Here is a 72,089-nt window from a genome sequence, read left to right on the forward strand (position 1 = left end):
GCAAGTAACAAGGTTGTCCTTTAGTAATGGGGTTCGTTGATTTTGATTATGCAGAGAATATGGATGACAGAAGGTCTACAAAGGATTATGTTTTTACCTTTGTAGGAGGACCTATATGTTGGAAATCCATGGTTTAATCTCTGGTAGCATTGTCCACGATTGAAACCGAGTATATGGTAGTTGCCGAAACTGCAAAGGAAGCCTTATGGCTTACCAGTTTAGTCAAAGAGTTGGGATTACAACAAGATAGGGTTGTGCTGCGTTGTCACAGTTAGAGCGCTATTTATTTAGCAAAGAATCAAGTGTATCATGCTAGAACCAAGCATATTGTTGTGAGATTTCACAGGGTTCGGGAATTGATTACTTCGGGTAAACTCGTATTGGAGAAAATTTACATGTCTAAAAATGCAGCGGATATTTTGACAAAATAGTTGACTAGTTAAAAGTTCAAGCATTACTTGAACTTCATGTCTCCAATTGATAGAAGGGAGAAAAACTCAACCGAGCATTTCAAGTTCAAGGTGGAGCAGTTAGATATGTTTTTTGGGTTCTCCTAAGGGTCGTATAATCGCCAAGGTGGAGATTGTTGTTTATGGTGTGACTTTTATACTTGGGGTTTCATAAACAAAGGAAGGAAGAAAAATCTAAGGGTGACTCGTCGATGAGTGCCCTATGCTCGTCGACAAGTTATCTGATTAGTTGACGGGTGCCCTTCTCTGTCTCGTCGACGAGTACATCTAGGCTACGAGAAAATATTTGAATTTTGAATTGAAACATTGAGGTGATTGAGAATTCGGAGGGAAACTTCCGAGAGAGTCTTATTTATGTTCTTCTAGGCGTGTATTGACAGAAGAGAGAGATTATTGTGAAGTGTATTGTGTACTTCGACATTTCTTAGTGAAATTTTTGTGTCAATTGCTTCTGTGGATATAGGCTTTGTCAAACCACGTAAACCTTGTATTGATTCTTATTTGTTTCTTAATCTTTTGGTTGTGTTTCATTTGCTTCTTGTTGATTTACATATTTCGCTATGCATCCTATATCCGGTCATTATGCAACAAATCCACATATATGTGAGGGTAATTTAAACAAAGCAAAGGAATGGTGAAACATTTTTACCTAAAGAAAATTGTTTTAAGCTTTGACTACTTCCCCAACATACCTAACTTCATAATTAAATTTAGTTACGCTTACAAACCTTGTCCCACATGTCATACCTAGTAACAAGATAAAACCCTTCATACATTTTGGGATAATTGCAACATCTCACCTAGCTAAAGAGGGTAAAATGCCAGCCACCTAGAAATCATGGCATGGCATTCCTTGGGCTTGTACTCTGGTGCTGTGTGACCCCCTCCCTGTACATAATAATTGACTTTTTATTAAAAAAAAAAAAAACCATAGTACTTGAGCTATTCTTTCCATAATCACATTATGGAGAAAAATAAAAGAATTTCTATTTCCCATTTGAAGAAAATTTATGAAAGGTTGCTTTTTCATTGTTTTGTAGCTTTTCTTTATAAATTTTGAAAAGCTAGAAAGTCAAGTGGAAGTTTTCTATAAATAAAAAATGAAAACTTTTTTTTTTCTTCCTTTTTGCAACTAAACAAGTCTTATAAGTGATTTTAAATTCCTTACCTTTATAGTTGCATATGTTAAATGGAAGTTGTTGTGGTTGTACTCTTCTGTAAACCTGCCACAAGAAAAAAGAGATAGGACATTGAAGATAGAAATTTCCACCTAGATTGTAGAATTAGTAGTGATTTAAAAATGAAATTAGACCAACCCGCCAGATTGACCGTCGACAAACCAAGGTCTCCAATTGTCGGTGATAGAAAGATTTAAAAGCCTTATCCAATCCTCCGTCGCAATGTGTGGAACACTCATATCGTGATCACCGCTGATAGAGAAGAAAAAAAAAAAGGAGGTGGAGAAAATATAGTTCTATGAGGCATATTGGCAAAATTTTTAACCTCATAAATCCTAAAACTAGTGATTTGATATTTCATTCAAGAGCTTCATGTTACCGGTTGTTTTAAATTTATAATAAGTATAGTGTTGACTTCTAAACAATTGTAACGAAAAACTCCCAAGGGTTCATTTAGTTTTGAAAAATAGTTTTTATTTTTTATTTTTAGTTTTCTAAAATAGTTAAAATAAATTTAGTTTATTTTTTAATTTTTCAAGGTTCGTACAGAAAGGTAGATAATAATGAGTTTGCTTAAATATACAACAAAAATATCAACAAAATCAAGCTTTAAATCCCACGAGGTGAGGTCGGTTATGTGAATCATTTTCCGTCAATTTATGCGATTATTGATCATTTGTTTTAACAAATTCATGAATATTAAATCTTTACTCACTATCTCTTCCAAAGTTATTTTAGGTCTATCCCTACCACTTCTACTACCCTTAGAGTAACTAACTCACTCTTACTCACTAGTACATTATGTGACATATGTTGTAAGTGTGCATACCATCTGAGTCCTTCCCTTACTATCTTATCTTCTATAGGAACTACCCCTTAATTTATCTTTCAATGTTATACCACTCATCCATTTAAGCATTCTTATTTCGGTAACTTTTACTTTTTGGATTTTAAAACTTATTTTCTAATCTTTCAAATTTTAGATAGTGTATTATTAGGACTTGAATTTGGATTTATGTGATTTTTTTTTAAAAAAATTATAAATAATTCACACAAAATAGAGTTCAAGACCAAATCACATGCTCCCATATACAAACTAAGAGTTGAAAATTCATAAAAAAATAATGATACGATGTTTTCCAATCATTCAATATAAATTTAAGGAATTAGAAAACAAGTTGACATTTTATAAATTATTTTAAAAAATTAGAAATAAAAAGTAAAAATATGTTCGCAAGCATATAGGTCTAACATTGTTTATAGTAATTCATTTATTTTATATATATGTTGTAAAAAAAAATTTAGTCTAAAAAGTAGAATGAAAATTGAAAATTAGTTTCCAAAACTACATGGGCCCTAAATAATTAATCTTAACCCCGTTAAGCTCAAGAAAAGTTTGACATCCATTAAACCCTCTCTCTCTCTCTCTCTCTCTCTATATATATATATATATATATATATATATATTGAATTCTAATTTCAAATCAGAACAAAACACAAATACATATCTATATTTTATCACAATTCAATAACAAGAATGTGAAGGGCAAACCAAAGAAGCCCTTTGTTTGAATAACAAAGAGTTAGCATCTAATTTATATGTTGATTCTCAATTTTGATGGCGCGACTACGAGTAATATATTACCTGTAAACTAGCCCACGATAAGCCTCTCTGCTAATATTTCGATGATAGCCAACAGAGTTTTCGACATCATATGTGTAAGACAAAGTCCAATTGCATCTCACCCATTCCCTTACGGTTCCCTGCTTCCCAATTGCAGGAACATATAAATTTTTGTCAAAATATTTTCTATGCGTGCAATAAAACAAAGAACATTAAGAAAATATTTCTTACAAAGACAAATCATGTACCTCTCGAACGTGAAGAGCATTTTGGACTGTTTTATCATTAGCCCAAGTGTAGCTGAACAAATAATTATATTCCTGATCACAGAGAGAGAGAGAAACCAAATTCATTAAGCTTCTGCACCATTCAGTATTTGTAATAAACAAAAAGTGCAGGCAGGCATGTCGCTGGTTACCCGGCACCGCTGCTTAGGACGTTGTGAAGGCAAGTCCATGAAGTCTCTGATATTTTCCTTCACATTTTTATCCCATTGAAAAAAACTAGGTCTTGGGCTCAGCCAAGAGCTACATGAAGGTTCCAATATTTGACAAAGATATACTGAATCCGTACACTGCGTACGTATTTAAGAATGAAATCAATCTCAATGCATTATAAAAATGAAACATTCCCAAAAAAATATTTCTTGGCTATTGATTTCTTTAATGATATTCTCAATCTCAGCGCAGGCCTTACTATAAACCATAAATACGAATAAAAACCAAATTTCTTAGCAAACGACGACAAGTAATTATGCATGGTGGATGCTGATTTACCCTTGTCACAGCTTCGAGATTGGCTATGCATGGAGCATTGTTTGGGTCTGCATTTGCATAGTGTCCGTTGCAGTCGCTCTTAACTGCCTGAGGAAGTAGGGATAGGGGGAAAAACAATATTTAATTAGAAGGGTATATTTTATTTTGCTGTACGAATCATTTGAAGCTATTGAAAACAAGAGAAAAAATAATAATTAAGACAATTCAAAATTGTCTACGTCTACCTTTCTCGCTCTTTTTATTTTTATTTTTTCTCTTTTTTTCTTGTTGGATTGTTTAGTGTTCAAAACACGCTGCAGAAAAATATAAACAATCCAAAAATAGATCTATTTGCGTCTGAAATTATTCTAAATATTAAAAAAAAAATATACTTGGAAGCGAATTTTGGATATAAAAATTCTTCGATATTATGAAGACTTTATGCGTATCTACTCCGAAACTGACCTTTATAATTAACTCCTTGATCAACGGAAACAGTAGACAAACTCAGTATTATATCTCTTGAGTTTTAGACTTTCATTGCTCGTACCCCATTCTCAAGCGGGAGAAGCTACTTGCCCTTTTTCAGTCTGGAGAATTGTGCTTATCTCTCTATTACTTCGGATCAGCCGAATACAATTTATAAGCCATGTGAGGGGAATTTATATATAATAAATTATTATATCCAGTGTTGTTCATTGTTGGAGAGGAGACAAAGAGGATAGCCACCATGATTGAAAATACATCCATAATGGATGGGGCCATGAATATTCAATAATTTCGTAACAATTATACATTATTATATCATCTCCCATCTTACACGGCACACTCACACTTCACATTATTATATCCTCTCCAATCTTACACTGCACACTCACACTTTACATTATAATGGTGTACACCATTATTGTGTGAATAATTTCATAACAATTATTATTATATCATTTTAGTACTTGCAATCGACTATCCGCTTAAATATAATATTATAACCATGTAAGGAAGACTTTGATTGTACAATAATGTTATACATATTATTCTCATGCCACCAAAACAGTCTCCCTTATATTATAAACTAATAATATAATATTATATATTTTATAACCACTACCGCATAACAATGTGGATTAGGAGGTTTTTGATATTTTCTCACAGTATCTTCCATTATTTTGACTTATTATAATAATGTGATCAATGTGCCATATTCAACCATTAATAGATTATTTTATCCTTCAATCATTGAAATAACACAGAGATATTATCAATTTCCTATTCTAACTAGGAAATCATTAGTTTGTATCAAATATTAATTATATTCTTGGTGTTAGCCAAAAAAATGATAATATTCCATTTAAACTAAAAATTTATTTATTTGACTAGATTAAATTCTCCAATTTAATTAACAAATAATAAAATAAATAATCCACTAGCAAAGATCAGAATACTCGTTAGTGTGCGACCTCATAGGTTCAACACTAAGCCGGTAGTAAGTTGGTCAAACCAATTAACTAATCAAGGTTGGCGTCTAGCAACGCTCTTTAATGGTTAGATAGCATGAAGTACACAATTACATTTAAGAACCCGCAGAAGAATAATTGTAGTATTTTCTTCCTTCATTACAACTCTGGGTATACCCTAAGATATGGTTCGACTGTCAAATCCCAATAGATAACCTACTATGTTCCATGTATATTATAATTGACCAATGAATGACATAAGAAACTCTTTTCTTCTTTCATTCAATTGCCCTAGCCAATGTCTTATTTTAATCGTCATAATTAATGACAACATAGAGTTCAAACTCATTACCAAGAGTTGACGGATTCCATCTTGATCAATCATTAATTCTACAAGTATTAAATCATAACCAATATTTTTTCAATTATCACCGTAGCGCAATAGGTGTCCATAATAAAGTATTATAAACAACATATTAATTACTACGAAGATCTTAGGTCAAAGAAAACTCTTATATTATATTCTTCAAGAAAATATCCTATAGACAGTTTGATGGTAAGTCTAACCATTAGGAATTTTCAAATGAGTCAATTCAATGGTCATATATCCATATGCATCATCTATATATGTAATTTAGTTAATGAGATCAAGGAATCTCTATCTTATAAAGACCATCACATATATATTGATCTAACCAGACCATTAATGTCCTAATATTAATAGTAAAAGGACCTAACTCTCATTATTACGATCTCCATTATGATAACAAGCCTATAAATTTAATCAAAGATTTTTATTTAGTTAAATAAATAACTAAATAATAAAATTGCTAATGTCATATATTAATCAAAATTGTTGATTAAAAATGTGTTCAAACAATTACATGTAATATTGGATCTAGGGCATACTAATTCTAACCCCAACACTTCTTATTTTGCCTTCTAAACTGCGTGGATGCATTTTTTATTTTTATTTTTGACAATGAAGCTATTAAAAATATTGAAAAATTTTAATTATTTTTTAAAAAATATGATAGTGAGCAGAGAGGATAAAATTTAAAATTGTCTCGGTTTACCTTTGTCTCTCTTGTTTCTTTTTCCACTTTTCTTTTTGTCTTCTAGTCATGCGATGCTTTTTTTTTTTTGAAAATGAAGTTCAAAAGTTCATTTCTTCAACTAAACCCATAGGACTAACTAGTATATATGCATAGTACTATGCAATTGAAAGAAGGGACTACCAACCAAAATTTCTCAATGAGTTTAATTACCTTGTAGAGTTCATCAGATATAAGGGCCATTCTATGTGCATATGGAACTCTTGCATTGAGGTGATTATATTCATCAGTCACTGGGTTGCCAAGCACATAACCCTAACTCAGATTCAAAAGAACAAGTTAGTTTATTTAGCAATTAACTAATTGTAGGGATTTTAATAATAACGAATACCTTGAGATTCATATGCGGTAATAATCCAAGCTCGTTACCTGCAACAAGTTGACTTAAAGTTAGTTTGTGAACTCTTTCTACAAAAATGAACTTCAAAAAGTAGAAAATACCAAAAATAAGAAATGAAAGGAGTTTCTCGATAGTATACACCTAAGGGAGCAATTAATTGGCTCGCAACATACTACATGATTTTCAAAAAAGTAATGCTTATGCATCTATTCCCATATTTAGTACAAAACTAACATTTGATGTGATGCTAATCTTTGATCGCTTTGAGATTCTCACAAAATATGAAAGTTGAATTTTATAGTTACCTTAAACAATTTTAGATCCCTATGGGAATTCAAAATTTTAAAATCTCATATAATACACCACATGCTATTATGAGGAATTTAAGATAAAAGACAGAGTCATTTTGAGTCTCACCTTTTTGGGCATTTTCTAAACTTAATTGGCTTAACTTGAAACATTGTGAGAACCAAGAATCCAAAATTGACTCGAGCTCCTCTCTCTAGTTTGAATATCGCAGCTTAAGACATATCTTTATATTTTGCTTTGCTATTCTTTGCAAAGACATATTTTTATATATTGTTTTTCTAATACCATGGGCAAACTATTATAATAGGGAATAGTTTAGAACCACTTATAGAAAAATATTTTTTTATTTAGAAAAAATACTTATCCATAAGAGTACTTATCTAAAATAGTTTAAAATTATTCATTATTGGTACTTTATTTTTTCTTTTAGAAAAATACTTTTTAAAAAATATTTATCTTTTTAAGAAAAATAATTTTAAAAGTACATATTTAAATGCAAATCAAATACTATTGGATGAAATTAGACTATGTATTAAAGTAACCTTGAATAGTACACGGTCTTGAAGGAAAATTTTAAGTGTTAAAACAAGCATACACAGGCATGAAGATTCCAAGTGGGAATGGATGTAACAACTCTTTCTTCTTTGATAGTCGGCTTCATACTTCTCCTCTAAAAGATATTGTTGGCTTTAAATTTCTCCAAGAGTTGGGTTTGCCTTTGAGTGCTAAAGTTTCAAGTGGTAGTAGTGAAACTACTAGGCAGCTCATGTTTTTTTGAAGGGAATTACAAGGATATTTTTGTAATTTTTCCTAATTTTATATTATCACTTTATTAACCATTATAAAAATAAAAAATAAAAAATTTCAGAGGATAGATTGACTAAATTAAAATGAAAAATGAATAATTTATTAAAAAATTATAAAATATATGCACCAAATTAAGTTAACAATAATGTATTACTTTTGGAAATATGTTGGCATGAGTTGTCAATTAAGAAACAAATCAGAGAGATTATGAGAATAAACCAATAAGAGAGATTATAGGAATAGTCATAATTGTAGAATCCTTTCCATCAAGGAATTAACCATGATTATGATTCCTAAAATCTATATCATGATTTTTAGCATGATTATAGCCTTAAAATTTGTATAGCCAAGGATAAGGTCGTTAATCTCTCTATATATAATTGTACAATACCTTTATAAATTAATGAAATAAAAGATAGAGAATTTGACATGGTATCAGAGCTAGACGATATTTGGCTCTCAGTTTACGTCGACCCCTAGCCCATAGCCTCCTTCCGCATGATCCTTTCTTATATGGGAGACGACGACGAAATTCTGACGAAGTCTGGTGACTCTACCACCAATCCTAACACAATTCTATCTAAATATTTACCACTAAGATGGTCGAAGCTATAATGCCCCGAACCCTAAAACCCGGTCCGGTGCGTTATACCTGATTAAATCCTAATAATTCATAATTAAATCATACATACACAGCGGAAAAACATAACTATGATCCTCAATCATAAAAATAATACCAGAGTTTCCTAGTTCTATCCATAATCCATAATAACCATCCATCACTTGCATTTCCATATATACACGTATCTCCAAAACATTTCAGTATTCACAATCATTCCTATCTCAGCAGACTTAAAACATAAAGCATAAACTTAAACTTTATACAACACAACAATCCTATCAAAATATACTCTTTCTCTTTACAATCCTTAAAAAATGCTATAAACCCTCGAGCTGTCAAAGCCCGACCTCGAGAATGTCCTGAAAAAGATATATTTATATTCGGGTGAAACACATCTTAGTAAGGGAAGAAATAATATATTAAAACAGTGTGTGGTTAACACGAGATTTGTAAATATCATTTTAATAATATTTGCAAAACGTTATCATAAATACTGAAATCATTCTATGAGCCTAATCAAACACATGGAAAAGATTTAACCTACAAGATTACCTAAGGATAGGGGTGATTGCTCGCCCATACAAGTAGCACCCATCTGTTTTGATACTTAGGCAACCCGAAGGTCACTAATAAAGCATACTAGAACACTCACCTTACTCAGTAAGCCCTCAAGTATTAGATTGATCTCATAATCACACAGTTCAAACAAAGGTTTACCAGGGAATGCCCCCAAGGATAGGGAAATCTACCCGCCCATACAAGTAGTTTCCCTTTGCCCTAGCACGTTATGCGGCCTAGTGCCATATCTGATACAACCAAGGTACTTGCTTTCTCAGCAAGCCCTCAGGCGAAGAGTTTGCCCCGCCCTAAAGTAACATGTTCTATTAACATAAATACTTGAAAATACCGTAATACATTATTCTGCCTGTTGTTTTTAAATCATCCATATCTGTTCATGTTCATAACTTTAGCATTTCTTGGTATTTCACTTTACGTAACCTTTAACATTTACATATTTCATATTTCATAACCATTTCATTCACATTTCCATTACATTCATTTTCATTTTATTCATTCGTACTACAGCTCCTTTTAGCTGTACATTAGTTAGTCCACATAGATATGCGCTAGAATCTGCTAACACAGCTCCTTTTAACTGTAATCAATTAGTCTACAACTCCTTTTAACTGTCATTGCATTCATGCTTGCATTATCAATCACAAACAACATCATCCTTATACATTTCATTATCATTGCATTCCTTATATAGCCAACATCTCATACATATAACATACGTTCAACAACATTACTTTCCACTCATGCCACACGTTTTAGTAGAAAAATTCATATGTTGCCTGTAAAATAAGCCAACCAACATTTAACGTTTATTTACTGAAAATATACTTTTGTTTCTTACATAATTATCTTGAAATACCTTCCACTTTTATCCGTTCATTTTCACATATACATAACTAAATAAGCAATCATAAGCTCAGAAAACATAATTTACATGGTTGACATTTTATACCCATATGAAAACATATATACATAAATAAAACATAATCCATTTTAATTCATGAAAACCTGATTTAATATATAAATTTCCCCCTTACCTGACTTTTGAACTACGCCGGCAGGATCCTCGAATCGATACCCACGACGTTCACTTGGACCCTAAATCAAAAACCCTAGTTTAATTGAATAAACCCCAACTGATGCCGGATCCCCAAACTGATACCCACGGCGTTCACTTGGACCCTAAATTAAAAACTCTAGTTTAATTGAATAAACCCCAACTAACTCAAATCTTATGAAAAATACTTATTTAATACTTCCTAGGCTCCCTAATAACAATATTCATTAAGAAAATTCCCAAAATTACTCACTTACCCTTATTTTGGAATGTTTCCCAAACCTCTCAAACCAACGAACAGCTCCTACAACCTTGCAAAGAATGATCCTACGAACCTCGTGGTGGTTCCAAATCATCAAACCAAGTCAAATCTAGCCCGAAATCGAAGAGAAAAGGTTGGAGATCCATTTTTTATATAGCGAGAGAGAGAGAGAGAGTGAAATCCTAAAGTTTCTCGCTGAAAATGAAAGAAATTCTATTTATAGGCAGAGCTTCGTCGACGAAACACGTGGATTCGTTGACGAACTACTGAAGAGATTTCGTCGACAAAAAGATACATTCGTTGACGAAATTCAGAGTTTAAAATTACTCTCTTGGGATTCCTTTGTTGACGAGGAATGGGAGTTCGTCCATAACCTCTAAAAGGACACTCGTTGACGAAGATAGAACATTCATAGGCCTGCTATTCCTTCCTCTAAAATCTTTCCTTTTTCCTTATTATTCGTTAATCCATTTCATTTATTATATTTTCTAATTATTTAATTAGTTTTAATTTCTGGGTCATTAGAGAAGCTCTATCCAAAGCTTAGGCTTTGACTATGCCTCATGAACTTGCGGCTATCCCGATTGGCATCAAGTTGGATGGTTCCAACTATGTGTTATGGTCCCAAGTTGTCAAGATGTACATCTCCAAAAAAGACAAGTTGAGCTACATCAATGGCGAGTTACCTCCACCATCTTCAACCGACCCGTCTTTCCGAAAGTGGTGCACTAACAACGCCATTGTCAAAGATTAGCTGATCAACTCCATGGATCCGACGTTAGTTGGCAATTTCATTAGATTTCCCATATCCAAACTGGTTTCGGCTTCTATTGCTACCACCTATTTTGAAGGTGGCGATACCTCTTAAGTCTATACTCCTACAGATCTAGGTAACCTTGGTCATGCCTTACTTAGTCATCGCCGCAATGTGAACAGTGGTGCTTGGCTCCTCGACTTTGGGGCCATGGATTATATGACCTTTGATCCTGTGGATGTCTCCCACCCCTTATCTCCAAGGCACACCAGTATTACAAATGCTAATGGAGTGGTCTCACCTGTCATAAGGGCCACATCTGTGACCCTATCACCCTCTTTTCATTTAACCAACACTTTACTTGTTCCCTCTTTATCCCACAAGTTATTATATGTTAGCCAAGTTACCATAGATCCAAAATATGTGATACTAATTTATCTCGATTTTTGTCTTATTTAGGACATTCTCACCAAGGAGATCATTGAGCGTGGTACTAAGAGGGGGATGGGGATTGTACTACATGGAACATTTTAGTTTAGGTCATGCGCATCATGTGTCTACTTCACCTGGTTCCAAAGCTCGACAGGTTTGACTATGGCATCGTCATTTGGGACATTCATCTTTCGGTTACTTACAACAATTGCTTCCTGATGTATTCTCCAATGTGGATATTTTTGAATTTAAATATGATAGTTGCATTTTAACCAAAATTCATCGTGCTACTTATCCATTAAGCATGAATAAAAGTGATACACCGTTTGCTTTAATTCATTCTGGTTTATGGGGACCCTCCCCTGTATCCACTGTCTTTGGCTTATGTTGGTTTGTGATATTTGTTGATGATTGCACCTGAATGACCTGACTATATATGATGAAACATAAGGATGAAGTATTTCGTGTTTTTCAGTCATTTCATGTTATGGTTCAGACTCAGTTTTCTGCTAAGAGCTAGATTCTTTGCTTCAACAATGGTGGTGAATTTTTTAATAACCACTTTCATTACTATTTTCAACATCATGGCCTTATCCACGAGACCTCATGTCCTCAGGCCCCTTAGAAAAATAGGGTTGCTGAATGGAAGAATCGACATCTTCTTGAAACTACACAAGCTCTCCTCTTAGGCGCTCATGTCCTCACACGATATTGGCCTGGTGTTGTTACCACTACTGTGCATTTAATCAACCAACTTCCATAAAATCTTAACTTTTAAAACCCCACTCCGGTCCTTGTTAGCCGTAGTCTCCCTACCTACAGCTCTCATGCTCCCTCCTCGCATATTTAGGTGTGTGGCATATGTGCATCTCCCTAAGAACTAGGGCATGGTGCCTTTTCTTGAACCATGCTGCGCATCAATAAGGCTACCGCTGCTATGATCTTGCTACCAAGCGTACCTATGTGACTACGAATGTCACGTTTATGGAGTCTGAACTGTTCTATCCTTCTTTGACATCCAATTCTTCCCTTTAGGGGGAGACACTAGATGAAGAATTGAATTGGATGAGTTTTATCTGGCTTGAAGATTGTAATGACACACCAATAATTAACTAGTAATCAACGGATACATCTTCAGGGCCATACATATCCTTTGAATCTAGAGGGCCTTCAGCAATTGAGCCCACACCATCAAGAAATGAACCATAATCCCCATATCTCTCAGTGCCTATAGACCCATCTCCTAAGAATATTCCTGAGGTAAGCAATTCCACTACACCCTTATTTATGAATAACATCCATACTTCTATTGGGTATATCTTACTTTTTAGGCATAATTGTTGCAAGCCACCAAACATATACACTCCAGATATTGAGGAAAGGATGTTGAGGTATCCAATTTCTGACTATATCTCCACTGAAAAGCTACTTGAACCTCTCAAGACATTCGCCAATAAGATTTCCATATGTCATATTCCCACTATAGTTCAGGAAGCATTAACGAATCCCAAGTGGACTCAGGCAATAAAGGAAGAAATGGGGGCACTATTAAAGAATGAAACATGAACCTTGGTTCCATTGCCCAAAGGAAAGAAAACAGTCGGGTGTAAGTGGCTCTTCTCTATTAAAAAAAACACAAGGTAAATGGATCCATAGAACGATACAAGGTGAGTCTGGTAGCAAAAGGATACACTCAGACATATGGTGTAGATTATCAAGAAACATTTTTGCCGATAGCCAAGTTAAATACAGTTAGGATTTTGTTATCTCTTGCAGCTAACTTGGACTGGCCACTGCGTTAGTTTGTTGTAAAGAACACATTTCTCCATGATGAACTTGAAAAGGAAGTCTACATGGATATTCCTCCAGGTTACATAGGATCTTCAAAAGCTGAAATGTGCAAATTGCAGCAAGCACTGTATGGACTAAAACAATCACCTCAAGCATGTTTTGGATAGTTCACTCTAGTAATGAAGAAGTATGGCATCCGCCAAAGTAATACAAATCATATGTTATTTCTGAAGCACCAACAGAGCAAGGTAATAGTTTAATTGTATGTTGATGATATAGTCATCACAAGGGGTGATACGGAGGAAATCGCTAAGCTTCAGAAACTATTGGGGACCAAGTTTGAGATGAAAAATCTAGGAGGACTTAAATATTTCTTAGGAATAGAGGTTGCTAGATCAAGGCAAGGTAAATTTCTTTCCTAACGAAAATACGTATTAGATTTGCTAGCTGAGGTTAGAATATTGGCTTGTAAGCTAGTAGACACTCCAATCATTCAGAACCACAAGCTCGGTGAAGATCCAAGCTAAATGCCAATGGACAAAGGAAGGTATTAGAGATTAGTTAGTAAAATTATTTACCTCTCACATACCCATCCAAATATTGCTTACGTAGTAAGTATAGCAAGGATCATATGAAAGCAGTGATCCGGATTTTACGTTACTTAAAATCCTCTAAAAAAAAAGGGCTTATGTTTTCAAAAAATAACCATCTCATAGTTAATGGTTATACAAGCACAGATTGGGCGAGGAACGCCATAGACAGAAGATCCACCTCAGATTACTTCATGTTTGTTAGGGGAAATCTTATTATATGGAGAAGCAAAAGGAGCAGAATTCTATGGAATGACTAAGGGACTTTGTGAACTCTTGTGGTTTAAAAGACTTCTAATTGAAATTGAGTTTGCTTTTACCTCTGAGATGGACCTCTTTTGCGATAACAAGGTAGCTATTGCCATTGCTCAAAATCCTATCCAATATGATTGTACCGAACACTTGGAGATTGACAGACACTATATCAAAGAAAATCTTGAAGCTAAAATAATTCAGTTTCCATTCGTGAAGTTAGAAGACCAACTGGTAGATATTCTTACAAATGCCGCATTAAGCAAGAATTTCTACAATTCACTAGACAAGTTGCGCATTGAAGAGTTGGATGCTTCCACTTGAGGGTAGACTTGGCAAAATGGATAAAAATTTGCTAATCTGACTCGCATCTGACCCGTTTTAACCGACTCATAATCAATCGCTTGCTAAATGAGATGAAAATGGTTTCAAATTTTCATATCTGCCTCCTTAGCGGGTCGGGTTGATTTTATCTGGCAGATATTCGCCAAACTGCTTAAAACCCATTACTAATTAACCCAGCCCAAGTGAAGTGCCCACACTTTGGGAGATTAAGTGAAGAAGAATCAGACTTGTAATTGAAATAAAATCCTTCCTTTTGCGATGAGCGAAACCCTAGGAGTGAAACCCAAGGACTTGGGTGTCGAAGCCACTGGGGGCCGCGCGGGGCAGAGACATGGAGCTTGGGGAGAAAGAGACTCAGAGAAGGTTTCAGTGATTGGATGGAAGAAGTGCAATTCTAAAATGGGCAAGGAAGAAGAGAGAGAGAGAGACAGAGAGAGAGAGAGAGAGAGAGAGAGAGAGGTTGTAGCAGGAAGAAGAGAGGTGCAGAGTTCTAAAGTCCACCCCCTCACTTAGTGTGCTGTTCAAAGTTCAACTGGAATTTCCTTTTTTAGGGCCATCATCTATTTGTAATTCAAAAGAACATAAGACAAAAGGTGAATAAAAGTTTTGCATCATGGTAAGGGATAATTTTGAACTCTAGTCAATAATTCTTTAACACTTATCAATAAATACTAAACTATCTTGATAATCTCTATTATGAAATCTCTAAAGAATTTTCATTTTATTATGATCTTCAAAGGTATCAAATGCATCTCTCTTATTAAAAAAATTATTGTTGAAAGAAATTCACCTTTGAACAAACCTACTCTCCTAATCATTGAATGCCATTAAATTAGGTCATAGATAATAAATTATTGTCATCTTATTTATTTCTTGAATTGTATTATTTTTGAGAAAAACATGTCGTGTGGTACTTAAAATTTTCTTTTGATTTTTTTGAAAATCAATTCATTTCCTTTTTTTCTTCCGTTGTAAAATTAGATTTTGGAATCAATCTACATACGATAATTTTACATTCTAATTGCGTTAAGATGGGCGTAGGCCTTGATTAACCACACTCCAAATAAACTAATCTCATGAAATTAGTTTTATATCAAAATGCTTAATTTAATGTTTTTTTAATACACAATCATTCAATCATTGGCATTCATTTATAAAACATAAGTGGTCGACAAAATAAATCTAGTTCTTGAATTGTATGATTTTGAGAAGAACGTTATCTTGAACACTTATAAATTTAATAATTTAACATATTTTTTGGGATTGGTTTGTTCCCGTTTTAGGGAAGTTAACCCTTTGATTTTTTTTTTCATAAAGTAATCTAAGATTGTCTATTATTTCGTTGTCTTTTTTTTTTTTTGAAGAAAAAATTTCTCCCTATTCATCAAGAATAAGCTGAAAAGCCCAGAGAGTTGCAACATTTTTAAATGAGAAGCCAAAAGGCTTGATTCGATTTTGAATTCAATCCAGACGTGCATTTTACTTTGTGATTGCATCAAAATGACCATGGGGAGATTGTTATCTTGGTTTTATTCTGTGTGAATAAAATGCACGACAACACAAGCCCCTCTTACTCTGCATTTTTATTCTTTTTTTTCCCTCCTTTTTCAATTCCTCCAGTTCTTGAGAGTAGAGGATTTCATGATGTGTTTTTTTTTTCCTAATATTTTAATCTATTTTTATTGATTAAAATATAGAAAAATAAGTTAAAAAGTTAGTAATTTATGTTTGGAGTCTGCATTAAAGGCACATTGGGAGAATCCAATGCATTTGTATTTCCACTAAATTTACAAAATTTTAGTTCTATTTGTGTTTTTTTTTTTTTTTCATGGTTTGTGTAGAAGGAAATGTTTTTTACTTCTTTATATCTCTTTTAAGGATTTTTTGGGTTTTTGAATTTATATATCTTATTTATTCAAGTTATTTGCTACTAATCTATTTTTACATTCATTCAAAATAGATATTTGTTATGTTTTCTCTTGAGACTGTTCTCATTTTGATTTGTGTTTGTGTTTTTTTTTTTTATTTATCAAAATCGTAGTTGAGTTTTTTTTTTCTTTCCAATTGAAATTGCTTATGTAATTATTTCCATCATTCCCTTTCTGTATTGTTGCAACCTTGAAAAATCTCACATGCCTAGTAAATAAAGATAAATGGGCATTTGGAAAATTTGAAAAAAACAAACAAACAAACAACAATTAGAGCTAGTGTTGGTTCTTACTCTATGCTTTTTTTTCAAAAAAAAATTGAGACTCACATGAGTCACACGGTTTGAATTTCTATTTTGAGTTAGATTGAGACTAATTTATTACGGATTATTGCTTACAGTTTTACTTGCATGAATCAGGAGTTGTTAATTAATACAAATGATTGAATGATTGATATAGTCACTAAAAAAAGTTAATATACAAACTAATCGCAAATTATCGTATACAACTTAAATTATTATGACAAAAAATAAATTATTAATAAAATTATATTTGAGAAAGGCGGATTATCCGCCCATCCGCCATGAATTATCTGACCTGAAACCGCCTAATCCACAACATAAACGAGTCAAGTATGGATTATAATTTTTTCACCCGATAATCCGCCTTATTTGCCACGGATAAACCGACCTGATCCGCTTTGCCAGGTCTACTTGACGGGGAGTGTTGGCGTGAGTTGTCAATTAAGAAACAAATCAGAGAGATTATAGGAATAGTCGTAACTGCAAAATTCCTTCCATCAAGGGATTAACCATGATTATGATTCCTAAAATTTGTACTATGATTTTTAGCATGATTATGGCCATAAAATCTATATATATTTGTACAATACCTTTGTAAATCGATGAAATAAAAGATAGAGAATTTGACAAAATATGTAGACTTCTATTAAAAGGAAATCTTTTTAAAAATAATTAAACTGTCACATTTAATTAGTAAATACCAACTTTGTTATTTTCTTAATGCAAAATTTTCGGTAATAGGCCTAATGATTTGGAGAGCAGAAAAGGCTTGTTGTTATGTTTTTATAGTTATAATTCTCTTATGCTTTAGTAGAAATAAAAAAAAAAAGCAGATTATTAACCAAGCAAAAATAATCTAGTTTTGTATAGCTCACTTACCATTGTGGATTTCTTGAACAATTATGGGAACAAGCAAGCCTGAGTATGAATCACCAGTGATATAGAGTGGGTTCCAAAGAAAATTGGAATGATTGATGAGCCACTGCATCAACAACTCAAAAATGTACATCAGAAAATACATACAAAAATGTTTTAAATATTTTATAATGTGTTTAACAAGTTTGTATAAGGAGTACTTAAGAAGAGAAAAATACATTTGAATGTGATTGTAACTTATTTGGGATTGGGCATGCTAATTTTGACTCACCTTCCTTAGAAACTCATAGGTTTGCTTGACTGAGAGTGAATCACCAGTATTGTATCCTTGAGTAGTTTTTGAATATGAGAATCCGGTGCCAACAGGTGCATCTACAAATATTATGCTGGCAACCTTGAAATGCATCATTGTTTCTTAATTAATAAAAAAAATCTATAACTATATAGTTATTGTTGTGCAAATGAATGCACAGCGGAAACAAACGATCTCACAATGCAGTATTCAACAGTGAAATATACAAAAAAAAAAAAAAATACAATCACGCAGATTATAAGAACGCAATAAAAGAATGACACAAAGAATTACATGGTTCGGCAATGCCTACATCCACGGGAGCAAACGACAGTGATTTTTTCACTATCTTCTGCCCAAATACATAGAGTTACAACATACAACATGCATATATAACCTTTCTAGAGGTTTTCCCCCTGAAACCCAACCTATTTAACATCCCAATTCAAAATTCGAAAACCAGCGCTGAGTAATCGCGCAAAACCATTGACGGTTTTAGACATACCATCGACAATTTAAAGTCGAGACCAAACAGTTGATGTTGCATGACAAAAACAGTCGATTGTTTCTTTTGTACCTGGAAAAACCATCAACGGTTTCAAACAAACAGTTGACGGTTTTCTCCAGCTTGGCTAGCAACTCTGTTTTCAACTATGTTTTCTCTTTGAACATTCATTCCACTCAACTTATGAGCCACATATTACAACAATCTCCATATTGGTGAATATACCTGTTAGAAGAAAATAAAAAACATAACCGACTGCTCCACTTAGGACAATAGGTTGGGACCACCTTTTGTCTAGTAAGTGGAGATATAAACCAAGTCCAAGCGATGCTTGAACTTGTTCGTGGCAGATTCAGCTACTGCCATATACCCTGGACTTTCAACAAATAGGCCCTCCTAAAACATAGCCTATTGTAGACCTCCTGTCATCCAAGTCCCTTACATAGTCTAGATTCACAAATCCCACAATTGATGGATCACTGTATTGCCTGCCGAACATGATGCCATAGTCTAAAGTACCCACACTAAAATCTTGTTCCAGACCCGGTCTTGTACTACCCATAGCATACATCAAACACCCCACTGCACTGGCATAGGGACCCTTTGACATGTCATGAATATCATCACATGTCCTTGGACACCGAGCGGTAGACAATTTAAAATGATTCGCCAACGGTGTACTGGTGACCGATTTTGTATCAACCATGCTAAACCTCTCCAACACCTTCTCTACAAAATCACCCTAAGATAAGCACAATCTTCCTACAGTTCTAACCCTGCGAATCTCCAACCCAAGAATCTTCTTGGTCATACCCAAAACCTTTATGTTAAATTCTTTTCTCAACAGAGTTTCCAACTAATTAACCTCAGTCAAAGTCTTCCTAGCAAATAATATGTCATTCACATAAAACAACAGAAAAATCACCCACTTGCATCATATCACCCTCTTCCCTTCTGGAAGCTCCACTAACTCCCACATTTGATTCTCATGCAGTAACTCCATCATCTCCACCATAACACTCATCCATCTAATTTTCCCTTTGCCATGCACCACATATCGAAAAATAATAGGAACCATACTGGTAGTCATGAATGCATAAGACCCCAGATCATCAAATTCATACTTGAGTGATAGTCTGATAGTGTATCCATTGTGATCCTACTGGTCTCTCGAACTAGAACTCCTTGCATTATGAACAATGTCATCTCTGCCTTGAGTTTGTAACTCCACTTACATCATAACTTCATTTCTATTGCATTTTATACTATGATACCACCGGTCTTCCAAGTTAGAATTCCCTGCATTATGAATAATGTCATCTCTACCTTGAGTTTCCAACTCCACCTACATTATATGCTCATTACTGCTGCATTTCTCTAACACCTATTTCTATTCATCTACCTGAGTATGCTGCATCATGCCTTTCTTATCAAAAATCATGTCTCCACCTATCACCACCTTGTTTGCCATTGGATCCCTCAGCTTGAACCCACCTTTTTGATACCCTTAAAGATCACCTTCTAGACTTTACATCAATCTTAGATCCCACCTCACTAGAAACGTGCATGGCTGGACATCCAAACACTCTTAAACCAGAGTAGTTTACTGCTTTACCTATCCACACATCTCCTACAACTTTCCCATATAGTGATACCATTGGTGATCGATTAATAAAGAAACACAACATACTCATTGACTTTACTAAGAAGTTCCTTACAAGCTCTGGATACAACGTGAGACACTGCGCCTTTTCAGTTAGAGTTCCATTCACCTTTTTCGCCACACCAGTCTGTTATGGCATCTTGTGTTCTGTGAAATGTCTCCTTATGCCATGTTGTTCAAAAAACTCCTTGAACACCAGTGTACTCAATTCCATTGTATGACCTGAGGGTCTTCATCTTGGTGTGGTTTTCCACCTTAGCCACAAGTTAAACTTGGCAAACATCTCTGACTTGTGCCGCATGAAGTACACTTATGTGTTCCTAAATATGCTTATTTAGTCACCCATTTACCTGTGTGATGTTCCTATTTACTCCGTAATTACCAATTCTTATGATTTTTCGAAGTTACACGCGGATATTTGATGTTTCAGTAAATCAGAGCTTAAATTGAAGAGCTGTGTAGTGCAAGGAGTCAATGAAGCAATTTGGTAGCATAAGTGTAATGACCCAAAATTTCATACCATTTTTTTTTTCAAATAAAATATAAATAGACTAATAATCATTTACTCTGATACCCCTGTAACGACTACTGGGAAACACCTATGTAGCGGAAAACATAAAATTGTACAACCATATATACAATACCAGAGTTTAGTATTTCCCCAAAATATACGTACATAAATACATATCTTTCCAGTTTCATCTATCAAAACTCTTGGAGTCTACCCATAAATATTTCTCCCTAAAAACACTTACCCTACAAATAGGGCAGTGCAACCGACCTCTCTATCTTTGAGCCTGATCTGCTCGTCTAACTGAATCACTTGAAAAATGCTAACTTTCTAGGATGAGACCACGCTCAGTAAGAAGAAATATGCTATTACTAGTGTGTGGCAACTAAGTTTACATAAATAATTTACTGATAAATAACTGAAACTGAGATAGCTTACAATATAATACACAGTATACCTCATACCTATGTGGCTTAAAATAAATCTTTAATATCCAAGCTTTCTATCCTGAAAAACTGTATATCATGATTTAACCCCTCATGACAGGGTTGAGCAGCCCGTAGGTGAGACTTAACTTTGGTTGGCCTACCAGTATAAGTCAACTGAAACTCTATCATCATCAGATCGGCCTCCTCAACCCAGAATACCGGGGAGCCTGTAATCCCTCTAGGCGCCGTAACTGATCTCCTCACTGTCAAACCGACCACCTCAACCCATAATACAGGGGAGCCTGCAATCCCTCCAAGGTACGGTTAACTGAAACCCACACACTATCTGAGATATGTTGTTGCACTCTGATATGAAATAGCAACGGTATTGTGCTTTGCTGACTGAACTGATTCATTAGGGATCCGATACTATATAATAATATTCTCTCTCTCTCTCTCTCTCTATATATATATATATATATAAGTGTGTGTGTGTGTGTGTGTGTGTGTGTGTGTGTGTGTTTTACCATGGTTCTATTTCTGCTGAAATAACCATAACATTGTAATAACTGATTTGAATATGCTGTATAATCTGAATAATCTGTAATATTTGAATATCTGAATACTAAATATCTGAATATCGGAATAATCTAAATGTTATGGTTATGAAATCTCTATACCATTGTCTTATGAAATTACTGTAAAATATCTTTCCGTTTGTAATCTTTGAAGTATCTATCTGCATATATATTTATATACTATAAATCATGATATTATAAACACTGTATAAATTCTGAATTGTTCTGATATTAACTCATATCACACAACTAAATAAATAAAAACTCCTGTACTGAAATCTGTATTATTTGATAATGAAGATAATTTATACTCTGTAGAATTTACCCTAAAACACATATACATTACTAATAAAATTTCTAAAATTCCTAGCATAGCATATTTCCCTTACCTAATAAACTAGGCTTATTTACTGAAACTTATGCCCATGGCGTTTATAATTTCACAATCCTGAAATTCTACACATACATATTTCCTTGTTAATTAACTGAATTTTCAGAATAATTTCCATACTCACATTTCCTAAATTTATAAACTATTTATCATTTACTTGGATTCCTGAGAACACCCACTAGGTTCTCTAAATTGCCTACAGTATAAGCCATAAAACCCTGAATTCACAACACCCAAATTTAATCATCTCAAACACTAGTACAATAACATCTACAACCAAATCTGGGTTCAGAAAAACCTACAAGACAAATAACCCTTAAATAACCTACTCACCCTGATTTTGGGATGGTTCCCAAACTTCTCAAATTGAAATTCTGTTCCAGTTAAGTTGTAGATAATCTCCTCAGGATTATTGTGGTAGCTTCTGATCGTCGAACCGGGGAGAAACAGGGCCAGATTTGTAGAGAGAAGTTAGAGCAAATGTTTTTCTAGAGAGAGAAAGGAAAGAGGATTTGATTTCCTTGCTGAAACCCAATTTTCGCATATATATATATATATATATATATATATATATATATACGTATATAGGTGACTTAACATGTGGCTTCGTCGATGAGCCACGTGTACTCGTCGATAAGACGAAGAAGGTAGTTCGTCGACAAAGGTAAGGATCTCGTCTATGAAACATTGGGTCCAAAACATCCCTTATTGGTATCTTTTCATCGAAGAAACACTGAACTTCATCCACCAACCCTATAAGGGAGTTTGTCACCAAACCCTGCTTTACCTCCTTTAAATTTTCCTTTTCCTCTTTATTTAATTACTATCTTTACAATAAGGCTTGACAAAGTGCAAATCATAACTCGACGAGGTCTCCAAGACCTTGATTCAACTGTAGAAAAAGTTCCCTGATTGGCCATGTGGTGCAACTAAGATGTCACAAGGGGTGACCAAGTCAAACTAGAAGACTCCAGAGTGCTAAATAATAGCAAGTTCATTGAGGCCCTCGACCAGTGCGCAACTAGGAAACATTGGAAGTGTGACTTGGTCGACGATGCTATCGACTAAACACAAAACTAATTGAAGATTTTCCAGAATGTGTTGACCAGGGTGCGACTAGGAGACCTTGGCACTGTGACCAGGTCGACTACGGTTGACTTCAGAAATCTTTTTCGCGAGATTGTTGCGGATTATTTACTGATTTGAATTTGAGCACGTGTAAACCATAAAGGGTATTAATTAAAAACTTCAAAGAGATAATAAAGAGTTTTTCTTTTGGCTTCAAGCCTTGTATTGTTTTTGTTTAATTTCGAATTGAAAAATTTGAACGTAGTTTCGTTTCCGCTGTGTGAAAATTCTGATTTTTAGTAAGAGCAATTTTTACATTCGTGCTTATCATCTTTTCTTTATGTTTGATTGCATGCATAATGAGTAGCTAATCTCCCTTGATTCTCTAGTTGTGATGAAACCCTAAGTTAGATTCCCAAAGCTAGGGTTTAGTTGATTATTCATAGTCGGGTATGGTTGCATGATGTTATTTAGACTTTTATAAATTAATTTTCATAATCAAAGTACTTATATTGGAGTGGACCAAGCCTAATCTATGTTCATGCAACAAGATTAATCAAAAGGAATCCGTGTTTGGTATATAGGGTATACTCGATCGGTTCTCCCAATCGTGCTCCAGACAATTGGTGTGAGCCTGGATGCGCTATACTACTTGAGCAGATGACTTGTCCTTGTTTAGGGTTCATCTTATGCTTTCGTATTAAGATGACTTGTTGAAACCCTATTATGGACAACTGATCGAACCTTAGTTATTGTGAATTACTGGCTTAGGGTGGATTCATAACCGGTGAATTACTCTCCCATAAGATCTTCCACCTTCAATAATTTGCTTTCATAGTTTTAAATAGAAAAATCCACCATTCAATATTTTCTTATTGTTTTTGGTGTAGTAAATTAGGTTAATTTTGGTACACCACCACATTGAGTCTCTAAGGGCCGACACCTGACTTACTCACTATTTTACCAAACTTGGCAGTAGTTAGGTATTTATATATTTTATCTTTGGTAGTTAAAGACCCAAACCTTGGCGAAGCTATCATACACTAAGACCTTTCGTGATAAACTCATGAAGTACATATGTCCAACCCGTGATGCTACTCTCACCGCTCCCTAAACGTCTGAATAAATGTAGTTAAGAATGCCCTTTGTCTTGTGTGTCGTTTTACAAAAAAACAGTATTATCTGACTCAGAATATGCAGTTGTAGCTCCACCTATAATTGTGGTACCCAGTAGTGCATAGATATTTCTTGTTAACTTTTGTCCATTCATCACTATCAAAATGCCTTTACACACTTCCATTATCCCGCTTTCAAACTTGTAACTACACCCATTACAATATAAAGTGCCTACTAAAATCACATTCTTTCATAAATCCGGTATATGCCTTACATCACATAATGTTCTCACAATACCATCAAATTTTTTAATTCTGATATTTCCTATTACAACAAATTTTTCATGTAGAACAGAACCAAAATTTACTGACCTATAGGTGCTGAACTAATTTCTATTTGGTGTGATGCGATAAAAACATCCCGAATTTAGGATCCAAGAATCCGTGAGGCGTTCTGAACCTAATTAAATAGAATGCATTTCACCATCACTACTCTTTAAGTCTCCTTCCTCTACTACATTCACAGATTTTGGTGAGCCCGCTTGATTTTCTACATTCCCCTTCTTCGACTCCAAACAATCCAATTTTATGTGCCCTTTTTTCTTGCACTAAAAACATCATACGTCCTTCTCCTTCCTGAACTGCGATTGAGATTTATTATTACTATATCTACTCCAGAACTTCCTTCTCCCACTTTCTTGGTTACCTTTCACCGTAAGCTCTTGACCTTGTGAATCTCATCCTTGACTTTCTTCCTTTGATAAAAACCTAGCATAGCACTTGTAACCTCTTCCAAATTCAGAGTTTCTTTTCCCTTTTTAGAGTTGTAATCATATTTTCATACGTATGAGATGCTGGTAGGGAATTCAATAGCATCAATGTCTTGTCTTATTCTTCAAACTTCACATCAACCTGAATCAAATCACTGATTATTTGATTGAATACATTGAGGTGTTGGCTCAAATCCAAACCCTCTGCCATCTTAAGAGAATGAAATTTCAGCTTAAGATACAACTTGTTTGATAAAGACTTCGACATACACCAACTTTCCAATTTCTACCAAACTGTCGTTGAAGAATCCTCATCCATGGCATGGTACAATATTTTATTAGCTAGACAAAGTTTGATAGTCGACAAAACCTTTGCTTCCAATTCCTTCCAACTTATTTCATCGATACCTTTTGGTTAACCTCCATATAATGCCTTCACCATACTTTACTGCACTAACAAATCTTTAACCCTCCTCTGCCATAATAAAAAATTTCCCATTCCATCGAACTTAAAAGCATCAAACTTTGCAAAAGAAACCCCAGAATCCATTGAATTTTTTTTTTGATACCAATTTGTTGTGCAAATGAATGCGCAGTGGAAACAAACAATCTCACAATGCAACACTCAATAGTGAAACATACATAAAAAGAAAATCATGCAGATTATGAAAAAGCAATAAAACAATGATAAAAACAATTACGTGGTTCGGAAATACCTACATCCACGGGAGCAAACGACAGTGAGTTTTTTACTATCTTCTGTCCAAAGACATAAAGTTACAACATACAACATGCATATATAACCCTCCTGGAGGTTCCCCTTCCCCCCGGAAACCTAACCTATTCAACTTTACAATTCAAAATTCAAAAATCAGTGCTGAGTAACCGTGCAAAACCATCGACAGTTTCAGACATACCATCAATGATTTAAAGCCGAGACCAAACAGTCAATGTAACAGGACAAAAACGGTCGACTATTTCTTCTATACCTGGCAAAACCATCTATGGTTTCAGGCAAATCGTCGATAGTTTCCTCCTGCATAGCTCGCAACTCTATTTTCAACTATGTTTTCTCTTTGTACATGCATTTTACTCAACATATGAGTCGTATATTATAACAGTTACTATACTATTAATAAAATAAAAATCAAACAATAGCAAGATAGAGTCAAAAGGGTATGCACCTTTGTCCATGAGAATGGATTTAGCTCAAATGTGGGGAGTTTCCCACTGAAATTATCATAGTTGAAAGTTAATGGACCTACACAAATATTAAAAATGACAATCAAACAAAGCTCAATTTTTCTATGTCACTCCATATTTCTTGATTGGTGGAATAAGTTGAAAAACATTTTAATCTAATTTGGGGCATCCCAATGGTGGAGAAATTAGGGTTTTTTAGATAGTTTTTAAAGAATATTAATTCACTAATTAAGAATTTTATTTTAATTAATATGTGAGAGAAGACTGATTTTTAGAACATTGAGGAAAAAAATGAAAGTACTGAAAATTGCATATGGATCCTTTGATTGTGTGCATGTGTGCATGTATACACACACACATGTGTGTGTGTGTGTGTTATGTGTTTGTATTATAGGTAAATTGTTGTTAGTCTCATGGATCTATGGCCTAATTTAACGATAACAAATTATTTACGAACTAGATATCTTGAGTTTAAGTGTGATGCGCATGTTGTTAATGATTTCATGAAATGGATGAAACTTGAAAAATTTAACAAATTTGAAATGGGCAAAACTTGAAAAATATTCAGGACTCCTCTTTATGTATTTGAATGTACTTTTTTAAATTGAATTGAATGTACACTCTAAAGAAAATGAATGATCGTGGCACAAAAATAACTAAACATGAAAAATGAGAAGAATATCGGAAGTTGTTCCAAACTTGCTGCCTTGGGCAGTTGATCAGGCCCTATGGACCAATCAATTGATCTTGATAAAATAGGCCAAGTAATTTATTACCTCTTCTGGACTAGTTGACCAACCTAAGCAATATGCTTGGAGTAGTAGACCGATTCGCTTTTTTAGAGATTTCAACAGCCTATATTTTACTTCAACTCTAGTCTTTGGTTAATGCACCTCTATAAGCGGTCCATCGACCCAACCATAAATTAGACCCCAACAAACAAAAATGGCAAGTTTAACTTCATTATGTGTGTGTGTGTGTGTCCCCTCTAAAGCCGAATAAACAGAAACCAAGCATTTCACACAAATATTTGAAAGTTGTGAAAGCTCTTTTGTCTCAAATACTTAATAGTGTTCAAATTTTCTCAATTTTGAAAATCATTTCAAAAACTCTTGTGCATATTCTCATTCATTCCTTGAAAATTTATCTTTTGTGCTACACTTGTAAACTCTTCCTAGTAAGGAATTCTCAACTCTCTCAATCAAACTTATTATATTTGGTGTCCTTGCCACCAAGTGAAGTAAGGGGATTGTAAGGAGTTCGAAAATAGTGAAACTTCAAGATAGACTATTCCTTGAAATAGAGAATGTAGGCTTGAATAAGCTGAACCACTATGAAGAGTTTGTTATTTTCTTCTCTCTACCTTATTTATTTTAAATTAATTACTTGTATGCATTAGTTTCTTATCATTAAGATTAAAATTTTAGATAATCCAATTCACCCCTCTTTGGTTGTCTTTGGAACAATAACTATATATATATTGCCATCTCAAAGTTGCTCGCCATTTTTTTTAGGGAAGCAATGGTGTTTCATTAAACAAAGAAGAAAAAGCTACAGAAAACACAAAAAAAAAAAAAAAAAAAAAAAAACAACTGCTTATATATATAAGAAAAAGATATTCACCTTCCCTAAGATTTGACAAAAAGATAAGGACCTCCCCGAGGCTTCAAAAATTTCATTGACAGATTTTAAAAATGTCATAGACTTTCCCAAAGGTTTACCAAAAAGATACAAATCTCCACTCAAAAGGCTTATTTTTTTTTTTGGAAAAATACAAGGAGAAGTTTGGGTCTTTTTGACAAGCCTTAGGGGAGATATTTGAAATTCTTGAAACCTCGGGGGTGGTTTTCGAAGCTCAAAAATAGGTAGCATTTGGGATTGATGAAAAGTGAAACAAGCGAAAGAGATTGCATGCAACATATACAGAGGAGGAGGAAGAGTGGGGTGAGGAGTATATACCAATTTCATACACAAGACCAGAAAAGGCAGAACAGCCAGGTCCACCCGTAAGCCAAAGAAAGAGGGGGTCAACCTTTGGATCGCTCTCTGACTCGATGAAGTAGTAGAATAGCTGCACATCCTCCACCTCTCCAATCCCCACGTAGCTGCAGCTTAGTTAATTCAATGATAAAAAGAATTAATTATATTTACAGAGAGAAAAGGAGCTGGACAATATATAATAATGCATCCGCATATGGGACCTGAAAGACATAGGCTCGATCTGTTAATTACTCAGAAGGCTTTATATGAACATACTGAAAAAAAGTTAAAAACAGAAAACATACCCAGTTTCTAGTTTGAAAGGGAGGTCGCCGGGAAAGCCAGGGAGGTTCTTGATGATCGATTGTGAAACGGCGACGTTTGGGGGGAATGGAGGAAGAAACAGGAGGAGGAGGAGGAGGGCTGCGAGTGCTCTAGAACTTGCAGGCTCAGCCATGCCGCTATAGCTTTCACTGCCGCGTGTATATCTATATTTGCAAACTACATGTGCGTGGGCTAGAATTTTTCCGAATAAAGGAAATAATAACGTACGGTAACAAGGACAACCATCTGCATGCATGTGGTGGTAGGTAAGCTCGTGGAATCCTTCGAGAGCTGAAGTTCAGTTGCCTCCATTCCCCCACCCTCCCACCGCTTCCTCTCTTTCCTTTCTCTCCCTTGGTTTCTGAATTAGTGGAGACAATGTTGGTGTGGCTTTGAACGTTAGAAATTTCAACTGTCGCGTGTTTCAGCTTTATAGAAACTTCGATGAATGTGATTGACAGATACTAGACACCCCACTTTGATGGTGGCCTCACGTAAGGATAACGAAAAAAAAAAGATAAAAAAAAAGGCATTTATTTCAGTGTTTATACAAATACACTAATACAGCAGAAATAAAAATATAGTGAAATACATGAAAATATAGAGAAATACAAGGAAATATAGTGAAACTCGGGAAAATACAGCAATACAAAGAAAAATATAGAGGAATATACGTGGAGTATTCGGAAGGTCTTTGTTGGCACATGCACAAAAAGTTAGATTAAATCCAACAATAAAGAAGAAGATATATCTTTCTTAAAATCAGTTGATCTACAAATAAATTGAATAATTCATTTCCCAAAAATGATTGATTTACAATAAAGAAGTTTGATTTGTTTCCCAATCCAATTACTCGGTTGGGAACTCATATGGAAAAAAATCAGTAAAGAGAATCTGATTTCAATGAGCCTTAACCGAGGGTGAGAATTTCCTGTTGGAAGGAAAATATGCGCATGGGAAGATAGAACACAAGGAAAGTGGCAATAGGGAAGGTTTGATTTGTTGCCTATGCTGGCCGAGGTCCTAACCCTATAAATAGGGGCTTTTGCAAGGAGAGAAACACATAGAAGTAGTATAGATAGGAATAACATTGAGACGAAGTAATATTTGAGGACAAAAAAGAAAAAAAAGAGTCAATTAAGAGGCCAGAGTTTCTCAGAGATATTGAGAATAAAGTGAGGAATACTAGTTGAGGGGAGGGTGGACTAAGCCCTTACTAAGCAAACTAAGGGTCTGATTGTTGAAGGAGCAAGGGATCAACGATCTCTACAGTCTGAAGGGTCATCAACACCAAGGAGCAAGAGATAAAAGATAAGAGCAAAACCAACACCCGAAAAGGAGCAACCTAAGGGGCAGAAAGGTTGGATACGAAGAACTGAAGGAGTGGAAGACCCAAGGTTAGTATTCCATTTTGTATATTTCTTCACTTTTGTATTCTCAGTAGCATACTAGTCTTGGTAAACCAAATTGTGATCCCCCCTTGCCCATGCAATTCAGCCTTGAGACCACACCCAACCATGAAGTAAACTAGAAGCCTACTAGCAAAGGATTAAACTTAAGTCCAGCTTTGGAAAAGCCTTGAGGCCATTGTGTCAAAAGACTTGAACCTCCTCAGGCCCAGTTCAGAAGAAGCCTAAAGGAGGTTCGGGCCCAAGCCTGTGTTTTTTTTTTTTTTTTAAAAAAAGAAGGCCCAAAGCCCACAGTTTTAAATAACCCCCAAGCCCATATTTTTAAAAAAAAAATAAAAAAATAAAAAATGATCCAAACATGTGTTTTAAAAAGACCCAGACCCACATGTTTTAAAAATACCCAGACCCATATTTTAAAAAAGACCTATGCTCGCATGTTTTAAAAAACCCAGACCCACATGTTTTTTAAAAAGGACTAGCTCATTGTTTCAAAATAAGCCCACTAGACCCAAAGCCCATCCTTTCAAAAAGGGGTTTAAAAATAAAGCCCACCGGACCAAAACCATGGTCAAGCCCAAGTTAAACAAGTCGAAACCCTAGTTTGCCCAAACCTAGCTAGAAGTCCTAACCAGCCCAAACCCCTGGTCAATCCCAAGTCTTGCCAAACCCAACCAGACTAAACCCAAACCTAACCAGAAGAAGCCCTAACTAGCCCCAAACTTTGGTTAAGCCCAAGTCTTACTAAACCCAACCCTAGTCAAAACCTAGGAGCCTGTTTTGCTCTTAAGAAAATGATCCAAGAGAATGGAGAGAAAGAAAAGAGGTGAGATAAGAGAAAGACTAAGAGAAAAGGAGAAATAATCCGAGAGATTGAACTAAGAGAAAGAAAAGAAGTGAGAGAGACTGAGAGAAGAAAGGAGAGAGAAGAGTAAGGAAACTAAGAGAAGGAAAAAGAGCAAGAGGAGAGAGAGGGAGTTCACAGAGGAAGAGAGAGCAAGGAATATCTAGAACAAAAGAGACTGAGAAGAGAGAGAGAGAAATCGCAGAAAAGAATAGAGAAATAGATGGGAGAAAATGAACGAATTTTTTTTATATTTAGGGTATAGTGTGACATGTGTCACCACATGAATGGTGACACATGACACAACCTAGGTCAAGAATTTTCATGAGCGACGTGGAGCGATCCTAACCATTCGATCTATGTTTTCTCTGGACGGCCAAATTGTTGCCATGTCTGCAATATGGGTTAAACTTTTAGGATCAACTAGGTGCTGACACGTGGCATGACGTCACCCTGCTAAAGTAAATTCAAAAAAAGAAAAATAAAAAAAAAGGCTGCCACGTGTCCCTGCCATGGGTGGATACATGGCCCACCTAAATCCAACCGACCTAAACTGTTGAAATTTGTGTGATCCCAAGAGGGGGGTAAACTGAGTTTATAAATATTTCAACTAATTTAAACATTTATACCGATTCACCACAGTTCATATCCCATTCAGTATAATACTGTGTATGAAAAATGATGAAACTATATGTTCAAATATACACGGGCGGCATATCTCATTTAAATCAAATGTGTGCGTGCAAATAATTATAACAGTAAATAAACAAGCATACACATATGGAAATTAAAGTGCAGAAAGTAAATGAGATAAAGAGAGAGAGACACACACACAGTATTTGTTATCAAGATTCGGCCAAACCAGCCTACATCCCTGCCTTGGGCATATCCTCCAAGGATTACACTATCTTTGCTCACTTAAACAGGTGGAGCAGAAGCCATTACAGCCTCTCCTTATGGGGCGATGTAACGATCCAAAAAATAGTTATACTTGATTAGGGTCATGATCCTAAAAAAAGTAAAAATAAAAAATAAAAAATTAAATTAAATTAAAATTAAATAATAATTATTAATTAAATAATATAATATAATATAACATTATTATAACAATATATATATATATATATATATATATAAAAGTAACCTTTCCTAAAGCCAGAAGCTTCAGGAAAGGAAATGCTTATTTCCTAAGAACATTACCCTGCCCTATGCCATTTCCGTCTCTCTCTCTCCTCGACTCTCTCTCTCTCTCTCTCTCTCTCTCTCTCTCTCTCTCTCCTCAATTTCTCGGTGATAAGTGCGCCGATTAAAAAACAGAAAATACCACTGGGTTCCTATCTCAGCCACCAACATTTTAATAGGAGTGAATTCATGATTAGGGCATCGTAGGCACCACTCCTGGGATAAAGTAAACCCACTCTCCCTCTTCAATTTATCCCCAATATTCAGCCAAATTGACGATCGGACACAACCACAGGGTCCTGACTTCGATCCTTAGTAAGTTAATTGGAGCATATTCGTGGTTTTTGAATCCTAGACACCACTCTTGGGGAAAGGTAAGGAGAATAAGTTATGTTAGGAATTTTCTAAAATTCAAGAGATTAAATATGTGATTACAGAAATTAATATAGATGCTTTCTGGGTATTTTGATATATAAAAATTGGATTTTGGATTATTATTATTATTATTATCATGAATTAATTAAATTGGCGTTTGTGACCGTAGGGATTTTATAATAATTGTTATTTCAAAACTGAGCTGATTGAATTAAAGTATGTGATTTTTGGATTATTGTAGTGGATTTTCTGAATGATTTGACTGGTTAAAATTATGGGTTTGATTTATTATACGTATTTTGGTAAAGGATCAAAGTAATTAGGGTTGACCATCACAGTTTAGTAAGTGTAGTTAACACTTAACTCGGGTGATATGAGATTAATTCTTCATAATTAACCAGTTGTGATTGCTGTAGTGTGAGTACTTATATATTTGTATGATTTAATGTCCTTCATGCATATCGCAATATAACGTTGGCAGGAAAATGAGGAGTTCGTCATATTGTCCATGATATAAATTGCGATATAATGTTGGCAGGATTATGAGGAGTTCGTTATATTGACAGTTATATAAATGGGGCAAAAATGTTGACAGGATGGATGAAGAGTTCGTTTTTGTCGATGTGCTATGAATGGTGTTGTGTGTATTGTATCTGTGAAAGTCCTTGGGTGGGCTTCGTATTGAAAACTACTCGGTACGCAGTGAGAATGATGAATACTGAAGTACTTGTGCATTATCCTTGGTGGGTGTGAATATGTGTAGGTGAATTGATTACATTATGATTTTGGATATGCTTGTTATTATGAAAAGTACATGTATGCATATTCTATGGTATGATTGATGATGAATGTATGTGAGTACATGTATGTGAATTAAAATCCATAAACAAATTACGGTGAGGTAAAACTCTTTATCCGAGGGCTTGCTGAGTAAGGTGAGTGCCCTAATAACTATCAGTTGTAGCTGGCCACACTCAAACTAAATGGGTAAGGTTACATAAGGTATCAGAGTAAAGGGGCGTTACATGTATGGGCATGTAATCTCCCCAATCCTCGGGAACTCTTGCTTTTAAAACAATGTTGCATATTTGAATACTGTTTATAAGTGTTTTGGAGAATCTAGGAATTTAAGCTCAAGAAAATATTTGTACCGTAAATAATTTTCTCCCAAAAATATTTATCAAAGAAATGACTGGGAGAAAACTTAAGCAATACTCTCAAAAATGATTTTTGAGAAATAAGTAACAAGTGAGAGTATATGCAAATAAAACGCCCAAAATAAAATTCTCTCTTCAAAAATGATTTTGAAATAAACAAATAAAAGAGAGTTGAGAGAGATTTGCTTAAAAAATTTTTCTACAAAAGAATGATTTTAGCAATAAAACTTGATTTGGGAGACTTTGATTAACAAAGGATTAGGGAGAAATTTAGAGTTTCAAAGTTACTAATCAGAGTTATGGAGGGGGTATTTATAAATTTTCAGTAAATTTGGCCGTTGAGGGACACACTCGGTATTTTGAAAAAGTTTAATTAAAAAATTAATGACATTTTAGCCCTTTAAAAATTTCCAACCCGAGAGGTTTGGTCGACCAAGGACAAGGTTCGATCGACAACTTTTATAAGTTCGGTCGACAAGGGCAAATTTGAACTATAGATTTGGTCGACCAACTCAGGGCGATTCTAAACCCTTCATGGGTTCAGTCGACCAAGACAAAAGGTCGGTCGACCATTCATATAGATTCGGTCGACCAAAGCTAATTTGAACTACAAGGTTTGGTCGACCAAGTAGTTCGGGTGTCAGAGGTTAATGACTTGATCGACCGAGGACGGTGCATTCAAAACAGAATGGTCGACCAAGCGAAGTTAACATGTTGACTTGTGATGGTTTGGTCAACCAAGGCATTTATAATGCCAAGGGTACGGTCGACCAAATCTTTGACATTGGTTAACTTCTTAGTGCGGTCGACCAAGGTCAAATGACCTTGCGATGGTCGGTCGATCGAAGCAAGTGAAATTCCTATTTTGCCCCTGATATTGACCTTAGCGAAAATTTCCCTTAAATGTATGAGTATAGTTTTTAAGTGAGGGATTTTTCGATTAAAGATTTTGTGTCCTAAGGTCACTATGGTCGTTTTAAGCTTTCAAACATATCATGCAGATGCATGCTATAACGACCCAAAGAATAATGGTATTTAAATAATAAAAGAAAAGGAAATGGAAACCGGAAACAGAAGGAGGCAGTCGACTTCGTCAACGACATTGTATTTTGGAAAGGATAAATCTCGAGGAATTTTTCAGCTCCTCGTCGACAAGGGTATAATAGGAGCTCATCGACGAGGTGACATAGCTTGTTGACAAGGAAATATCGAGAGGATGATTTTGGGGTTTCTGAATTTCGTCGATGAAGGGGAGAGTTCATCAACGAATTTTGTATTGACCTCATCGATGAGGTGATGTGGCTCGTTGACGAAGGCCACAGTTTAAATAGGCCTAAAACTCATTTTTAGGCGAAATTTCTTTCGCAACACCTCTCTTTCTCCTACCCTTCGGTCCCTCCTCCTTCTCTCTTCGATTTCGGGCTGGATTTTTGCCGATTCGAAGATCTGAAGCCACCATGACGCTCCTGGGAAGTTCTTTGCAAGTCTGTCGGAGCGGATCGTCGGTGGGGCTGAGTTGGAAACCATCCCAAATCTAGGGTAAGACTTTCTACTCAGTATTTGGTTAATTGACAGTTGTAGGAAGTGATATACGCATAGAAATACTAAACTTTAGTTCTGAGGAATGTTGTTTTCAGAGTGTCGAGTAGGGAACCCTACAGGTGCGGGACAGATTTTCTTAGGGGTTTTTCAAGAATCAGGTAAGGGGATAAATTAAGCTAGTTCTTTTTAAGAAAATGTATGTATGTATATATAGCATTTGATTTCAGGAAAGTAAATATGTTCATATATATGATTTATATTTGGGAAATTGCTGTTGAAAGTGATGATATATTAAATATACGAAAAGCCTATATAGTGTGGCATGAGTAGAAATTAATATGAAATACTATTTTTGGGAATGTGATTATGATATGTATTTTTATAATGAAAAACTGGCGTACGGGCCAAGATTTTTATATATATATATTTGCCGGTGTACGAGCCGAGTTATGTGTATGATTTCCCAGTGTACGGGCTGAGTTATGGATATATTTTACCGGTGTACGGGCCGTGCTATGGATGTGATTTGCCAGCGTACGGGCTGTGCTATGATATGATTTTTTGGTGTACGGGCTGAGCTATGGATGTGATTTGCTAGCGTACGAGCTGTGCTATGATTTGCCGGCGTACGTGCCGAGTTATGATAAAATGTGTAATATCGGCATACGAGCCGATGATTTTCATGATATACGTATATATGAAAAATGATATGATTGATTTGATAATTAATGATATGAAATATCCATGTATCATAGTTTCAGTATATGTTATATGGTATTAGAACCTGGTTAGCTTGGTCTAGGTTAGCACTTGCACGGTACCGTTGCTATGTGTCCATGGTCTTCGTGATCATGATATTTGTGTTAACGCCGCTGTATGGAGTGGTGTGAGATTGGATGGTTGATGTGGTTTTTAAGAAGTGTGTGAGAGCTCCCGGTGTACGGACCAGGTCTGGCAGACCAATCAGACTTACAGACTGTACTTTTGACTTGGTAGTGGTCGACCAACCATTGTCAAGTCCCGCCTTCGGGCCACACAACCCTATCATGTGGGGGTAATACATGGCAACAGCCAGCTAACCTACTAGGAATGTTTTTGTATTACTATTATATGAGATGAAATATCTTTATGAAAATGCAGTATATTCTGCCATGTTTTGATGATATATATATGTTTTCCTAGATTTTGACAAAACAGTTATTGAATATGTTCTGTATGGTATATGTATAACACGGAATACTCATATTGTCACATACTGGTATTAGTTTATTTCTCTTACTGAGAGGTGTCTCACCCCAAAATTTTATAAACTTTTCAGGAGCCCCTGATAGAAGAGCGAGAAAAGCCCCGCTGATCTAGTACTGTTTATCTGCCCTCTTTGAAGGGTAAGTTTTAGTAGGAGTAGTTGTATTTTTTAGGAAATGTCCCTAGATTTTATTTTTGGGATGTGTATACTGAAATACAGTGGATTTAGTGACTCTAGTATTTATGGTAATGTGATGGATGTTTCGTATTTATAATATTGTGATTGTATGTTTCCTACTGCTTAGGCTTCTGTTATATGTTCTGATATATCCCTAGTACCCACGGGTCCAGGTGGATTATGATCTGCTGAGATTTGTGATATTGATTTTATTATATTTTGAAAAAAAAATATATAGGGAAATTAAGCAGGTCGTGACACATGCATTATTACAGACTAGATAATAAAAATTAAATGCATACACAATTTAAATTAAGTGTCTTCTTCTTTTGCTCTTCTGGTGTCATGGAATGCGCCTAAGTGTGTGATCTTTACATTCCTTCTGGCTTCCATGTCCACTAACTCATGTGTGTGTTGAATCATGAACTTGTTCAAAAATGCTAAATGCACACATGAGATACAAGTGCTTTGTGTCACCATCAAAATAGAGATCAGACTCAAAAAGTCAACAATTTTCCCCTTTTTGATGATGACAAACGCACCAGAACAAAATAGGTCTAGCCTGAAAAGGCTCCCCCTAAGAATATGCATAATTTTAAAATGTAAAGAATATGGCATAAGCATATTCACAAAAGAAGACATTTCAAAACATATGCATATAAGTTTTGCATTAAAGCGCATGCTCAGATATTTGCCCCTAAAAAAAGCTTCCCTTTTGGTCATAAATAATTTGCGCTTAAAATAAAATTCTCCTCCTTTTGGCATCAGCAAAAAGGGCTAAGCTAAGTAAAAAATATTTTGAGTATTTAAAACAAACTTAGCAAAAAGAACTCCCCCTTTTAAACATAATTTTTACTTTTCTTAGAAAAACTCTCCCTCTTTTTAGTATACTTTATGGGCATAAAATTGTGTAACTATTTGAAAGATATATGACAGTAAAGCACACAACACAGTTTAATTGGTCAAAAACAGTGACATGATGAATAAGGCTAGATCAGAATTATACACAAACCATTTCAATTTAAGCATAACGTAAGACTTCGCAAAAATTGAAATTTAAAAACATGCGGCATATGAGAAAATAGGTTTGAGCATAAACATGATATAACAAATTCACATACATTTCATGTAAAGCCAATGAATCAGTTATGCAACACCCTTAAAAAGTTTGAAACTTCATGACATATAATTTTTAACACAGAATAGCACAAGTCATGAAGGCATTTGAGCACACAAGTAAGACATAAAATATATTCCATATAAGTTCCTTTCTTGCTTTTAAAAATGTATATATAAATAAAAGTATATATATATGTATAAAAATAATATATATATATATATATATATATATATATATATATCTCCCTTATGATTTTTGATAAATACTGGAGGCTATGCTTGCTGAAAAAGAAACTTTGACATGAAAGTTTAAGCAAGCAATGTTTTTTTGGTATACAGATAAGCACAAAGCATTTCAATAAATACCCAGAAAGAACAGCCATATAGATCCTAAAAATATTATAATAATTTTAAAACAAGGATCACATGGTAGAACAAAGAGCTGTGGCTAAGTAGTATATTTCAATTAAAAAAATTCAATAAAAAATCACATTTAAGCACAAGCCACAAAAAATTCAAAAAAAAAAAAATCTAAGCCTAAAAATTTTGGTGAGCAACACAAGATAGGATTTTATGTTTAGACGCTCCTCCTATCAATTTGAATTCGTGCTTTGATATTGTCAACTACTTATACTGATGCTAAAAAAAAAAAAAAATCATTGAGAGTTTGAACAGTATAAGTACTATTTTCATTCTTAAATAAATTTTACTGGATATATGTTAAACCATTTATTTTTCACCAGTAAAACTATTCCTAGAACACACATGCACAAGAGATTTAACATTAAGTCATGTGCAAGGTAAATGACCCATGGGAACTAAACCTACGTCGAGTGAGCTGACGGCTCCCAAGTTTGAACTGTATGACCTGTAAAACAAGTAAAAAATGGGGTTCACGGAACCCAAAACGTGGAATACGGTTGTTCTCGTCACAAACAACCTATCGCCACCATGCTCATAAGTATATTGACCCGTACGAACTGGTCCTCCATTAAATGAGCCAATGGTTCCTATATTTGAACAAGATGACCTACAAAAACAAGTCAAAATTAGGGTTCTAGCTACACAAAATATTAAATATGCTTGTTTTTGTTACAAACTAACTATCGCCACTGTACTCATAAGTAAAATGACCAGCGCAAGTTGAACTTGCATCAAACAAGCTAATGGTTCTCAAGTTTGAACCATATGGCCTGCAAACCAAGTCAAAAATGGGGTTCAAGGTGCCCAAAACATATACTATGATTATTCTTGTCATAAACCAACTACTGCCAGTATATTCATAAGTAAAATGACGCATGAGAAGTAAACCTGTGTCAAATGGTCCGAAGGTTCCCATGTTTGAACCATATAACATGCAAAACAAGTCAAAATCGGGGTTCAAGGTGCCTAAACCGTGGAATATAGATGTTTTTGCTGCAACCCAACTACCGCCACCGTGATCATAAGTAAAATGACCCGTGAGAGCTAGTCTTGCATCAAATTAGCCAACAGTTCCCAAGTTTAAATCGCTATAGCTAAAAATAACTCAAAAATGGGGTTTGAGGTGCCCAAAACGTGAAATAAACATGTATATATTTCTTTTACAAAAGTTGACTGATGCCACCATACTCATAAGAAAAAAGACCCATGGGAACTAAACTTACCTCAAACGATGCAACAATTCCTAAATTTGAACCATATGACCTACAAAACAAGTCAAAAATGGGGTTCAAGGTGCCCAAAACGTAAAATATACTTGTTTTTCTTATAAATCAACTACTGCCACCGTAGTTTTAAGTAAAATTACCTGTGGGAACTAAACCAACGTCAAATGAGTAGTCGGTTCCCAAGTTTGAACGGTATGACTTACAAAATAAGTCCAAAATATGCATACGAGGTCCAAATTGAGTTGGGTTAGTCTTAACACATCCGTTACATGGAACTGGATGTGCCGGATCTGACGATGCCCAAAAACTCCTCCCTGAGAGGTTTTTTACTACTTATAAGTAAAGTTAGAATACAAACAAACATAGTAAATTTAGTTCATTTTAAGCACTCAAGTGTTCAAGTCGAGCATATGAGGTCCAAATCGAGTGTGGTCAATCCTGACACGTCCATGACATTGATCTCGATGTGCGAGAATTGACGGTACCCAAAAATTCCATTCCAATTGAAAATTATGCCCTTAGAGGTGAACTTAGTACATTTAGTTGAATTTAACCACCCCAAGTGTCCAATTCGGGCGTACAAGGTCCAAACTGAGTTCAGTCTATCTCGACACGTCCATCACATCGAATTGGTTGTGTCGGATCTTACGGTGCCCAAAAACTCCTCCCTGAGAGCTTTTTTCCACTTAGAGGCAAAGTTATAATACAAACAAACTTAGTGAACTTAGTTCATTTTAAGCACTCAGGTGTCCAAATAGGGCATACGAGGTCTAAACCGAGTGTGGTTAGTCCCAACACGTCTGTCACATTAACTTAGATGTGCCAGATCTGACGGTGCCTAAAAATTCCATGTCAATTGAAAATTATGTGTTTAGAGACGAACTTAGCACATTTAGTTGAATTTAACCATTCAAGTGTCTAATTCGGGCATATGAGATTCAAACTGAGTGTAGACACCCTATTTTTACTCGAACCAAATATAACAAAGGGGTTACTATATTATTATTATTATTATTATTTGAGCATTTTTTATTATTATTATTATTATTATTATTATTATTATTATTATTATTATTATTACTTTACTAATATTATGTTTATTATTTTTATCATTCTTATTATTTCTATTTTATTATTACTTTACTATAATTATTTTTACTATTTCTATTTATTATTATTGTTATTAGTATTATCATTATTTTCAAATCTTATTATTATTATTATTACATTACTATTATTATTAATGTATTATTATTATTATTAGCAATATTAGTATTATTATTATTACTATATTTATTATTACCATAAATGTAACGCCCTGAACTCTTAAACCTGGTCCGGTGCATTATACCTGATTAAATCCTGATAATCCATAATTAAATCATACATACGCAGCGGAAAACATAACTATGATCCTCAATCATACAAATAATACTAGAGTTTCCTAGTTCTATCCATAATCCATAATAACCATCCATCACCTACATTTCCATATATACACATATCTCCAAAACATTTCGGTATTCATAATCATTCCTTTCTTAGCAGACTTAAAACATAAAAACATAAACTTGAACTTTATACAACACAATAGTCTTATCAAAATATACCCTTCTCTTTACAATCCTAAAAAATGCTATAAACCCTCGAGCTCTTTAAGCTCGACCTTGAGGATGTCCTGAAAAAGAAATATTCATATTTGGGAGAGACACATCTCAGTAAGGGAAGAAACCATATATTAAAATAGCGTATGGCTAACATGAGGTTTATAAATATCATTTTAATAACATTTGCAAAACGTTATCATAAACACTGAAATCATTCTCTGAGCCTAACCAAACACATGCAAAAGGTTTATCCCAGAAGATTACCTAAGGATAGGGGTGATTACCCGCTCATACAAGTAGCACCCCTCTACTCTGATACTTTTGGCAACTAGAAGGTCACAACTAAAGCATACTAGGGCACTCACCTTACTTAGTAAGCCCTCAAGTATTAGATTGATCTCGTACTCATACAGTTTAATGAAAGTTTACCAGTGAAGGCCCCAAGGATAGGGAAATCTACTCGCCCATACAAGTAGGTTCCTTTTGTCCTAGTTCGTTATGTAGCTACTGCCACATCTGAAGTTGTACTCACCTTTTTCAGTAAGCCCTCAGGTGAAGAGTACGCCTCACCCAATCATAACATGTTCTAATAGCATAAATACTTCTAATAATATAATACATTATTCTTTCTACCATTATTCAACAATTTACATCTATTCATGTTCATAGCTTAAACATAACATTGCATTTCACTTTAAGTGACTCTTTCCATTTATATCGTTCACATTTCACATTTCATTCCATTATCATTTCATTGCCATTGCATAGCATTTTCCTTTCTTTCATTCGTACTACAGTTGGTCTTTAGCCATCATCAGTTAGTCTACAACTATTTTTAGTTGTCATCAGTTAGTCTATATAGAAATGTGCTAGAATTTGCTAACATGACTCTTTTCAACTGTCTTACATTTACATGGTTGCATTAACATACACAAGCAGCATAGTCCATAACATATTTTATTCTTAATGCTTTTCTTACTTAGCCGGCATCTCGTACATTTAACATATATTTGCATAGAATTTACATTTACTCATGTCACACGTAAAATTCATACATATTCTTGTAAAATAGGCCAATCAACTCTTAATGTTCATATACTGAAAATATATCTTTCATTTCTTACATAAATATTCTGAAAATATTATTCACTTTCATTGGTTCATTTTCATATATACATAGCTAATTAAGCAGCCCTAAGCTCAGAAAACATAATTTACATGATTGACATTTTATACCCAAATGAAAACTCATATACATATATATAACATGGTCCATTTTATTTAATTCATAAAAACCTGATTTAATATATAATTTTCCCTTACCTGACTTCTGAACTATGCTGGTAAGATCCCCGAATCGATACCCACAGCGTTCACTTAGACCCTAAATCCAAAAATCCTAGTTTAACTCAAATAACTCCAACTGACTCAAATCTTAAGAAAACTACTTATTTAATACTCCCTAGGCTCCAAATAACAATATTCATTAAGAAATTCCCAAAATAACCCACTTACCTGAATTTTGGGATGTTTCTCAAATCTCTCAAACCAATTATCAGCTCCTACAGCCTTGTAGAGAACGATCCTACGAACCTCATGGTGGTTCCGGATTGTCAAACCGGGTCAAATCTAGTTTGAAATCGAAGAGAGAAGACTGGTGGAACCGTTTTTTAGAGAGAGAGAAAGAATAAATCCCGAATTTCCTCGCTGAGAATGAGAGAAATTCAATTTATAGGTAGGGCTTCGTCGACGAGACACGTGGGTTCGTCGACGAGCCACTATAGATACTTCGTCGATGAGAAGATAATTTCATCGACGAATTTCAGAGTTTAAAATTCACTCTCTCGGGATTCCTTCATTGACGAGGGATTGAAGTTTGTCGACGGTCTTTAGAAGGACACTCGTCGACGAATACAGAACATTTGTCAAAGAGGCCTATTGTTCCTTCTAAAATCCTTCCCTTTTTTTATCCATTAATCCATTTCATATTTATACTCCCTAATTATTTTAATAATTTTAATTATTTGGGTCATTACAGTAAAAGTACAAAAAAAAAAAAAAAGAAGAAAGATTTTAGGGTTTTGGTTTTGGCTTATAAAAGAAAAAAAAAAAAAACACAGCAAAAGGGGGGGGGGGGAGCGGAGACACAAAAAAAAAGAAGAAGAAGCTCGGAGGCCTCCCAGTAGCTCTCGCCCAACCATGCCCAGCGCCGGTTCCTCCCACCATTTATCTCCAACCTTTCGTAACACACCAACTCGTCACCCTCTCCGGTCATCACCACCACAACCTCCCTCTCCCTTTCTCTGCATCTCACAACCCAGCCATTACCCATCCTACTGCAACTCGGGCCACCCTCCAACTTCACCAACCACCTACACGGCCACGCAGGGGAACTGCCACTCACACTGCTGCTGCCTTCGATGCTACGCCCGCTGCCATCGTCGTCTGCGTCGGTTGCTGCAACTCCGGCCACCCTCGACTCTCTCACCCTCCAACTCCGACAACCACCCACACAGCCATGTAGGCAAACCAGGGCCAGCCTAACCATTAGGTGGCTAAGGTGTTCGCCTAGGGCCCCAAAAATTTTGGGCCCCCAAATTTTTTTTAATATAATAATATATTTTTGGGGCTCCAAATATTTTTTAATTAAATAATGTTAGCATTATTTATTATATTCTCTTCCCATACATTGACTTTCCAACTAACAAATAAATGAAATTGTATTTTAAAATGTAAAATAAATACAATTTAATTCTTTTTTTGCAAGTCTCATTGACTTCCCAACTAATAACTTTATTATATTTCTATCTATCTATTACTTTCATCTCTTTCTCTTAGTCTCTCTAAAAAAATCTTTTCATCTCTCACACTCTCTCACTCTTATCTCTTAGTATCTCTATGATTTTTGCTCTGGCACTTGTGATCATCATCTTTGGACCTCCGATTCTCTGTAATTTTCATCAATCATAATTTTGATTTCAATGTTTGTGCATTATTTTTCTATTATTTTCACTATGAATTTTTTTTCTTCTATTTTTTCTTAAATTTTGGAAGCTTTGAGGCTACAGCGTTGTATTCGGCAAGAATCCAATGTCTCTAAAGTCTCGCTCGTTGATCGATTAGCAATAATAATAATAATCATGTTATATTATTTCAATCTATTATTTCTATAAATTTATTAAATTTATTTTTATTTATTTACATAATTTGTCAATTTATAGTTAGTGTTAATTTTGAAATTTAATTATGTCAACAAGAACATATGAATCCGAATATGAAAAACGAAGAAAAAAAAAAAAAGAATTAGTATCATCTTAAAAGGGAGCTCTTAATAAATTTATTTTTAATTCTAAACGAAATATAAATGAGTAAGATGAAAATCCTCCAAGAAACGAGCAATCAATTATAGAGATGGAATTAGAATCTAATAATAATAAAGATAACATTGATTAGTTATTTTATATTTCAAAAAGTTAGAAAAAATAATTTTAAATAAAAATAAAAATTAAAGAAAATATTAAGAATTCTTGATTAAATTATTCGCTTAGGACCAATGAAGAGCCCGCCCTTACGCGAATCGCTGCCCACACTGCTGCAGAGAAGAGAGGCGTAGCACCGGCCAGTACGCCCAACAACCATCCCGGCAACCACTCCACGATCATCGTCTCTGTAGCCGCGAACTCCGTCATCATCCTCGCTGTCACCATCGCCCCTCATCCTCGTCGTCACCTGCACACACACTAACTCACGCACCCAGCACTCACGCTTAAACACACACTTAAACACACAGCAAAACACAAAAAAAACTCACCTTTAAACACACAACAAAGCACACAGCACTCACACACTCTCACAACACATACACACTCACACCACTCGCGCGCACTGGACATGCACGACACACACATATTGATTTGTTCTATTATTATTATTGTGGTAATTTTTTTTTATGTTGCAATAATTATTTTACTAATATCCAGGTTTATATTTTTGGTTTTATTTATTAGATATTAATTTATTATCGCCGTAGAATTTTTATTGTTGGGATTTGTTTTAATATTGACAATTTAAATTTTGGTTGTATTTGTTATATGTATTAAATGATTAACAATGTTATGGAATGATTTTTAATGTTGTAATATTAGTATTTAATATCCATGTTTTTATTTTCGTTGCATTTATTGTAAATATTAATTGGATTATTACTATTGTCACATGATTTTTATCCGGGTATATATCCTTTTATTGTGAATACTTATTATTGTTATCGTAGGATTCTTTATAAGTAATATCCATATTTAGTGTAAATGGTAATTGAGTTCATATTATTGTTATAGGATTTTAATGTTTATCGGTTTCTTGCCAATATCAATCAAGTAGGTATTTTGGTAAGTTTGTATTTACAGATTTAGGGGTTAGGATATATTATATATATTGAGCACTTTAACTAATATAGTATATTTAGTAATTTAATATTTTAGGTATTGTAGATGATTTAGTAAGTCAGCATTAAGTAACATTATATATTTAGTAATTTAGTATTTTTAGTAATGATATATATTTAGTAATTTAGGGTTTTAAGTAAATATATATTTAGTAATCTAAATATTTTAAGTAATATTATATATTTAGTAATATAGTATCTTAAGTAATTATATATGTTTAGTAACATAGTATTTTAAGTAATTATCTTTAGTAATTTAGTATTCTAAATAATATTATATATTTAGTAATTTAGAAACATTATATTCAATAATTTAGTATTTATACATATTTAGTAAGTTAGTTGTTTAAGTAATATTATATTTCTAGTAATTTAATATTTGAGGTAATACTATATTCAGCATGTTAGCTTTTAAGTTATATATCTTAGTACTTTAGTAACAATGTATATTTAGTGTATTAGATTTTAAATTATATTACATATTCAGTATTTTGGTATTTTAGCAATATTATAAATATGTTTAGCATATTAGATTATTATAATATTTTCGTATTATGTATTTTCATGTGTGTGTATCCCTATGATTGCAATAAAAAGGGTACAAGTTTTTTAAACTTCACGTGCCTCGATTCTTAGGGAATATATATATATATATATATATATATATATAAATATATTACGTATATTTTTGTCTAATTTATTTATTTATTTATTTTACATGTGTATTTGTAAATTCACAAAAGGAGTAACCTAAAAGGTTTTTAAAATTTACTTTGAGATAATTTCGTAATTAATTAGGTACTGTTTGTAAGAACGGGCGCATAAGGGGTGCTCGTACCTGCCCCTCGCGTAACCGAACTCTCGATCCCGGCTTTGGTAACGCAGACTGATTCTACCATTAATTGGGTAGTAATCAAGTGTTCTAACCACACTAAAAGGTTAGTGACAACTCCATTCCTACCTTTTCTTGAAAATTTAAAATATGAATTTTATTTCGCCACCCTAGGGTACACGCGCTCTGGGATGTCGCGACACTGAGTTCTATCAGTCCCGACACGTTCATCACATTGAACTAGACGTGTCAGATCTTACAGTGCCCAAAAACTATTCCCCGAAAGCTTTTTCCCCACTTAGAAGCAAGTTAAAATACAAACAAATATAGTAAACTTAGTTCATTTTAAGCACTCAGGTGTCCAAAATGGGTATACGAGGTCCAATCCGAGTATGATCAGTATCAAAACATCCGTCACATTGACCTATATGTGCCGGATCTGACAGTGCTTACTAAACAAAGCATCTTTTGAAAGGATCTTGGAAATTTTCTGACTTCTAAAGATGAAATTTTAAAAATAACATTAAAAAGGCAATCAAACAAACAAAATTTGGGGAAGGAGGTGCATACTTCAGGTGGGAAAATGGCTTCTTCCAGGAATCAACTTCTCAGGTAGTACAGGTTCTGGTGCCTAACAGGACAGAAAGGAAGAGGTGGTGGTGAAGGAGAATTTAAGATTCACAGGTTTGCAGGGTAGAAGGAAGGAGAAGTTTTGTGCAGGCTCAGGTATGGTTAGGCCATTTTCAACCAGTGACAGATCCTGTTGGGCTTGGATAGTAAAAGATGGTTTAGGTGTTCGGGTGATTATGGATTTGAGCCATCTGCAAATTCAAAGATAAAAGGTCCAAAAAAAGTAGCTGGTGTGGGATTAAGGAGTAGCAGTTGTGGACGTGACTTTCAGGTTTGCAAGGCTCTGAAGGAAAGGAAGGAGTAGGGGCAAGTCGCTGATGGGCTTATGACATAGAGTAGGAAGGGCAAAGAGGACATGGATCTTCAAATGGACCTCCGCTTAATAGAAGATCATTTTTTTGATCTTGGCCTAGACTCAGCAGCCACAGTAAGTGTCTATAGCAGATGGATTCCAATTGCAAATCCATTGACAATGCAGTTGTGTGTGATAAAGAGATTAAAGAATTGTAGGTAGGCATGGGGAATGTTTTAGGTGTTTAAAGAATTGGTTTGAAGTTGAGTTCTTTAATTTTGGGCATGTAGATTTAGAAAATAAGGATGCATGTCTTAAATTCAAAACTTTGCATGTTTTGTATTATTTTATTATGTAGGAGTTAATGTGCAATTATGAATTTTAGTTATCTCATACATGCATATTAGATAATTATGTAGTGAAAAAGGTCGTTAGCATTTAGAGTCAGATCAGAATTTCCATTTACTTCCTAAATCAGAATTCAGAATTTTAGTTAACTGATATGTACATACTAGGTAACGAAGTTGAAGGATTAGGAAAAATCAGAGTTGAAGGTTCAGATTTCAGCTGTTATGTCCATTGGAATATTAAATGTATGATTTTTACTCTACTTATAAGCATTTGTTTTCTTTAAGGTTTTGTAAGGTCAAACAACTAATGAAAATTTAACAATAAAGTTATTTCAGCCGTTATTTTATGTTTTAATTCAAATCTTTTCTAATGGTAAATTGTTTCATGTTAATATTCCTTATTGATTCTTTTGATTCAGGTTACAATTTTGATTTATTATGGTAGCCTATCCTACTTATTCAAAAAATAAGGATAAAGTATTTATTCTAATTGAAATCCTTATGCTTTTTCTATTTCAATTAATTGTCACTAGCTTTTACATACCTTCTAATGAGAGGAGTCACCAGCATCATCTGGACGGGGTTGGTGCATCATTTGTTCCATTTGCACTTTCCAATCCTTGATGGATTGCATCTCCGCTTCCCAGTTCGAGATCTTTTCTTTCAATTGCTGGTTCTCCGCTTCCACCATTTGCACCCGGATAACCATCGCCTCCTTTCGAGCCTCGGCGGCTCGACGATCTCGATCAATCTCAGCATGAGATGCCGCACTGAAAGAAGATGATGATGTTGGGGCAACGTATCCACTCCCAAGACCATTCAACCAGCCACCTGATTGTTGCCCAAGCACTTGAGTGCAGATCTCATCATCCGTCATCGGCTGACTGCCCTCTGCAATAGGTGCATCCCACAGCTCAAGCATCCTTGCCTATTTTAAGTCATTAAAATGATTAAAATGAAGAAATAAGAATACAACTGCTGTTCTGAATAAGATAATTAACTAAATAATCTGCTTGACTTACATGTTTCATCTGCGCACCCTGGCACCACTCCCCCGATGTCCTTTGATGTGTTCTCTGATACAGATCCGGCCTCAACTCTAGGTCGCTAGTGATGGGATCACGCTACATTATCATATAAAAGTTCATTAATATGAATTCAGCGGTGTCAATATAAATAACACTTGTCAAAATAATGGTCCAATAGTTTCGTAGCAATTACCTTTCGATGATTGACGAACAATTTCAAGCCACCACAATGCGTCGTATCTAGTTTGCTGCGATTCGTAGCATTTTTCTCACAAATAGCCTACAAAATAGATGTAATCACTTTTTATTATTCACATAAATATGAAAAAGTAGTTGTTGTAATTAATAGAAACACATCACTTGATAGTTAGGGTCGCGAAAATGGCGACACACCACCCGCCAATCCTCTAGGGAGATCTTATCGTATGGGTGCGCTTTTGCCTAATCTCCCGTCTCCCTAAAATGGTTGCGCATTTTGCTGCGATAGGTCTTAAATCGAGAGCACAGCTGCGTGTTCACCACTTTTTTTACATGGTCTGCAGTGAAAATGTCCATATCAAACTCTTCCTGCATATGAAATATATATTGAATGTTAGAGAATCTTTAGTGTAATATAGTAAAAGTGAAAGAAATGTTTTAGCGTTACTTACCAAGATGCGCTCATATAGAACCAAGCGCTGAGCCTCCGTCACCTTTGGCCAGGTGAAGCAAGTGACTCGAGCATATTGGTGACATATAATGCGAAGCTCCCTTGACCAAGCTGTGCACCAATCGTCAAGCAGGGCTGTAAAGCCCGGAGGAATGTCGATACGGATCCGCCGCCCAGTCCTCTCCGGGTGCTTCTTTAGCGCAATGTTCTTCGCTGCACTGCGGCTTGCACTCATATGCATCATAGAGGTCGATGCTAAAAGAAGAGTTAAAGAACAATAAGATAATCATACACGTGAAATGACAGTAAATATATTATTCTAAATCAAATACGCGTAACCTTACCAACACTGCTGATTATGGACGGCAACTCACCCTGGGCTTGATCCCCAACTGATGGATTGATGGCGGGCTGGGGTCTCGAGGGCTTAGATGGTGCCGCATCAGCCCCGACATGCTCAGTCGCTCCCGAGGATGACCCATCATCCTCGCGGGATGATGTTGTCGATAGCCTAGACTAAAGTAAGAGGCGGTGACCTCCTGGGGCCATGTCTGCAAAACAGTGCACAAGTAAATATAAGAAGATTGGATATTAGATGGATGCATAGTAAAAATATTTTCACTTGTTTTCACATGTCAAATACACGGTGACAACATAACACGCTTACCCCCTACACATCCTCAATATCAGTATCATCCTCACTTTCTAGAGTGTCTTCCTCTTCACTGCAGTACTCAACCATAGTTTCATCTTCACCATCAATTTCATCACTGTCGATGAAGTCAACATGTACAGAGGGTTCAATTCTAATGTCAGCAGTTCCTCCATGTTCTGCCGTGGCACCAACCCTATTTAATGGTATAGGATCGACTCCTTCCTTGGCAACATTGATAGCAGATTGTGTTGCTACGGGATCAGATGGCTGATCTTCTTGGAAAGTATCATCGCTGACACTCTTCCCCCCATCTGCGACTTCTGTAATATCATACAAACATCAAGGAGGAATTTTTTGGGCGACATGCCATTCACCCTTTAATTTTGTGTCCTTAAGGTATAACACTTTTTTTGCTTGCATCGCAAGCACAAAAGGGTCGTTTTGATACCATGTTTTACTAAAATTGACCCTAGTAAAGTAGGCATCCATATTTATCCCACTTTTTTTATTGCTAATGTCCCACCAGGTACACTTGAAGATGTGGACAAGTCTGTTAGCTCCATAGTGAAGCCCTATAATGTCATCCAACACACCAAAATAGTCAATTTCCTCATCTCTTTCTGTGCCTAGTACCGCAATGCCACAATTTTGGGTTCTTGTATGCAGTTCGAGGGACTTAGTATGAAAGCATAAGCCGTTGACAATGCAACCCCTGTAGCGGTTAACTCGTTGATCGGGGCCACATGCCAACGCGTACAAATCTTTACTTGCTGTTGGTTCTTTATTATAATACATGACTTCCATCTATTAATTACCAAAGACTTTAGATGAGTAAATCGTCAATATTGAAAATGTACATTGTAGCGAACTCTGGTAGTAGTTGTTACTTACACGACACTCAAACCAATTGACAAATTCCTTCTTATGTCTTTCTTCAACATTCCTTTCATTTTGAGCGAAAAGTTCAGCTTTATGTTCGCTACATGCAACAATAGTACATGTTAATGTCAACTAAGTATATATGCATATGTAAATACAATGCGAAGTAAGGAGTTTTGAACCACGTACTCGATATATGGAATAATTTCATCACAATTATTGAGGACGTAAAAATATGCCTTTCGTAGGTCGTCCATATCAACGAAATCGTAAACCCGTGCACCAAACGGCCGAACATTTCCTTGAAATATAAAGCTCCTCGGTTCTTCATCTTTGGCATTAATAGCATGAACGTTTGCATTTCGCTCCTCACGAGTGAACCTTGTTTTAATATCATGTAGATACATTGAGCAAAATGCAAGACATTCACTGTCAATGTATGCCTCAATGATTGAACCTTCCGGTCGTGCCTTATTGCGCACATACCCCTTCAAAGTAGATAAAAACCTGTGTAGTTTACACAGCATTAGTGAGTTGTACACAAAAAAAAAAAAAAAAACAAGAAAATCATGGGAACATTGTACAACTTTATAATTTACCACTCAATAGGATACATCCAACGATATTAGACCGGTCCTCCAATTATGGCCTCCATTGGTAAATGGACGGCTAGGTGGACCATCACATCAAAGAATGTTGGCGGAAATATTTTCTCCAGCTTCCATAGTATGATCACAATGTCCTCCGCTAACCGTTCAAGTACGTTTACGCTCAATTTCTTGGAGCATAACTGTCGAAAGAAGATCCCCCATTCAATCAGCACCGAGAACATCTTCGGTCAAGTGTCCATGAAGAAAAATGGGCAGAACTCATTGCAAAGGGATGTGACAGTCATGACTTTTCATTCCTAACATCTTCCCTTCCCTCGTGCTTATGCATCGAGATATGTTCGATGCATATCCATCAGGGAACTTCACTGATTTCAACCATTTGAAGAAATTATTCTTCTCATCTTTTGAAAATGTGTAACAGGTTGATGGCATGAGAAGTTTGTCCCCATCACGAATCAGATGCAACTCAGGCCGTATTCCCATATCTTCCATATCCCGATGAGCATTTGCGTTGTCCTTTGTCTTCCCATTTATATCCAACAATGTACAAATGACATTCTCACAAATGTTCTTCTCGATGTGCATGACATCCAGGTTGTGACGTAGTGCAAGATCTTTCTAGTATGACAACTCGAAGAAGATGCTTCTCTTTGCCCAATTTAACTCCCACTCAGCACGTTTCCTTTTTCTACTGCTAGGTGATTTCCCAAATTTCATATCTCCGATCAACCTGAACTGGTTTAATATCTCTTCCCCACTTAGTTGGTTTGGTTGCAACCTTTGCTCAGGCTTTCCATTAAAGCTTCTGACACCATGAGTCCTCCAAGGATGTCCAGGTCGTAAAAAACAACCATGACACATAAAACATAACTTGCGTCCATACTTTAAGGATAAGGACCCAGCATCCTTATTACACACTAGGCATGCTAAGTAACCTTTTGTGCTCCAGCCTGATAGATTGCCGTAGGCGGGGAAATCATTAATTGTCCACAAAAGTACAACATGCATATGAAATGTTGTCCCGGTTTGCACATCAAATGTTTCCACTCCTTTTTCCTATAGTTCTTTCAACTCATCAATTAATGGCCTCAAGTAAACGTCAATATCATTACCAGGTGCCCTCGGTCCAAGAATAAGCAATGACATATAAATGAAGGGTTCTTTCATGCATCGCCATGGCGGCATATTGTATGGCATCATCGTAACTAGCCACATGTTGTACGGGTTGTTCATGTTACCAAAAGGATTGAATCCATCTGAAGTAAGGCCTAGTATGATGTTGCGAGGATCACTAGCAAACCACAGATGCATTTTATCAAACTTGGCCCAAGCTTCGGAGTTTGCTAGATGGCTAAAGGTGTTTCCATCTTGAAGATGTTTCTCTTTATGCCATCTCATATCTATAGCAGTCTTTGTGCACATATACAATTGTTGCAGCCACGGGATTAATGGACAATATCACAAAACTTTTTGGGGGATCCTTTTACCCTTCTTCTGATTAGTTGTATACCTCGGTTCACCACATTCTGGACACTCATTCACATTTTCATGTTCACCATAAAAGAGTGCACAATTATACCTACACACATGTATTGTAGTATATCCGAGACCCAATTCATGCATGTATGTCTTCGCCTCATAAAAGGACTTTGGAAGTGTTTCACCATTAGGCAGTGCTGCCTTAATGAGGCTTAAATGCATGTTGAATGCGCTTTGAGATAACTCATGCATTGTCATTGCATGAAGCAACTTTATCAGGAACTCTAATTTTGAGAACTTTCTACAGTTTGGATATAGGGGCACCCGTGCATCCCTCACAAGATTAGAAAATGGTTTACCAAATCGATTTAACGTACTAGGATCGCAAGGTATGGTACCTACTGAAGTAGATTCATCACCAGTACGCGACAGACTGGCGTCTTCCGTGTCCACTACAATCCCACTTTGGAAGTCACGTAACATTTCGATTAACCCTTCCGAACGTGTATCACCACCTACTATATTTGCCCCCTCATCTTCATCGTCATCATCATCGCTCTGAACTGCGTAATCTTCACCGTGGAACACCCATCTTGTGTACCTTTTCTCCATTTCAAAGTCTAATAAATGTGAATGGACCAGATCAATGTGTTTGAATGTTATGTTTTGGCATTTCTTGCAAGGACACCTTATTCTACTAGCACCGTCAGCACGAGGACGCGTGAACTCTATGAAATCATGTATCCCTTTCACGTATTTTGGCAAAAACCTACCCCGAGCATTCATCCAACTCTTATCCATGTTCATTAATTCCCTATAACATGTTCAAGTAAATGATGTTGATTACATTGTCAGAATGTTTATGACGCATGCATTGTGAATCCTATAATCAACCACCTTCGTCTAAAGGGTACGGATCCTATCCCATTCAGGAATGTTGCAATTATGTTGGGAGCAATTGCTCAAATTCCTTCATCGTATTTATTATAAATTTCAGCAGCATCTCCCCATGGCTCTCCAAGTACATGAGATGGGGGAAGTGCATATCATCAGCTAGTTTTTCATCACTAAGAAATTGTCACCACACCCCACTATGCACCCAGAGAACACAACTAGAGACGCGATCGAAATATATAATGACAATGACGAAAGCGTGAACAATGACAAGAATGTCAATACAACTTCCTAAACTGTCCACATTGGACAATTCAATAATGGTTGAAATACAAAGATGACTAATCGTAAATGAAACAAATAATCGACATGTTCAATTGATTATTAGTCTACATAATATGACTAATACTCAATTGAATGTTAACAATTGATTTGTCCCACATGTACGATGAGGTATGAATGTATAGTAACCATTATTGATTGGGTCTAAGCTTTGATGCACACATGAAATGACAATAATTAATTTTGCATAAGGAGCCCGTGATAAGTAGGCAAGGCATAAGCCTTATGGCATTAAGGTGTAAAGATGTGGCTGTTGAAGATAAATGCTTCAATAGGTAACAATCATGATTGATGGGACTATGAGAGTGATACTGAAAAGAAATTAATCATGCGCTAACAAGACTACCTCCAACCATGAATCACTCAATTGCATAAAAATGCGTTACACCAAACAAGATAAAATATGAACACAACTGTTCAATGCCTTAGTGAATAACAATCAAATACATATCAAGCCATATGTTAATATGAAATTATGGAGACAATGATCTGAGAACATGGAGATAAGTGGATCATAGCCAAACATATCTCAAAATTTGTCTATCCTATGTGATCCTAAGTTTCCAACAATGAAGCTAGTCTAAATAATCCACACGCTCTTACAGAATCCTTTGTCTAAAAATCTAAAAATGGAAATACTGATAAAAAATTGTTTTAATGATTTCTAATAGGTAATAGAGATGCAGAACAAATTTGACAAAATACTGTTCACATTACTGTTACATTGCTATAGTGTGGTTACTCTTCATGCTTTAATGTAGCAGCATAATTCTTTAGATTTGTACAGGGGCTTGATTCTTTCTAGTTTCTTTCATTCTGTATGGCTGGGAGTACTTTAGGACAAGGGATGGTATTTAACTATTTATTGTTGTTAGGATTTCTTGAGCTTACTCAACAAAAAAGATGTTTAGGACTCACAGTAAGCAGTTTGACTCTCACTAAATTCCAGCTTTTGGCTTTTAAGTTCTAGCAAGAACCTATCGTTTCTCTCTATAAAAGTAGGCTTGAATAGACAAATGAACTAAATCCTTTATCTCACAGTGCTCCTAACTGTGTCAAGTTGGGAAGCAAAATTAATTTCTTTTGGTAATCAAATATGTACCTGCTGTGTATAAGCAGAAAATGCAAAATTCTTTTCATTATAAACACAAGAAAGCACAAGTTTTATCTTTTACAAGCACCATAAATCCTCTATCTCACAGCACTCTCAACTTTGTCATGTTAGGAATACAATCAAAGGTTCATTTACCATGCACCTACCTCTTTGAAAACTACGCCTAATCCAAACCCTAATACAATTTCTTGCAAAGCCGTGTTTGCGATCATAAGTTTCATATTCTAAGTTGAATTTGTATGAATTTGAATGAAAATCAATGTGAATTTGTATTGATTAGATCCACACCAATCTAAATCAAAAGGAGGTTGCCTCAATAACTACTCAAATCTTAATGAATAAAAATGCAGCAGATAAAATTCAAAATGGCCCAAGAACCACAAAAACTAAAATATTAAAGAAAATTGAACAAACAAGAGGGAACATGTGACAGATTGACAGTTCTTCTCGTCTTAGCAAGTTTGAAACCTGAGGTTAACTCAATCTAAAGGCACAACACAGCGTAGCACAAGATGCAGTTCCCAGTAAAATATTTCATACAACTTGTATAAACCATTTACACATTATGTCTCAAAACATATTGAGTTAGCTTACAGCATTGGGAAAAAAAATTCCAATATTGAAAGCAAAAGCAGATCTGTAGAAGAAGAAGAAGAATACTTACAAATTTAAACTTCGACGCAGATGAACTCACGAAGGCTCAAAGACGAGCTTGCGATGAGCTCCTTCTGGTTCGAAATATCCATGACGAACTCATGAAGCTTCTGACAAACTCGCGAAGGGCTCTTGCTGGTTCTCAATGTGGAATACTAACTCACGAAGCTCCTGCTGGTTCGAAGGGTGACGATGAACTCATGAAGGTCAGAAGAAGGCCAGAGGGCTTCGAAGGGTCGAAGAAGAAGGCCAGAACTGAAGGGTCTCTCACTCTCTCCTCTCGTGCTGGCTCTCTGAACAGAGATGCTCAAATGAAGAATCAAATAGGGCAGCTAGGGATCCAATTGAATAAGGCATTAGGGATTAGGGTTGGCCTGGGAGTGGGAGGGCTGAGCAGGGCGTATGGGCCTTGTGGGCACTTGGGCAGTGGTCTTACTGGGCTGACTAGGTCTGGGGTATTAGTGATGGTTGTTCCAAACCGTGACTAATACACTTAACGATTTCTTTTTTAATCTTTTTTAAATAAAAATACTAGAAGTGACAGTTCGACCACCGTCACTAATACCACCTTATTCGTGACGGTTGTTCCAAACCGTTACTAATACCCTTACGATTTCTTTTTTAATATTTTAAAATTAGAAAACTAGTAGTGACGGTTTTACAACCGTCACTAATAACCCATATTAGTGACGGTTATCCCAAACTGTCACTAATACCCTCAACCATTTCTTTTTTAATATTTTTTAAGTAAAAACACTAGTAGTGACGGTTTCAAAACCGTCACTAATACCATATTATTAGTGACAGTTGTTCCAAACCGTCACTAATACCCTTAACCTTTTCTTTTTTAATATTTTTTAAATAAAAACACTAGTAGTGATGGTTTTAAAACCGTCACTAATAACCCAATATTAGTGACGGTTATCTTAAACTATCACTAATACCCTCAAAGATTTTTTTTTATAATATTTTTTAAGTAAAAACACTAGTAGTGACGGTTTCAAAATCGTCACTAATATCATATTATTAGTGACGATTATCCCAAACCGTCACTAATACCCTTAACCTTTTCTTTTTTAATATTTTTTACGTATAAACACTAGTAGTGACGATTTCAAAATTGTCACTAATACCCTATAATCGTCGCTAATATTTTCTCGGATAAATTTTGGCGCGGAAATTGTTTACCGCGCTCTTTTTAGTGACGAAAGTATTAGTGACGAATTCAAATTCGTCACTAATAGTGTCGTATTAGTGACGGTTTATGAAACCGTCACTAATGCTTAGACCATTAGTGACAGTTCTTAAAAATCGTCACTATTACCAACATTTAGTGACGAATTTGAATTCGTCACTAATACTTTCGTCACTAAAAACCCATTTTTTTGTAGTGTATGTTCAAACATTGAATACTAATTTCTTATATAATTATTATTTTGTAGGATTTGCGACTGTCACAACGCTATGACAATGACAGGCACTATAGTCGGGTCGGATTCACGCAACTTTAATTTTGACTTTTCTTGTATTCTTTGTTATCTGAGCATTATTTTTTTTTAATTTCAATTTGTATTTGTATTTATATGTATTTGAATTTTGAATAATTTATGAATGTTTTTGTAATTATAGTTTAATTTTATGTATGCTAAAGTGTAATTACAAGTTTTTACAAAAATTTTCCAAAAAAAAAAAAAATTTTATCATTTCAAAGTATTAGTGGCGGTTTGCAAAACCATTATTAATAATGGCAGAATGAAGTATTAGTGATGGTTTAGAAACCGTCACTAAAAGACTAAAACTATCACTATAGAATCAACATTTTTTGAGTTCAAATTCATCACTAAATGTCAAATATTAGTAATAGTTTTATAACCGTTATTAATAGTATATTATTAGTGACGGTTTCAATAACCGTCACTAAAAGTGCAACATTAGTGACAGTTTATGTGACAAATGTATAATTTATAGTGAAAGTTGTAGACTATTAGTGACGGTTTATTTCTGTCACTAATACTCTACTATTAGTAACGATTTGTATAATTTGTCTTTAATAAGTATTTGTAACCGTAGATATGATGACTAATTTAAAACCATTATTAATACTGATTTAACCGTGATTAATTCTATTACTGACGATTTTTTTTTTATTTTTAGTGACGATTTTAAACCATTACTAATAACCTTATTTTTTGTGGTGACAGTTGCAGTAAAGCAAATAAAAACCTTCCACGATGGCCTGATTATCCAAAGGGATCACACATCCACGGTGACAAGATGTTGAAGTGTCCACTAGATATCGAACTCTGAATCTCTGGTTCACATTCTAATAAGGGATTGAAGTAATGAAATATTGGAAAAAATAAAAATAAATATAACAGTGAGCAGAACTAGGGTTTTGATAAAAGTAAACTGAACCAGCGAAGGAACTGTGAACTTGGAGAGACAAGCCGAGGAGAGTTGGAGGAGCGGCTGATTTAGCTGAAGCCACGGCAATTGTGGAGCAATTGCTACTACCCGGCTAAAAGGATGCCCACTCTTCGGTGCCGGAGGGCCGGCGCCACACGCTGCTTTGCCCATCTTCCCTTGCTCTCTCTTCTGCATTTTCCTCTCACTCGAAAATCACCGTAATCACAATTTTACAAGTTAAACAAAAAAGCGATGGGCCGGCCCAACCACCCGACGACACCCCATCAGCCTCTTGCCCATTATCAGTCCATGGTCATCCCAGGTGTCATGGTGCCACAACAATGAGTCAAGTCTCAGCATCTCGTAATAGATGTACAATAGATGTATGTTCCATAAACTTATATAAGAATGGTTTGGATTTTAATTATGAGAGATGCCTTACAAGTGAAGTATTAGAGATCCTTCAAGATGCCCGGGAGATTAAAAATCAAATGAATAAGTCAATGGAGATACTACTTTGAGTAAGGGAAAAATTATTCAATTTACAGAACCTATAGTTGGAGAAGATCTTCTATTTCCACCGGGATTTACACCCGTTAGTGAACATCCGTTATCATAACCGGTGAATTTGTCAACTGGTTTGGGGCCAAGCTTGCACTTGTTTATCCCAATGGCACTAATATCTAGATTTTAGTCAGGGGGAAATGCACAAGAACCACCAATCATAAATCTTGATATTGAAGGAAAAACTAGGTAAATGACTAAAGAACAGATCCTTAATTTTAAAACAACAGGGATTTCGAGAACTCAATAACAAAAGGACTTAATTTTAAATCACAAGGACCCAATATTAGGGACTCAATTTTAACTACCTAAAGGCTTAATAAAAAGGACCAAACTAAAAGGGATTTCAATAGCATAGGTTTAATTTCAAGGACTCAATGTCAGGGACTTAACTTCAAAGTAAAAGGGACTTGATTTTAAACAAGGACTTAATAAAACATTTAGAAGAGGGCCTTCAAATTTTCAGAAGCCATCATGTTGTTACGAAGGGTCCCTACACTGAGAGAAAAATCGAGGTCTGGTTAAAATTAGGGTGTCTACAAACCTTATTGAAAATCAAGAAAATATTATAAAAACATGAGTTTTTGGGATTATAGAAAGTAAGTAGATTGTAAGAACCACATAGCAAAGAGTCTCATATATATATATATATATATTAAACACTTTATGATATTTTGGGCTTTTAAAATGTTTATAAATTTTTTTGGTTTTCAACATTTTTTTTTAAATTTTTTTTAAAATTTTAAATAAAATGAAATATGCACACATAAACACATTAAAACACACACACATACACCAACATACATATATTAATACATACTACACATTTGTGTATTTATACATACATAAATATATTAATACTACTACCTAAATACACACATATATACATATATAAATCACTTGAACGCATGCGCACACTTATATACTTCTACATTTTAACGCTTACATGCATACATATATACATGTCACGCACTCACATGCATACACCCGCATGCATGCACTCACTTATAGTCATACATACACACACATCTCATATACACTCTTATGCACATGCATGCATACATACACGTCTCACATGCATGGATACACATATACATTTCATATGCATACACTCATACAAATACATGTTACATACAAATACACTTGCAAATAAAGACACACACACACACACGCTCACACACATATGTACACACACACATACACACACATATTAATACATACTACACATTTATGTATTTATACAGACATAAATATATTAATACCTACTACTTAAATACACACACATATATACATATGCAAATCACATAATATATACTTCTACATTTTAACACTTCCATGCATACATATATACATGTCACACACTCATATGCATACACCCGCATGCATGCACACGCTGACATTCATGCATACACATGTGCATGCATACATACACTCATACACACCTCACATATTCTCACTCACATGCATGCATACGCATACACACACCTCACATATTCTCACATGTCCGGCCGCTGGAGCATGCGAGAGAGGAAGGTGGGGAAGCTGTTTAAAAAAACGACGTTGTTCAGCATTTAGTTGGACTACCAAAATGACGCCATTCGATTAAACGACACATGTGCACATGCCTGCGCGTGGACGACTGGCGCGGGTGCGTGCACACATGCGCCAACTAATTTTCTCTCCTTATTTATTTATTATTTTGCTTTTTATTTTTTTTTGAAAAAAATTAAAATTTATTAAATTAATTATAAGAATATAGGGCCCACAAAAATTGGTCAAAGATTCTAGAAGTGCCATAAAAACTTAGAATTTTGCCTTGATTTTCCTTCAAACTCTAAAATTGTGATTTAACCTTTCTTATCATTTCGAACAGCTCTAGTTCACTTGGTGTAGTCAAATTTGGCAAAAGGTGAGCCGAAAAGCCAAAGATAATGGGGCTTTTACCTCGATTTTTGTGCTAAATGGCGAATTCCTAAGGGGCACTACCTTACCATTTCAAACTGCTTTAGATCATCTAGTGCGATTAGAATTGGCAGGAAAATCCCAGAAAGGCTCGAAATGACAAGGCTTCACCTCGATTTGCGCACTTGAAATCAAAATTATCCTTAGACGTATTCTTACCCTTTTGGACTGTCATGAATCGCCTAACGTAGTTAGATTTGACAAATAGAGGCCAAAAAAGCCTAGAATAATAGGGGTTTGGCCTTACTTAACATGCACGAAGGAGAAATCATTGTTCGACCCCACCGAAACACTCTAGGACTTTTCCGACTACCCAAAACGATAAAAATGACAAAAGCAAATAAGAAATTAAAAGGCGAAATCACAAAGGTAAAGTTAGAAAAAGCTAGAAGGACCTACTAAAGTTTGCCCAAAGAGTGAAAACTTAGATAAAGACCTTAGATGACACTCCAAAACCTCAAATTGAGATTAAAAATAAGGTAAAAGGCCTAAATTTTGCTATATTACGGCTGAACAAAACAGGGAGTCTGCACTACCAACAACCTATAAAGCATACAAAGCATTCCACTAAGATAGAGAATAAACTACATATTTATTAAAAACTCAAAACTTGCTCTTTCTCCTCCTTGCTTCAAATAAATGGAGTTATTTTATAAGACTTTGCTTGAGCTTCTCTTAGCAATCCATTCTCAGGGCTCATCCCTATTCTCTATTAATTCTTCACCACTATTCCTCTACTTTGCTCTAATCTCTTCTTTTCTCTTATTTGCTTGAATAATGGTTTCCTCTCAAAATCACTTACTTAATTGCTCTCTCTTTGTCCACACTCTTGGGGTCTCCCCTTCTAACTTGCAACTCTCTCCAATTTTATCCCCAAACAGTGCCTTTCATTCTTTGTACCCTCCCTTCTCTCTTTCTTGAGTTCTCCTATTTATAGGCAAAGGAGGGTAGCCCTTAATTTCCTCATGATTGCTCTATTTCCTTAACTTTTGGGGCTACTTTGGATCATCTAGGGAGGGTAGTAGTTCATTAGGGGTGGGGTAGTGGAGAGCAGGGTCATGGAGGCAGGTTGAGGGGAGTAAGTTGGTGGTTGGTTTTGCAGGGATAGGGTAGTGGGAGAAGGGTCTACAACTACAGGGTAGTGGAGTAGGAAAGGTGGCTACCTAAGGCGTGTAGAGACCTAAAAAATCATATAAATTAAATAATAAAAGGAGTGAGAGAAACATAATTTTAAAAGGGGTTTCAGTAGGGTCTCATCGACGAGTGAAGAGTGCTTGTCGACGAGCAGGCCTCTTGGACTTGTCGATGGGGATGTGTGTCTTGTTAACAAGACAGTATCGAAAGGGCTGATTTCAGGATCTGAAACTCGTTGATGAGGAATAAGTGTTTGTCGACGAACTCGATTCATAGACTTGTCGACGAGGTGACGTGTCTCATCGACGAATCCATGTTTTATAAATAAGGTCATCTCAGGTATTTTTTTTTCTAGCAAAATTCATGCAGAAAGTCTTTCTCTCTCTAAATTTTCATCCCCTCTACATTCTCTCTGGATTTCTAGCTCCGATTTTCTCCTGTTCGACGATCGGAAGCTACCATGCTACTCTTGAGAAGATTCTCTTCAAATCTACTGGAGTAGTTCGTTGGTTAGGCCAACTTGAGCACCATCCCAAAATTTGGTTAAGTTGGTTATTTTAGGCTTTATAAGTTATTTAGCATTTTTGGACCAAGGAAAATGCTTTAGATAGAATAATACTAAAGTTTTGTTGGGGAAAATGCAATATCAGGGTGTTGACCTGGGAAAAACACGGGTGTAAGTTGGGAATATTTTGTGGGCTTCTTAGTGAGTCAGGTAAGAGGATAAATTAAGTTAGTATTTTCATGGAACTATTATGAATTAAACAACACTTATATTCAGGAAAAAATGTATGATATAGAACTATGTTTGGGAATACTGCTCTTGTAGGAAATATAAATTCAGAATTAATTATGAGTTCATAAGGCCATGTACATTTTTGTTGCATGAGTATAATATTTCCATGAAAATTATGCTATATTGAAATATTACGAGTTTTTCAAGATAAGCATGTCATAGCAGTTTTCAGGAAAACCCTAAAAACAACACAAGAACTATGGTTTTAAAATTATGTTAAAAAGTGCAAGAAATTATGTTTATTACATTATGAATTATGCCGGTATAAATACCGTAATTTTATTTATGAATTATGCAGGCATTGATGCCGTGATTTTACCTTATGACTTATTCTGATGTAAATGTCGTGATTTTACGTTATGAATTATGTCGGTGTAAATGCCATGATTTTATGTTATGAATTATGCCAGCGTAAATGTTGTGATTTTACGTTATGAATTATGCCAACGTAGATGCCATGATTATGTATGATATGTAAGAAATCATGAAATATGTTTATGTTATGTTTACCCTGAATTATGAAACTGTTGTGTTCAATATCATGAAATGTATTATATGTTATCAGAACCCAGATAGCTTGGTTCAGTTTAATGAAGCATGGTACCGTAGCTATATGTTTACGATTATGAATATGTTAGTGCTACCACACATCTTATGTAGAGTGTGGGAGATGACAGTCGATGTGGCTTTATGGGAGTGTCGTAGTTCCCCTTGTAGTCCGGCACAGGTGGAACAGGCCCATCGTACATACACACCTATGGTTGACTTAGCATGGTCAGCTAGCCATTGCTAGGTCCCACTTTCGGGCTGCACAATCTTGTTATTTGGGGGGGGGGGGGTAAGACATGATGACAAATAACTAACTATTTATCATGGGTAATAATCCAAGTATGATATGATTATATAAGATGATTTCTTAGTACATAAATTTAGTATGATATGCTATTTTATGATAAATCATGTTTTATCCAGATATGATACAACTGTTATACCAGTTATGAATTATGTACTATTTATATGTATATCACGAAAAGTACTCATGTTGCTACACACTGATATTAGTTTATCTCCCTTATTGAGAGGTGTCTCACCCCAGCATTACAAACATTTTAGGATTTCCAGGTAGGAGGGTAGATAGAGCCCCGCAGCAGTAGAAGTGGACTAAGCTACCCATTCTGTAGGGCAAGTGGATGAGCTAGGGTCAGGTGGATTTTTTGGATTATGACCCTAGGATATTTTTAGTCCTTTGGGATGTATGTATATGTATATATATATGACAGATTTATTAGAACTCTGGTATGGTTTCTGATGTTTTATGACATGTATGTAATTTTATATTTCCTACTACTTAGGTATCAGAGTTGGATGACAGATATATCCCCGGTACCCATGGTTTCAGGTGGATTTTGACTATGACAGGTTAGCAGGATTATTACGTATGTTATTATGTAGAAAAAAATATATGGAAAAAAATAGGCAGATCATTACAGTTTGGTATCAGAGCCTAGGTTGCTAGGTTTTGTAGACTTTGGAATGCATTGGAAACAATAGTACCAGAGTATAGGAAAAAGGATTTGAGGTTTCGTTTTGTAGGTTAGAGGCAAGAATTCAGTGGTGGTTTTTGTGTCTTTCTTGGGGTGAGGATTTCAGGAAAGCCATTGTAAACTGTTGTTGGGTTGTGTTTTTAAAGTGTAGTACTGAATCTTGAATTAAGATAGGGATGTCAGGGTAGAGGGATAATATGAGTTTTGGTTAGATATGCAAATTATAAGGATGTGGTCCCTAAGCTATGATTATTTTCTTTTTAGAATGGACCCGAGTAGTGGCAGTGCTCATGCTAGTGGTAGTGAGGGTGCAAGGCCCTTAGGGGCAGGCAGAGTTGATTCAGTTGTAGAATTACGTAGTATGACTCAGCAGGTCATGACTAAGATCACACAGAGCTTCAGAGAGCAGGAAGGCCTGTCTGCAGGCCATGGGTGCATGATAGAGAAATTTACCAAGATGAATCCTCCAGCATTTTCAGGAGGAGGAGATCCTACAGTTGCCGAAAACTGGATACAGGAGATAGAGAACATTTTGGCAGTGCTGCAATGCATGAAGGAGTAAAGGGTCTTATTTGCTACTTATAAATTGACAGAAGAAGTTGAAAGATGGTGGACTGTGGTAAAATTGTTGGAGGAATAAAGGGCGGTGCCTATAGTTATGACTTGGTGCAGGTTTAAAGAATTATTCTTCGACAAAAACTTTCTGGCTACTATTATGGAGGCCAAAGTGGAGGAGTTCCTAAATCTGAAGTAGTGACAACCGTTAATCCAGTAGCAAGCGGTGAGATTCATAGAATTATCCCGTTTTGCCCTGTATATTGTTTCCGATGAAGTAATAAAAGGAAAGACAAATTGAAAGTGGTCTAAGGTGAGAAGTTTATAAGCAGGTAGTAGTGTTGAAAGTGCAGGACTTTGCTGAGCTGGTAGACAGAGCAGCTGTGGCTGAGGCCTATGAGAGGATGGGTGCAGAGGAGCAGAGACAGAAGAAGAGGTCCACGCCTTCAGGCTTTCAGCAGGGATCTAGTTGGAGCCAGTGGAGGTGAGGTAACTATGGCAGAGGCCAGAGACGGGAGACGAGAAGTCGTGAGGCTTAGGGTATACAGGTCTACCCAGTTTGTCAGACATGGGGAAAAGACACTTGGGAGAGTGTCGAGTAGGGAGACGCATCTGCTATCACTGCGATGAACTGGGACATTTAGTATAAAATTTTCCTACACCACCTGGTACCGCACCTGCTCCCAGATTGCACGAAGGAGATTGTCAGGTGCCTCATAGAGGCTAGCAGAGGAATGTAGCCCAAGCAAGGGTTTATGCTTTGACGCTAGGAGATACGGAGACCGCAGAGGACGTCGTGATAGGTACCTTTACTGATTTATCATATCAAGCTATTGTTTTATTTGATACAAGTGCCACCCACTCTTTTGTGTTTGCGGGATATGTTAAATTGACTAGTGTTAAGACATATTTATTAGATGTTGAATTTTCAGTTGCAACACCGACAGGGTCAGTGGTGAGGTGTCGTAGGATGCTTAGAGGTTACCCAGTAGAAATTCAGGAGAGAGTATTACCAATTGATCTAATTGTACTAGATTTGCATGGATTCGATGTAATATTGGGTATGGACTGGCTAGCTACTTACCATGCTAGTATCGACTGTCATTTGAAAGAGGTGATTTTTAGACCACCAGGAAAGTCAAAATTCAGATTTGTGGGATCGCGGGAGCAATCCCCACCTCAGATAGTGTTAGCCATGCAGGCAAAAAGACTACTTTTGGATAGATGTTGGGGGTTTATGGCTTATGTAAAGGAGATGACAGAAAATGAATTAAAGCTTGTTAGTACACTAGTGGTTAAGGAGTTTCCAGAAGAACTACCTAGATTGCCTCTCGACCATGAGATAGATTTTGCTATCGACTTACTCCCAGGGACGGCGCCGATCTCTAATGCTCCTTACCAAATGGTTCTAACAGAATTGGGAGAATTAAAGGATTAGTTGCAGGATTTATTGAATAAAAGATTTATCAGACCTAGTGTACCGTCCTAGGGAGTTCCAATTTTATTTGTGAAGAAGAAGGATGAGTCTCTAAGGATATGTATAGATTACAAGGAAATAAACAAAGTAACAATTAAGAACAGGTATCCTCTACCCCATATAGATGACTTATTTGATCATCTTCAGGGTACACGGGTCTATGCCAAGATTGACCTTAGGTTAGGTTATCACCAGGTGAAAGTTAAAGCAGAAGACATATTAAAGACATCTTTCAGGACCAGGTATGGGCATTATGAATTTCTAGTTATGCCTTTTGGTCTAATGAATGCTCCTACTATATTCATGGATTTGATGAATAGAATCTTTTGCCAGTATTTAGACTAGTTCGTTGTGGTTTTCATTGATGACATACTGGTATACTCGAGGAGTTTTGAGGAGCATGAGACACACCTAAGGCTAGTACTTCAGATGCTTAGGGAAAAGAAATTGTATGCCAAATTTAGCAAATGTGAATTTTGGTTAGAGAAAATTACGCTTTTGGGGCGTGTTATATCAGGGGATGGAATTTCTGTGGATCCCAGCAAGATAGAGGCAGTAGTGAATTGGGTCAGACTGAGGAATGTATAGGAAGTAAGAAGTTTCTTAAGGCTGGTGGGATATTACTGTCGATTTGTAGAAGGATTTTCAGCATTGTTAGGGCCTTTGACATAACTAACTAGAAAGAATGCCAAGTTTGAATGGGATGATAGTTGAGAGAGGCTTGATGTGGAATTAGTAGAGAGTGATCACCAGACCTTTATTGCCAACCTGGTGGTGTAGCCTACACTATATGAAAATATTAAAGTAGCCCATATGAATGATGTAGAGTTGATGAAGTTGATGGAAAAGTTGCAGGACAGACAGAGGGAGGAGTTCAGTATTTCTGATGATGGAGCACTAAGGTTCTGTACCAGGCTGTGTGTGCCTACAGATGTGGATATTAGAAGGACGATCCTTGAGGAGGCTCACAGATCCTTATACATGGTTCATTCGTGCAACACTAAATGTATAGGGATCTGCGAGAGTATTTTTGGTGGAGTGGTATGAAGAGAGAGATTGCTGAGTTTGTGCAGTAATGTTTGGCGTGCCAATAGGTTAAGGTTGAGCACCAGAGGCTGGTGGGCTAGCTACAACCACTTTACATCCTGAAATGGAAATGGAATCACATTTCTATGGACTTTGTGACAAGTTTACCACCGGTACGACAGGGAGAGAATGCTATTTGGGTGGTCGTTGATCGATTGACGAAGACCGCTCACTTTATTCCTATCAAAATCAACTACTCCATGGACAAATTGGCCAAAAATATATTCAAGAGATAGTACGATCACGTCATGATCACTACAAAAAAATGGGTTTTTAGTGACGAAAGTATTAGTGACGAATTTGAATTCGTCACTAAATGTTGGTAATAGTGACGGTTCTTGAGAACCGTCACTAAAATTATAAGCATTAGTGACGGTTTATGAAACCGTCACCAATAGTGTACTATTAGTGACGAATCAAATTCGTCACTAATACTTTTGTTACTAAAAAGAGCGCGGTAAACAATTTCCGTGCGAAAATTTATCCGGGAAAATATTAGCGACGATTCTATTGTATTAGTGACAATTTTAAAACCGTCACTACTATAGTTTATATTTAAAAAATATTAAAAAAGAAAAGGTTTAGAGTATTAGTGACGATTATCCCTAATCGTCACTAATAATATGGTATTAATGATGATTTTAAACTGTCACTACTAGTGTTTGTACTAAAAAATATTTAAAAAATAAATTTGTTTTAGGGTATTAGTGACGATTTGGGATAACCGTCACTAATATTATTTATTAGTGACGATTTTAGCACGGTCACTACTAGTTTTTTATTTTAAAAATGTTAAAAAAGAAATCGTATGAGAATTAGTCACAGTCTAGAACCACCATCACTAATAATGTCATATTAGTGACGGTTGCGAACCGTCACTAATAAAAAGATTAAAAAAGAAATCGTTAAGTGTATTACTGACGGTTTGAACAACCGTCACTAATACCCCAGACCTTGTCAGCCTAGTGAGCCTACTGCCCAAGTGTGCACACGACCCATACGCCCGGCGAACCCTAAATCCCTAATCCCTAATGCCCTAATCCCTATTTGATTCTTCATTTGTAGTGTTTGTTCAGAGAGCCAGCACGAGAGGAGAGAGTGAGAGACCCTTCAGTTCTGGCCTTCTTCTTCGACCCTTCAAAGCCCTCTGGCCTTCTTCTGACCTTCATGAGTTCATCATCAACCCTTCGAACTAGCAGGAGCTTCGTGAGTTAGTCTTCCACATTGCAAACCAGCAGGAGCCCTTCGCGAGTTTGTCAGAAACTTCATGAGTTCGTCGTGGAGATTTCGAACCAAAGGAGCTCATTGCAAGCTCGTCTTTGAGCCTTCGTGAGTTCATCTGCGTGGAAGTTCAAATTTGTAAGTATTATTCTTCTTCTTCTTCTACAGATCTTAACTCATTTTGCAAATGTCATTAGAAACTAAAGTACCTTCTCTCGTTTGTGTGTAAAAGATTAAGAAAACTTTGAACAAATATTCAAATTTTGTATTAAAATGAAAGAATATGTACAATCTCTATTATTATTTATTTTTTATAATAAAGAATGATTATTTTTCTTATTAGAGGGCTTAAAAAGTGTGTTCTCAAATGATTATTCCTCCTATTTGATCTCGTAACAAGTTTTGTTGGTTCAAGAGTTCAAGAGTTTGTTCTCAAAATGATTGATGGTTAATTGTCACCAATGCTAGATGTTTGAACAATAAGCAGATTGCAAAAGAACTGTAGGATACTTGTTTTTACTTCATCTATTAATCTTTGTAGATTGCAGGTAGCTTTAATTTTGGGAGACTTGTCCAAAAATTTGTAGGCAAAGTAAAGTTCCCTCCTTTGGTTGATGTGTCTTTAGGAGCCAATGAGAGATTTTATAGGGCATCCTAGAGTATTGTTATGTCAAACCCTAGGAGCTCTCATATTTTGACATATGTCCATATACAATACTTGAGCTTATGATTGAATAAATTGTATTTTACTAGTGAAGCCCAGAGCCCATTTTCTTAATGAAGATCACGTGCAAAGGTTACATAGAGCCACAAAGCATTATATAAATATGTTGATTTTTTTTCCTTTCATTTTTGCATACTGAACTTATAAATTTGGCACACATTTTTTTGGAAAGATTTTTGCGTAACTTTCAATTTGGTTGAGCGGACTATTAGTCATCCCTCAAATCTGAGAATACTTTCAATTTTCCTATACTATTTATGATGCTTCTGTCCTTCTACTTGACAATTATTTAAAATCTTTCCTTATTCTAACAGTGATCTGGGCGTATATGGTATCAGAGCCAGTTTTATTCATTGCTCTTTCAAAGGTTTGTAATTGAGATTAAATGATACAGACCATTAGGCATAATTTGTTATTACAAATGAACTTAATTTGGAATTACAGTTTGTTTAGATATGCACTTGCCTTCGGTTAAAGAACAAATTCACTTAAAAGTTTAAACTCATTAGGCATACGTTTCGAATGATTATGTGTTCTCAAGGTTGCTAAAGGGTTGTCAGTCAAGCCTGGCTCGGCCAGTTATTATGACATAATAGCACGTCCCTCTAGCGGACTATTAGTCATCCCTTAAATCTGAGAATACTTTCAATTTGCCTATACTATTTATGATGCTTCTGTCCTTTTACTTGACAATTGTTTAAAATCTTTCCTTGTTCTAAGAGTGATCTAGGCGTATCAGGTATCAGAGCCAGTTTTATTCATTGCTCTTTCAAAGGTTTGTAATTGAGATTAAATGATACTGATCATTACACATAATTTGTAATTACAAATGAACTTAATTTGGAATTACAGTTTGTTCAGATATGCACTTGCCTTCAGTTAAAGAACTAATTCACTTAAAAGTTTAAACTAATTAGGCATGCATTTCGATTGATTATGTGTTCTCAAGGTTGCTAAAGGGTTGTCAGTCAAACCTGGCTTGGCCAGTTATTTTGACGTAATAGCACATCCCTCATGCGGACTATTAGTCATCCCTTAAATCTGAGAATACTTTCAATTTTCCGATACTATTTATGATGCTTCTGTCCCTTTACTTGACAATTGTTTAAAATCTTTCTTTATTCTAAGAGTGATCTGGGCGTATCTGGTATCAGAGCCAGTTTTATTCATTACTCTTTGAAAGGTTTATAATTGAGATTACATTATACTGACCATTACGCATAATTTGTAATTACAAATGAACTTAATTTGGACTTACAGTTTGTTGAGATATGCACTTGCCTTCAGTTAAAGAACTAATTCACTTAAATGTTTAAACTCATTAGGCATGCGTTTCGATTGATTATGTGTTCTCAAGGTTGCTAAAAGGTTGTCAGTCAAGCCTGGCTCGGCTAGTTATTTTGACGTAATAGCACGTCCCTCATGCGGACTATTAGTCATCCCTTAAATCTAAGAATACTTTCAATTTGCCTATACTATTTATAATGCTTCTGTCCATTTACTTGACAATTGTTTAAAATCTTTCATTATTCTAAGAGTGATCTGGGCGTATCTGGTATCAGAGCCAGTTTTATTCATTGCTCTTTCAAAGGTTTGTAATTGAGATTACATTATACTAACCATTACGCATAATTTGTAATTACAAATAAACTTAATTTCGAATTACAGTTTGTTCAGATATGCACTTGCCTTCGGTTAAATAACTAATTCACGTAAAAGTTTAAACTCATTAGGCATGTGTTTCGATTGATTATGTGTTCTTAAGATTGCTAAAGGGTTGTCAGTCAAGCCTGGCTCGGCCAGTTATTCTGACGTAATAGCACGTCCCTCCAGTGGACTATTAGCCATCCCTTAAATTTGAGAATACTTTCAATTTGCCTATACTATTTATGATGCTTCTGTCCTTTTACTTGACAATTGTTTAAAATCTGTCCTTTTTCTAAAAGTGATCTGGGCGTATCTGGTATCAGAGCCAGTTTTGTTCATTGCTCTTTGAAAGGTTTGTAATTGAGATTACATTATACTGACCATTACATATAATTTGTAATTACAAATGAACTTAATTTGGAATTACAGTTTGTTCAGATATGCACTTGCCTTCGGTTAAAGAACTAATTCACTTAAAAGTTTAAACTCATTAGGCATGCGTTTCGATTGATTATGTGTTCTCAAGGTTGTTAAAGGGTTGTCAATCAAGCCTGGCTCGACTAGTTATTCTGACGTAATAGCACGTCCCTCCAGCGGACTATTAGTCGTCCCTTAAATCTGAGAATACTTTCAATTTGTTTATACTATTTATGATGCTTCTGTCCTTTTATTTGACAATTGTTTAAAATCTGTCCTTGTTCTAAGAGTGATCTGGGCGTATATGGTATCAGAACCAGTTTTATTCATTGCTCTTTCAAAGGTTTGTAATTGAGATTACATTATACTAACCATTACGCATAATTTGTAATTACAAATGAACTTAATTTGGAATTACAGTTTGTTCAGATATGCACTTGCCTTCGGTTAAAGAACTAATTCACTTAAAAGTTTAAACTCATTAGGCATGCGTTTCGATTGATTATGTGTTCTCAAGGTTGCTAAAGGGTTGTCAGTCAAGCCTGACTCGGCCAGTTATTCTAACGTAATAGCACGTCCCTCATGTAGACTATTAGTCACCCCTTAAATCTGAGAATACTTTCAATTTGCCTATACTACTTATGATGCTTTTGTCCTTTTACTTGACAATTGTTTAAAATCTTTCCTTGTTCTAAGAGTGATTTGGGCGTATCTGGTATCAGATCCAGTTTT

The 72,089-nt window shown here is 35.5% G+C and overlaps 1 protein-coding gene across 2 annotated transcripts; it reads right to left on the reverse strand.

Annotated features, from left to right (window-relative positions):
- Positions 1 to 1,083: 1,083 nt before the first annotated feature.
- On the reverse strand, positions 1,084 to 29,029 carry LOC131154992 (serine carboxypeptidase-like 1). Of its 2 annotated transcripts, none has more exons than XM_058107862.1 (14): positions 28,649 to 29,029; positions 28,323 to 28,468; positions 26,345 to 26,421; positions 18,111 to 18,233; positions 17,843 to 17,945; positions 6,928 to 6,965; positions 6,750 to 6,851; positions 4,049 to 4,135; positions 3,691 to 3,846; positions 3,521 to 3,592; positions 3,294 to 3,412; positions 1,787 to 1,900; positions 1,639 to 1,693; positions 1,084 to 1,358 (listed from the first exon to the last, which is right to left on the reverse strand). In XM_058107862.1, exons 1-14 carry the CDS (start codon positions 28,921 to 28,923, stop codon positions 1,275 to 1,277), a joined length of 1,551 nt encoding a protein of 516 aa, XP_057963845.1. In that variant the 5' UTR covers positions 28,924 to 29,029; the 3' UTR covers positions 1,084 to 1,274. The 2 variants fall into 2 exon arrangements, with proteins under 2 accessions (XP_057963845.1, XP_057963846.1); XM_058107863.1 differs by having other exon boundaries at positions 28,323 to 28,474; positions 28,649 to 28,986.
- Positions 29,030 to 72,089: the final 43,060 nt, after the last annotated feature.

This window comes from Malania oleifera, chromosome 5 (genome assembly GCF_029873635.1).
Source record: "Malania oleifera isolate guangnan ecotype guangnan chromosome 5, ASM2987363v1, whole genome shotgun sequence".
In the NCBI taxonomy this organism is placed as follows: domain Eukaryota; kingdom Viridiplantae; phylum Streptophyta; class Magnoliopsida; order Santalales; family Ximeniaceae; genus Malania; species Malania oleifera.

Coding starts and splice junctions, on each gene's coding strand:
- LOC131154992 (XM_058107863.1), bottom strand. CDS start 28,923: ATGCATGCAGATGGTTGTCCTTGTTACCGTACGTTATTATTTCCTTTA. Junction 17,946..18,110: donor CCTATGAGTTTCTAAGGAAG/GTGAGTCAAAAT, acceptor TTGTTGATGCAG/TGGCTCATCAATCATTCCAA. Junction 6,966..17,842: donor TGTTCAAGAAATCCACAATG/GTAAGTGAGCTA, acceptor AACTTGTTGCAG/GTAACGAGCTTGGATTATTA.